Source organism: Sphaeramia orbicularis, chromosome 8, assembly GCF_902148855.1.
Source record: "Sphaeramia orbicularis chromosome 8, fSphaOr1.1, whole genome shotgun sequence".
NCBI lineage: Eukaryota > Metazoa > Chordata > Actinopteri > Kurtiformes > Apogonidae > Sphaeramia > Sphaeramia orbicularis.
Genome location: NC_043964.1, coordinates 39,106,514 through 39,177,595, shown reverse-complemented (window position 1 = coordinate 39,177,595; position 71,082 = coordinate 39,106,514). Strand labels below are relative to the sequence as shown.

Sequence of the window (71,082 nt, the reverse complement as noted above, 5' to 3'; positions counted from 1 at the left end):
ATATAAGTACAATTTTATCAATATTATGCCTCGACTTATCTTTTTTTTTATACATGTGCATTACAGATCAGATCTACAAAAGCACAAAACATTTAATAACAAGGCAGAATATTGTTAAAATTGTACTTAATTTTCTTTTTCAGGTTGTTCATATTTGTTCAGGTTATTCACATTTTATTGTTAAAGGATAGTTTGTTAATGTAAACATTTTCATAATTTAATAGTTTTTTCCACTAAATCAAAGAGAAAAAGTTGGTGTTGTCATTCTTTATAGGTTATTATGATATTATTTTTGAGTTTGATGCCCTAACTTGCACTTTGCAAATTCGTCCCGTGGGCCGAATTGGAACCTTTGGTGGGCCGGTTTTGGCCCCTGGGCCACATGTTTGACACCTGTGATCTAGGGCAATAGTTTACCACCACCAGAGGGGGAGTGTGAGAGCGAATGAATAATGGGTCAGTAATGTAAAGCGCTTTGAGTGCCCAGAAAAGCTCTATAGAAATCTACTCCATTATCATTATTACCAACAGGTTGAGTGTGGAGCATCATTTGCACTTGTTCATTATGTGATTAGGCCCAATGACAAATCAGCTTCCTGAGTTTGTAGCAGTTACTGGTAATCTCAGCTGTAGAGGTGTGACCAGAATGTTGTGTGTGTGTGGGCATTTTGCTCGTGTAAGGGGGCAGAGAGAAAAATCTGGGAGGGGGGGTTACATCTGCGATGGTTGACAGGGGTCTGTTCAACTCTGGCAGGCTGGACAGGACATTTCACAGGTGGGCAGAGCTTGTCCCTGGTCACGCCCATGCTCAGCAGTGAAAACACCGAATTTCTTTTAATTTATTTTTTATAATGAGTAATGATACTGTACTTTAAAAATGTATGGGAATAAAAGTATGCAATTGAGTTAGAAAATGTAGTGAAGTAAAAGTAAAAGTAAACAGAATGAAAAATACTCGGTAAAGTACAAATTTTCCCAGTACAGTAGTGAAGTATTATTACTGGGTTACTATACAACACTGCAAACATTTAACCATTTAATGTTGGTTTTTATTTCTTAAATGTCCCATTAGACCAGGGGTGTCAAACTCATTTCAGCTCAGGGGCCACATTCAGCTGAATTTGATCTGAAGTGGGCCGAACCAGTCAAATAATAACATAATAATATATAAATAATGTCAACTCCAAACTTTTCTGTATGTTTTAGAGCGAAAAAAGTAAATTTACATTATGAAAAGGTTTACATCTACAAACTATCCTTTCAAAAGATGTGAATAACATGAACAAACTGAAAAAATAAGTGTAATTTAAACAATATTCTGCCTCAGTTTATCATTTACACATGTACATTAGAACTTACAGATCACAGTGGATCTACAAAGACACAAAACATTTAGTAACAGAATATTGTTGAAATTGTACTTACTTCACTAAAGACATTTCAGGTTGTTCGTATTTGTTCAGGTTATTCACATTTTTTATGAAATTATACTTTGTTTTAGTGGAAATACATGAAAACATTTACATTTACAAAGAGAAAATTTTGGAGTTGTCATTATTTATATGTTATTATGATAGTATTTTACTGATTTGACCCACTTGAGATTGAATTGGTTTGAATGTGGAACCTGAACTAAAAGGATTGTTAATATCTTCAATGTAATTTTTGCATTTCACAAATTCATCCTAAGGGCCGGACTGAACTGTTTGGTGGGCTGGATTTGGCCCCCGGGCCGCATGTTTGACACCTGTGCATTAGACTATTAATTACTTATTTTGTGCATGATTACTTGTTAAACAAACTGGCTGTTTAATAAATCTGACTCATGCCTCCTTCATTTGTCATTATATCACATCCCTCTAATAATCATCCGTCCTCTACTGGCCCTCAACCCTCCTTCCTCTTCCTTCTTTCCTTCTAATCCTCACTCTCCCCTTGTCTTTCTGCTTGAGCAGCATTCACAGCTCCGAGGCTTTTTTTTTTTTTTTTTCACACTGCAGATGGCCATAGTGTCGCTCCTCTCAAGACGTGCACACACAAAGAAAGAGAAAGAGGAAAAAACACACACATGTCAGATTGCTCTCTTTTTCCAGTGGTTCAAAGTGCTCCTCACTTTGTTTGCCCTTCTTGGAAAGCAGAAGAACCTTGTGTCCTGAAGAAGTCAACCTGGAGAAGAGTTTAGAGAATCTGTCAACCTGGTCTGACATTGAGGTATTGATCTGATGCATTGTGTCTGCAAACAAGGAGATAGATAGATAGATAGATAGATAGATAGATAGATAGATAGATAGATAGATAGATAGATAGATAGATAGATAGATAGATAGATAGATAGATAGATAGATAGATAGATAGATAGATAGATAGATAGATAGAACATCAAAGCCAGGTGCTTGTCTCCCTCAGAGCCTCATTCAGTCAGAAACAGATGTTACAGCACCATCTACCAGACACACACACACACACACACACACACACACACACACACACACACACACTACACTTCTGTTGGTGGATTACGTTACTGTACACTACACTACATATAATCATAATGATGATGATGATGATGCAAAAGAATGCATTCAATTTAGTCTCTTTCTTTCTATTTTGTCCAACTCAGAGTAATGACGTTCAGTGCACAGAGCAGATCTTATACAAAATAGTGTTTTATTTTTAGACCACACACACTGGAGGTAAGACATTACTGTCTGGTAAAGCATTATAAAAAATCTGATGTGGGATTCCTGCTGGGAAATGCTCAGTGTCTTTTATGGGCTATTACCATAAAGGGCCATTTTCTTTTATTGGGCCAATGGAGCTGAAGAAAGCAATTACTACAGTAGCATACTGCTTGATGGGAGGGTGGGGTTTGAAGACAGGAAAATGTGATGGGAAGAAAACTAGCTAAGAAGCAAAAAAAAAAAAAACTGACAAAAAAAGAGGAAAAGGATAAAGAAGTCATGAGCACGTACATGGTTATAATATCATTGTGACCGATAGAAGCGTGATTATATGAGAAAAGAGAGTGCAGTGAAAGAGTGAGTGACACATACAGAAGTAGTTAAGAGGAACAAAAGCCGAGTGGCAGCCAACCCCAGTGTGGCATGGAGACACGTCCCATAATCCCGTCATCCATTCTAATCTCTATGACGACAACTCGGAGCTCCATCGATGACGTCAGGAATATGAATATTCATCAGGTGGATCTGAGCTCTGTGCTGACGCCTTCCCTTTCAAATTCTGCCCCTCTTGCTGCTTTACGGTTAAGTTATACTCAGTGAATATTAAGTATTGACTATAAAACAATGCAGTGTTTATGTTCTTTGATTTGAACTTTAAATCCACTCTGAAAAGCCCAGCCACATATTAGAGCACAGGTATCAAATATGCGGCCCGGGGGTCAAAACCAGCCTGCCAAAGTTTCCAATCCAGCCCGTGGGATGAATTTGTAAAGTGCAAGTTAGGGCATCGAACTCAAAAATAATATCATAATAACCTATAACTAATGACAACACCATTTTTTTTCTCTTTGACTTAGTGCAAAATACATTAAATTATGAAAATATTTACATTAACAAATTATCCTTTAACAATAAAATGTGTTAATATAGAGTTAAAGCAAAGTCCAGGCATGAAAGAATTTGAAAGGAGGTACAAAGACACAATTTTTCAGAGGTACAGGGATGAGGGAGGTGTTGGGGATCACTGGGTGTTATAGGGATGGACAAGTATGTGGTATGTGTATGTATATGTATGTATAGGTGTGTGTGTGTGTGTGTGTGTGTGTGTATGAATATGTATTTACATATATGTGTTATTGTATTATATGTTTATGTAAATCATATTTTAATTGGTCATAATAATATAAAGCCAGAAACAAAATTATTTAATAAGTATCAGTCATATTATAGTATATAGTATAGATATGATTGGACTAGGAAGGTTATTGTTGTTATTAATTATATAAGGAGAAGGGGTGGGAGTTTATAAGTTATACTTCTTCTCACTCCTTTTTGAATATGTATTATATGTCCAATGTCTTATATTTAAGTGTTTTGTTAATTTTCTTCTGTTTTGACATTCATATTCGAAATAAATACATCAATCAATCATTTAAAATGTGAATAACCTGAACAAATATGAACAACCTGAAATGTGTAAAGAAAATTAAGTGCAATTTTAACAATAATCTGCCAGTTACTAGATGTTTTGTGCCTTTGTAAATCTGATCTGTAATGCACATGTATAAATGACAAGTCGAGGCATAATATTGATAAAATTGTACTTATATCTCTTAACAAATTTTTTTTTTTTTTTCAGGTTATTTACATCCTTTTTGTTTGGATAGTTTGTAACTGTAATTATTGGCATAATTGAATGCTATTTTTTGCACGACAACAATTTGGAGTTGTCATTATTTTTTGGCTATCATGCTATTATTTTACTGGTCCGGCCCACTTCAGATAAAATTGGGCTGAATGTGGCCCCCGGAAGAAAATGAGTTTGACACCTCTGTATTAGAGGTTCTCCTGAGTCTTGATCATGAGGAGTTGGCACGGAGATCAGTTGCACACATGACATCGACAAGGATAAAGATGACTGACTGAACCTGAGTCTGTAAACCAGAAGTGTCAAACAAATTACACCGAAGATATTAACAGTTAAAGGTGCCAAACTCATTTTAGTTCCAGAGCCACATTTAGCCCAATATGATCTCAAATAAAATAATAACATAATAATCTGTAAATAATGACTAAAGTTTTTTCTTGGTTTAATGTGAAAAAACTAATATAACATTATGTCCATAAATCATGACAACTCCAAATGTTTCTCATAAAATTATGAAAATATTTACATTAAAAAACTATCCTTTAACAAGAAAATGTAAATAAACAAAAACCATTATGAACAATCTGAAATGTCTAAAGAAAATGAAGTGCAAGTTTAACAATATTCTGCCTGGTACTCAATGTTTTATATCTTTGTAGGTCCGATCTGCAATACACATGTATGAAAGATAAATTTAAGGCTTAATGTTGTTAAAATTGCACATATTTTTCTTAAGATATTTCAGTTTTTTCAGATAATTCACATCATTTTTGTTCCCCACTAGAGATCAAATTGTTATTATTTTTTTAAATATATTTTTACTGAAAAATATGGCACATCAAAGACAGAAAATCAACATTTCAGGAAATAAAAATTTGACAAACAGATAAATGTTATAGTTATTGTTTGGTGCATCACAAAAAAATCCATGCTTAGCTTTTTTTTTTTTTTTTTTTTAACAAAAAACAAAATATGCAAGAGGTACTCAGTGATCAAATCGGACTGAATGTGGCCCCTGAAAGAAAATGGATTTGACATCCCTGCTCTAAACAGAGAACAGTGAATTCTGATGTTGTAACTACTGCCGAGTTGATCATTCATTTATTGTGTTTGGAGCAGATGTTCACTCAAGTTTTTCTATAAATAAGTCATAACTTAACTCAGTCGCCCATGATATCTCAAAATGTGGGGTTCCACTTTACAAGAAATCATGGATGGATAGCCCACTATACCATAACACTAACAAATGAATAATAAAAATGGTCTTTGAAGTGATTATTTTTTTCCTTTTATCCAACACCTGGTGTGTAACTTTCTAAAACTTAGCCAAAGGTGTAGACTAGAGGTGTCAAATATGCGGCCTGTGGGCCAAAACTGAGCCGCCAAAGGTTATGAATTTGCAAAGTGCAAAAATTACAGTGAAGGTACTAACAGTCAAGTGTGTCAAACTGATTTTATTTCAGGGGCGATACATACAGTCCAATGTGACCTAAAGTAAAATAAAAGCATAATAATCTATAATACTTACTTCTTGGTTTAATGTAAAATATTACATTATGCCCATAAATAATGACAACTCCAAAATTTTCTCTTTGTTTTAGTGCAAAAAAACCCATTAAAGCATGAAAATATTTTCATGAACAAACTATCCTCTAACAATAAAATGATAATAACCTAAACAAGTATGAATAACCTAAAGTGTCTAAAGAAAATGAAGTGTAATTTTAACATTATTCTGCCTGTTATTAAAGGTTTTGTGCCTTTGAATAGATGATAAGTTGAAGCATAATGTTGTCAAAATTGTACTTCATTTTCTTAAAATTGCAATTAATTTTCTTAAGAAATTTACTTTTTTTTCAGGTTATTCATATCTTCTTTTTTGTAAATGTAAGTATTTTCATAAATTAATGAGAGTTCTTTTTGCACTAAAACAAAGAGAAAAAAAAATTGAAGTTGTCATTATTTATTATTCTGATCTATACAGGGATGTCAGACTCATTTTCTCTTAGGGGCAGCCTATAAATAGCCTATAAATAATGGCAACTCCAAATTTGTCTCTGTTTTAGTGCAGAAAAAAGTAAAACTACATTATAAATATGTTACATTTACAAACTACCCTTTCACACAAAATGTGAACATTTGCAAACAACCTGAAATTTCTTAAATACTGTTTTGTTTTTTTGTTTTGTTTTGTTGTTGTTGTTTTTTTTATAATTGATAGAAACTTGTGACTATAGCTTAACCCATAGAGACCTAGGTCTACTTGTGTGGTAGTTCCCAAATGAATTTTTCACTTGATTTCACTTTTCTTAAGTGATTTATCCTCATTTATTATATTATTATCCTGTGAATTTTGCATTTTCCAGTGAAAGTCAAGTATTTCTTATATTTCGTCTTCTATCTGTAGCGCTTTGAGATTCTGCTGAATGAAAAGTGCTTTATAAATGCAATTTATTATTATTATTATTATTATTATTATTATTATTATTATTACTGTTATTCACTGATCAAGTAAATGTTCATTAAGGCTCAGATTAAAGTTGAGGGATATTATATCAAAAACAGAGAAAGCTGGAAAAAAAAACTGATTTTTTTCAGCAAATCTATCATCACCTGAACATAAATGAAATCTCACCATCCACTGTCATTGATCCAACTCCATAGGTTTAACTGGTGAATCAGTGTTGAAGATGACGGTGTTTCCACATTCACTACTGAGCCTCTGAACGTCCAAATGAGTCATATCTGATGACCATGAAAGATGACAAACTGCATTTTACACCAATTATTTACATGTATTGATAGGATTAGTGGATCAACAGGTATTAGACATTTTAGATCAGTAGAAGACTTAAGTTGCAAGTGGCCGTTTGGGTCTTTATTGGTGAAACTTTAGTCGCATAGCTGTATCAGCATGAGCCAATGATCAGTTCTCTAAATGTTCTCCTGGTGTTTACTACAGTGGGCCTTACAGAGTAGCGACAAAGTGGTGGGAGATAAATTTTTGGTGAATTTGATCATTTGTAACTTTGATTTGATAATATAAAGAAGAGAAAGCACTTAGCTATAAGTGCTGCTGTAAGTGAACTTCACCTGTTGTGGCATCTCGAGCTGGAACTTACCTTAAAAACTATAATGTGGTTAATTCAAGATCTTAATTTGCTCATCTGTGGTTGAAGAACAGGCTCTGGTGTCCCTCTATAGATCTCACACTGTGATGGAGAATGAAATGCTTTGTCTTTAGTCCAAATACCTTTATGATTTACAGGGGCCTGTCTATTATATCTTCTCATGATTTGTCACCAACCAAAATTAAACTTCAGAGCAATTTGTCACCACATGTCCTGAACTCTGACTAACACTATATTAGCTTCATGCCTCTGTAAATGTTACTTCAGTTATGTAGGCAGCACAGATAGTTATGCAACAAATAGATAGTTCCCTCATATATACAGGTGACTAATGTGTACTCTTTCTTCTCTTTAAAATGTTATGTTAGATAACAGTGAAGGGGATTTTTCCATTTGAAGCACTTAGTTTCGCATGAAATTACTGTAAAAGTGTTAATGAATTGAATCAGACGATACAGAAGCAGTTTTTAGATGTCTCCATAGCTGTGGTTTTGACTCATTTTCATTTGATCTCGGATCTTAAGTACCAGATTAATAATTAAATTGATCAGGTTATTGTAAGCACTTTATATGCTACTAATAAACATTCATAAAAACATGATTACACAGTTTTCACACATCACCTCAGGCTCAGGTGAAGGTCCTTTAGCAGTTAGAATATGGAGAGCTGATAAGTCCAACCCAGTGAGCCCTGTCTGACCAAACCTCAGAAAAAAACATGAATGTACTCAAAAAAATTATTCTTGGCTCTAATAAACATGAAGTAATATTTTAAAGTAAAATGTAACTGAAATATATAAAATTTAAAGTTTATTTATCCGAAAAAGTCAAACATAATGTGAATATGCTTAGTATAAAGTGAATCTAAACAAATAAAGTAATCTTTATTTACTAGATCACATAAAAAGGCTGCGCGTCACAGTCAAACACAGGTTATGTAAAAGTTTGCATTAACTAAAGCAAATCTGACTGAAGGTATTTCATTTATTCATACTGACTCAATATGATAGAAAAAAACAGTGTATTAAATGCAACTCTTTACATTAAACTTATGTAATAAAATTACATGGAAAATTTACATGTAATTGAAATACATAAAGTCAACATTTTTGGCTTAATTATTTTTTTGAGTGTGGTGGTCATTTTATGGGAAAGAAAATTATGGTTTGTAACAAAAATACTAGTGCTGGGCAACAATTGAAATTCTTAATTGCAATTAATCGCTTGTATTTCTGTGATTAATCATGATTAATCATATAGTTATATGGGGGGGGGGCATCAACACTGTGTATTGCCTTTAAGTGATATTTCAGACTAGAAGTACTCTGGTGATAAAAAAAATAATTCCACATTGCAGTGCTTCCAAACAACTTCGTCCTTCTCAACCCCACCATCTGAAGACATTTACAATGAAAATGTGCATGGAAAAGACCGCTACTTTTCTCCATGTTTATGTTCCCACTAGTTTATTTCCGGTTGTGAGTGATTGACAGGAGTCTTAAGCCCGCCCCAAATGCTGCCATTGGTCGAAACACATGATGACGCCAATTGGCAAACCAACCCTGATCAACATCCCCCTCTTCCTGTGACCCATGGTTTACCTACATGTATTCACAGAGCGAGAGCAACAGACTTTCAAAATAATATGTGATGTTCAGTTGTTAAAAGCAAGCAAAGGGGGCCCTCTAGTGGTCGGAATAAGTTGCACTAACGTATGTTTTGTCCTTGCGGTGTTCCCGTTGCCAGTTTGGACATAAGAAGGAACTAACAGACACGTTTCTTTCACTCTGTTTGTATGGACCGAAAAACATTTGCCTGTGAGTATTTTATGTCCAGTTGTTGTAAGAACGAATAGTTTAAAATATCTCTGATGAGAACCTTTGTTGCTGGATAAAAAGATGTAAATCTTAAATTAATCTGTAAATGCTAACTGTTAGTATGTCTATGGATTTTCCCATTCAAGTTAGCATCAAGCTAGTGATCTTTTTCCCATTCATTTAAATGTATAATGCCATGTAAATGTACTAAGGCAATGAACAGAACTGAGACATATTTTGTATTTATGTTGCAGTTTTACACTGAGTCTCAAGTAAAAGATTTGGAGAGAAGTTTTCGGCATCTGGCTTTTCTTGGGAAACCTGTTGTCTATCTGCTGAGCTAATCGCTACACGCACACAAGCAGGGGCAGAAGAATATGAGCTATAATAAAATGGCATTAACGTGAGATTAAAAAATTGTCGGCGTTATTTAATGAATGCGTTAACGCAGTAATAATGCATTAACTTGTCCAGCGCTAAAAATTACGAAAGAAAAACTTTGTCTTTTTATGAGTCTCTCACACCAAAATCTGTCGCATATTTTTATCTCAATCTTCAAGTGGTGAAAAAGTATTAAAGCTATACCTACCAATGTGGCATTTCTCACAGCACTTAGTAAAAGTTTGAACATGAACAACCCGCCTCCCTCCAAAGCCCCACCCCCTTCCCTCTGCCTGAGCTCTGAGGCTCCTCCTCCTCTCTCCTCCTCTCCTGATGCGCGATGGAAACAGAGGAGGAAGCAGAGGCGGAGGTCCGGTCCGTTTTGGCGTGTCCGCGGACCCCTCCCTCAGTAATCAGATACATCATCCACCTGCCGCGGGCCCGCGGCTCCTGTTCCATCAGTAGACCTGTTCCATCAGTAGACCTGTTCCATCAGTAGACCTGGTCTGTGCAGTACTGGGTCAGTGTCTTCACTGCAGTGCCCAGGGGATGGGCGCGCGCACTGTGAACGCGCGGCCTCCGCGAATTTTCCGTGGAATTTTGAGGTTTCATAGTCCATACAATTATCATCCTACATCATCTTACATGTGTGACACCAGGTACATGTACCTGTATGAGTCCCACCGTCATAAAAGCTGAGCTTTATGCAGACCTGTTCAGTCCAGTACAGCTGACTTCCGGACTTTTATCTCCATCCTTCATTCATCAGACTCCCGTTTGTGCCCCTCAGTTGTCGTTTCTGTTCATAAATCCGATTTTCCCTTCCACATGTGCATGTCAGTTCTATCCATACACATCCTAGACAGTAGACTGTGGTCAGTGACAGGAGAAGCAGCGCCAGTGAAGCGTCAGATTCAGAGGGACACATATCGGATGTGAGGCGGCGATAATGGATCGTATGCTGGACGGCTGTAATGGATGATTGACAGGAGGCTCTGTCAGGTTCGGCCAATTATTTCATTCGGACCGACTAAAATGATTGGTCAGACTTTTATTGGAAATATATGAAAATTAAACATTTTTGAGTTTCAATACCTGGTGGATTTCTTTTACATTTTAGTTTGACACACACTTATTAGGAGCATTTTAAGATGACAAAAGAAAAGTGTAAAAATGCCACATCATACGGTATAGCTTTAAAGGAGTTGGAAATCACTGAGTCTGGTCATGTTAAAGCTGCAGACATATCTTCAGTGTAGTATAGGTGTAGTCTTTCTATTTTTATATTTTCAGTCTGATACTCCAACAGTTTTACCACAAACTGAGACTTTCTAGACTCTGAACATAATCTTTTAAATTAACAGTTATTATATATAAAACCATGACATGATGCAACACATTTTTTAATGAAGTTGTCATGTGGGACATAACTGAAAATGGCAGGACTTTGTCTCTAGTTATCTGTTCTGTTAAACCTTCATTGTAGGTTAGTGTATCTTTTGGTAATTGGATTTTCTTTTCAGAAACAAAAGAAAAACTATTGGATAATTGATCTTCCTTTTCAAAATAGATGAATTAAAATGGAATTCCAAGGCATTTTTCTTTTTCGGTGTCAAGACAGATAAACCAAATTTTAAAAAGCAGATTGATTTTAATTTTTTCTCTCAGTCACTACCTGACAGAAATGGAAAAACAGACCAAAAAAGGCTGTTTTATTTAAATTTTGTACGACCAGATGTTGTCATTTTCAAGAAAAACACACCAATGCCTAGGTCACAAAGATTCTTACGAAGAATGAGTTTCTACGAATCTTCCAGTTCCTGTGAAATCTGGAGTTCATAAACCTTTGTGGAGGGAGTATGTCTACGATGTCCAGATTTTGTTTGAACTGGAAGATTTGTACGAACCCATCGTTCATAAGAATCTTTTGTGCTTTTCTTGAAAATGTCAACATCTGATCCTAAAAAAAAAAAAAAACAGCCATTTTTGGTCTGTTTTTCCATTTTGGTTAGGTAGCAACTTTCCTTTTTGTTATTAGAAAGAGAAAATAAAAATCAGTCAGTTTTTTAAAATTTAGTTTACCTGTTTTTGACACTGCAAAAGAAAAACACCTTGAAATTCAATTTCAATTCATCTATTTTAAATCAAAAATCAATTAACCACTAGTTTTTCTTTTGTTTCCAAAAAGAAAATCCAATTACCAACAGATACACTGACCGTTGTAGCTTAGCTTACTTAACTTTACTTCTTACTATGTCGTTCAGCATGATAACTATTTTCTAATGAGGCACCAGCAAAATGGGGTCTTGTTGTAAAATGCATTTATTAAGAAGTTAGTTCCAGTCATAATTTCCTAAAAAGAACTTTATACTGGGAGGTCAACAAAAGCAAGAGAAATCAATGTGAGACTCTGTTGATGTGAAATGCTATAATTTGACATTTCTTCTTAAACTTTTTGAGTCTGAAATAGGCTGATGGTGGATGAGTCTCTCTGGAAACTCAGTAACCGATGAAATCTGAACGGGACATGTAAATGTGTAGAGCTGAAACGATTAATCGATTCAAATCATTTTATTTTAAATAAAATATTCGAGACAATTTTCCTGAATCAAAGCTTCGTTCCCTTAATTTCGCTGCCACATGACGACAGGATCAACACAAACAACAGAGATGAGGACAAAAAGGCAGAAAACGTTTATCTATTCAGTTTTCTTCATTGGAATCATCACTTGCTCCTTTAGACTTTTAAGCTTTCACACAAACAGTTAAAGTGTTTGGCGTTATTTTTTTTTTTTAAAGTTGTATGTTAGTTACATCTTAAATTGTTAGTAAGTTGGATGTAAAATTATTAAAGACACCACAGCATATATTGTTTGTAGATCTCATTTAACTTGTTTTATATTTATACAGATATATATGTATATACCTTTATTTTGCTGTTATTGTTACTTTTATTTCTTTATAGATATTTTTCATATATCCTTTTATTTTTATGCTTTTTGTGGTTGTTGTTTCAGCTGGTCCTGGAATAAAAGAAATTTGTCATTTTCAGACACGTCTTTTTCCCAGTTTTGCTAATTTCTTTTTCCACCCAAAAATTCAAATTAAATTGAAGAAAATAATCGATAGATTAATTGATTACAAATATAATTAATCGCTGCAGTTCTATAAATGTGTGCTCATTTACTGGCCAGCAGTAGTTCAATGTGGCCCTTTTCCCCCAGAGTTTTTATGACGTACTTATAACTGTGAAGACATTTATAAATCCTTCATGAAGGTAGTGTTTTTGTAAAGTGTTACCAGATGGGGAGACCACCTGACAAATGGATAAAAAAAAAGAATGAGGTAGCATCCTCCAACCACATCCTGATCAAAGCTGACTGTATTCAGGCTTGATTTATATTGTACTTGCTTTCTTTTACTTTCCTTACATGCCCTCCTTTGAGTATATACATGCACACTTCCTACACATATTCAACTCCAGGCTTCTATCTGTTTTATCACCTTCGAGCACCTCAAATCTGGCTCATCTCCTCATTAAACGTTCCTCTCTCTGGTCCTCCCTGTCTCCCCTCTTAACTCTCACATCGCCTCTGCCGTCTTTTCTTTCCATCATTCTGATATCTGCATGGAGGTGGTGACGGAGATAAGCTGAGGCGTTATCTGATATCAGACGACTAATTTAGAAAGGTTGACACAGCAGTGCTGATATTCATCTGGTGTGTCTATATGTGCAGGTGTAGATAAGGGAGGGGCTATAAGTGTGTAAACATGCAGGTTTATGTTAGTGAGGTAAAATGACAGAGGATTATAAAGGCATTTTTCATGACACGCACACACACACACACACACACACACACACACACACACACTGAAATACAAAATGAACTCACCACAGGCACTTTGAAAAGGTGACTCTTTATTTTTTTAATTATTATACTGTATATAATATTCTTTCTCTCTAGATATAGGTAATCATATTTATATCATGTAAGTAAAAGTGTGCTTTTATTCACAGCATGTGTCTGAGTCACACTGCTGTTAGTTGGAGGTTTACATTAGAAAGTATACAGTGAAACTGGCTGGCAGCTAAATGTGTGTGTGTGTGTGTGTGTGTGTGTGTGTGTGTGTGTGTGTGTGTGTGTGTGTGTGTGAATACAGTGTGCCTGTGTATAGAAAGACAAGAGTGAGTGCCAGCATGTTTCTGCATGCATGTGTGTGTATGTGTTTGTAGAGGACTAAGTAAATTCATGATAGGGCTCAGAGGTATGGAGCAGGATCAAAAAGCTGCCCACTGACACTGATTTCAGATCAGTTGATCACCGTAAACCATTTCCTTTAAGTCAAAGCCAGTGTCAGCCACAAATAAACACAACACTTTAGTTTGAAGAATTATGATTCACATTTTTTAGGGGGAGAGTTCACGAAAGCTACTTCAGTTTCCCCAGTTTCACGTTTGTGTTTTCATTTTTCACTTTCATCGCCGCTGCAAGGCAACGCTGATGATCCCCAGCCACAATGTACTATTTACTGTCTTCATCTCCATCTGAGTAGTTTCACCTCAAAGCAAACTGCTACGCCTGTGAGATCCACCTCCTGAAGTGTTTCTCAAACCTTGACTACACATGAATACAAACTCTTAAATTACACAGAGTTCACAGGTTTTTCATTTAGAGGTCAGTAAGGTTCTGATTAAAAACTACTTTCATTTATCATCTGATGGGGCTTCGTCTTTGTTCCTGAACAAACGGAAACTCAAATTCATCAAATAAGCAACGTACAAAGTTAAAACATCACAGATTTTTTTCCCATCTGTTCTCCTGAGTTTGTGTTCTGGCGTTTGTTTTTTAACAGTCCACTGTTTGAAACAGATAAAGTCAGGCTACGAGCAGACTTTTGCTTCAGTTGGAACTATGATACTGACAGTGTGTGTTGCTTTTTTTGCCGGTCTCTAACCCTCCTGGTAGCCTGACTCTATCTGTTACATCATCGTTCATTGGAGAATGATGGGAAATTTAGTTTCTTTGGGGCATGGCTTTGTCAAACTCATACAGTGAGAGAGAAATACAAAAATCTGTCTCAATTGAATAGATAAATACAGTATTACCATACCACATTTTAGAGAAACTGATCTGATCGTCTTTTATATATATATATATATATATATATATATATATATATATATATATATATATATATATATATATATATATATATATATATATATTAAAAGACTTGTTAAAGATGACAGACACCTTGATGCTTCTGCTCGTCAGCAATTTCTGCAAGGGGGAACCTGAACGCACCTCATGCAGCACGTTACAATTGGACAAACTCTCAAACGTTGCTAAAACATCCTGCCATTTCAGGCTTTTCATCCTCGGTCAGTCAACCATGTCAGCCTCAGATATGTTCTGCATGTAAACAACACCGGGCTTGAAGCGAAACCACAAAAAGCAGATTTTAATTGCTCTATACTCCCTGACAAAATAATATATGTAAAATCCAGGACAGGTACAAAATCTCTCTAGCTTAAGGTTATTCATAAAAACAGGACGCAGTTAAGGGAAAGAGGGCAGCCTGGAAAATGGGCTTAATTGGCGCTACGGCCAGAATTAGTGTTAGAATAATGCAGCTATTTTAATCCCAGGTTCTTTTCAGAGAGCCCAAAATATAACCTGTCAGAAATAATTTTTATATCATCCACCGTTACAAAGAAATTAGGAGGTTTGGATGTTTGTGAACAGCAGGCTCCACCAGGTTGTGTTGACTCCAGACCAGCTGTCATAAGGGACTTGATAGTTCATACTAAGCCCCCTCTGCTGATCCTGAATCAGCCTCACAGACTGGGAAGATAACCTCGCAAAGCAAGAGCGATCTGAATAGCAGGTGCACCAAAAAGTGAAATAAAAGGCCAACAGTCTAGTCTGGCTTTCAAAAAAAACAACAACAACAACAACAACAACAACAACCTTCCTCTCAATCTTATAAAACAAACACCCAAGTAAATGTTCTACCATCAGAACTGAACTGAAACCAAAACAGTCCCTTTAGCTTGTATGGCTGCATCTGCTTAGGAAACGATCGGGGCGTTTAGCTCTAAAACTGACCCCAGTGCAGTTACCGTTAGGGGTAACAGGGATGCAGTGGAGGTTATACTGGAAGCCCCATGGCTGATCTGGGAGCTGTCTGAAGGCAGGACAGGCAGGCACTGAGTGCATGGGTGAGGAGAGGCTGACGTCACACACACACACACACACATACACACACACACACACACACACACACTCACATATGCAGATGCGCACACATACACACTCACACACACAACCATACATGTGGATACACACACTAACATGCAGGCACATAACTCCACTCGTAAGCCCTCCTCACACAGTAACCATGTGTGTGTTAGTGTAGTGTTGGTGGCGAGTGCAAAGTGTAGTAGCGTGTGTTGCTGTTCCATTAAATTCACATTTCTCTTGACAGTTCTTCTGGTCCTCCATGTTTGTTTGATTAGCTGGCTCAGTGTACTTGAAGTTCCAGTGAGGAGCAATGCAACAGAAACAGTTTGCTGTTAGTCTCCCCCTAAAGAAACACTTAAAATGATTTTTTTCTCCCAAACATGACACAGTGATTCTTCTTTTACAAGACACTCTTCTCTCCACACCACAGTGGGCAAAGCAGAAGCTGTGAGTCACACTGAGTGTTTGTTTGTGTGTATATAAGAATGTTTGTAATGTGTGTGTGTGTGTGAGTGTGTGTGTGTGTTGTGTGCAAGTGTTTCTATACTTGTAAGAACCATCTTCCCAAACAATGCTTGAAAAAACATCTAAGGAAAAGACAACTGTGCTTTAGTTTTGCAACTTATAAGGCCTTTTTTAGAGTTCGGATCAAGATGGACTGGCCAATATTCATCGTAACTTGACATAGGGAAATTACTTTAATAATAATTTCATAGTTCAGTATATATGATCTGCACATGCCTGGGTGCTTATGCCACATTTACAATGAGTGTGTTTTGTGCTGGGAGGCCATTTGTTCACGTTAGCTAACTGCATTTCTAAGCAAACAACACTCTTGGTTGATTCCGTGTATTCCAGAAAAGTTTTACAAATGCTTCCTTCAGTGTCTCTTCCACTGAACTACAATAGTAATGCTAGCTACCAGCGATGTTTGCAATGCTTGCTAGCATTAGCTTAGCATTGAAGTTAGCTAACCCCAACAAAAAAGGCTCCAAAAAAGCCAGATTAAACTTCTTTCTAGAAACGGTAAGACTGCTTTGTTTTTTGTTTTTTTGTCTAAGAATAATTTTGGTTTCATCCGCTGTATTTAGAATGTGTTATGTGTACTGGTGGTCTTTTTGGAAACGATTGCTCTGTTAAGATTTTAGGGCTAATATAAGGCTTTTACATCTGGCATGTCATGCTTTGTCTGCTTAGACTTTCTAAGCATGTGCTCACTGAGTAAAACAATCTTTTTTGGACACATAATTCAACTGTAATTGTAGTTGATAAATGTTTTGGCCATACTAGCACACTAATTATTGGCTAAAACAGTATGCAAGATTTTTTAGTATATTTTATTATGTCTATTCTGTTTACATAAAAGTATGCAGAATGTCAGTATAGATAGCTTGTATGTTGTACATAGTGCTGGATTTCAGGCAGATCCTTTTTTGCAAATGTTCCCATAAGTTCACTGTCACAGTAAGCAAGTATTTAATATTAGCTCAGCCATTACTCCATACGCTTCCCCAGCTCGGCTGTTTTATCCAAATATGGTCACTTAAGTCCAAAAAGTCAATATAACAGTGACCAAAAAGCAAACTCCTCACTTCAAATAGCCAAGAGTCCAGAAAAAAAACAACAACAATGGGTGATGTTCCATTTCACATAAGTGCATGAGCATGTGCAAATCTTACATACTGAACCTTTAATTTATGAAAACAAGTCTTTGAAACAGAAATGAGCATTTCAGTGCTAATATTTCATCCCTTGGCCTCTGGTTGGTTTTTTAGTTTTACTTTTACAAGACACCAGTGCACACAGCAAAAGCAACCCTGTACAGGTAACACAATCCATCACAGTAGACCAGCAAAAAACAAACACAAAAATGAAGGAAAAAGGCATTTTTGTTTACTTAAAATCTATGGTATCTTTGAGGCTGTTGTTGTGTTGAGTTGGATTGCATCATTTTCTGCTTTCAGCTCCTGTACCAGCTTGTCCTACTGTACCAGGACTTTTGACTGCTGTGCATTGGTTGGATATGGGAGTAAATGAATGTAAGTCCTCCGAAGTATAGTACCCTTGCCTTGTTAGAGTGTGTGTGTGTGTGTGTGTGTGTGTGTGTGTGTGTGTGTGTGTGTGTGTGTGTGTGTGTGTGTGTGTGTGTGTGGGTTGCATTTATGGTATGTTGAGTGTTCCACTGATAAATTGAATCGTGACCTCTGGCACCCATGAGGTGAGGGTAACGTCCGTAGAGATCGTCCAAATGCTCCACTGTCTCTTTTCTCTTCTGTCAGAGGCTTCAGATGTGATTAAAACAACACAATCTCACAAACCACATCAAAGTATAAAATGAATCTAGAATAATATAATATTACAAAGACTAAGACCCCCTGCTTCCCAACTCTGCTCCCTTCACCCCCCCCCCCCCCCTCCCCCCAATAATAGATTAATAACTATAATATGTGACAGAGTTTGTCATCCTCTGCACAGTGGCACCTTTAGAATAGAATATGTTTTTTTTTTTTTTTTTTACTAATAATACAATTATTTGTTGTTGATATCAAAGCTTTATGGCGTAAGAAGCTGAGATAGACAGAGGTCCAGTCTCAAAGAGCACCCTGCGCTCTGTTGGAGTAAACATCATTAACACAGCACAGGCTTACGGGCCTACACACCCTTGTAAGGCGTCTGAAATGTAGCAGGCTAGTGTCCCTACGGGGTTCAGAGATTAGGGTGCTATTTGAGACTTGCTTAGAGATACAAGCGAATGTAAGCACTGGAAGCAGATGGATATGGCATGCATGGTTTGAAAGGTCAATGCTGACATGGCTCATGGATGGCAGTTCTGAACTTTGACCTCTGACTGACCCTTAGGATCTGAGGAGTGGCCTCTGATGTGCGGATGACTAGCTACAATAGCTACTACTGCTGAGTCAGTTTACTGCTGGAAATCTATGCCAAAAAGAGTACTTAGAGCAGCAAACCTATAATCTAAAGCTAACCCTGGAGGCCATGATATACAGGAATCATTTTGAGTAATACTTGGCACCAAGTAATTAACAATAGTTTTCGTATATACCGTATGTTTGATCTTTGAAAAATTAAACTGATATTCTACCTTTTCTTAAGGCAATATTCCTTATGTCTAATTACTAAAGAAAATTAATAATCTAACCTAAAGCTAGCCAAAAATGCAGCTAAAGGCTAACCTATAGCTAACGCCTAATGAGTAAAAGAGTCCCCTCTTTGCGTTTTCTCAACCTCCATTTCGAGTAGTCTCTTTTGCATGATACATGTTATGTTGTTAGTTAGCTATTCAGCTGGTTGAAGAACACTGTTCCTGTGCAAATGTACTTTACTATGCCTTTTCTTCCCGCGCTTCCTCATCCCCCCCCAAACATAACACCCTTAAAACGACGTTGCTGCAGCGCTGAGCATAAAAAGCCCTTGTGTGCTCCTGTCCTTTAAAAATTAAAAGCCCTTGCTCAGAGGAAAAAAAAAGGCTGTTTTCCCTTTCACAGCCCATGACAACTGCTGATGTTGTAGTTAGCTTGCAAAATTAATATTTACATGTGGAGGACAGCAGGAGCAAGTGATGCACGTTTGTCCCTTTAAGCTCCCTTCATGGATTAAAAGACAGTAGATAGAACAGCAGCGTCATAAATTAAACAGTATGACTGAGGTTTAAAACATCTTTTATTATCAGGGTAATAAGTAGTGGGTATTCTATGTCAGCTGTTGTTTCATGTTAATTTTATACAAAACAGTGCAATGGTGGCTTAGGGAAGCAAGGAAGGAAACAAATATGTCGAATAATTGTTTTTTTTTTTTTGTTTGTTTTTTTAAACCCTCAGTTCCGTACTTGTTACAGTCTCAGAAAGTTTGAGAAATGCTGTGAACATTTCCATCAGCTACTCATGCTCTACCTTTACAATTTTTCCCCAAATTCTTCGTTCTCTCTTTGTTTTATAGTGGTTGAGTCCTTTTCACTGTCACATCCTCTACTGTTGTGCATGCATTTGTGTGTCTTTTTTTAATGCGATCAGGTTTTATCCAGAGCACTCATCAGTATCATAATTAAACCTCCTGAATTTAGTCTCTAGGCCAACATTTACACTGGAAAAGAGGTAGCGATGAATCACTCAATTATTAAGAGACCCAGAGGAGAACTGGCTGTGTGCAAAATATGGCTTAATATATATTAAGATTATAACATAAGAAACCAAGAAAAACAGAAACATAAGTTATAATTCCAAACAAGTGTCATTTCATTAATACTGCAAACAAAATGAAGCCAGAGGAGATAATGTACATTTGTTTTTAAATTTTGGTTGCTGAAACACAGGTTTTGGTAAATACCAGTGGACAGGAGGTGAGTGCAAAGTGAAAAAGAGCACAAATACATTTTTACACGTCTATTCAACTAAATCACATTGTTATCATCTCACAGACTCGACTCATCGTCCAAACCCTTTGATGCACCAACTAAACTCCATCAGTTTTGATTTTTTTTTGCATGATGTGATTCCACCTCCATCTCTCATCTTTCTTCGTGATTTCAATTTTTAACAGACCAATTTGAGGATACAAAAATAAGAATATCTATAGCATCTGTTCAAACACTAAGAACGCTGCCTACACATAAATCCACTCTTCTCAACTGAGTGATTTTAGTGATTTATCATCTAGATGAATTAACTATGGCCTTAAAAAGCTCATAAGGTGCGACTGTTATCTTAACGGTTACATTAATGATAATATGAGCTCATGTATTTGATGCCACCTTCTTAGATGTAGTCAACACACTTATTTTTCACATAAATGTGGTAAAAATGATTCAAGCACAAGTTTTCAAAACCAGATGGTCGCACCACATGATATGTTCACACTTTAAATCAATTTTAAAGAGAAGAAAATACCAAAACATAATGGTTTGTGGAAAATTTGAAGTGCACACATATATGTGGATATATGTTACCTTATTTTATTTTTTGTTTTACTAAAAAACACAGTCGGGCAGAAAATCTAGGCATCATTGATCCTTATAAGCCTTCTTTTCCAGAAAAACCCACATTCCCTCATTTACTAAAACTTCTTCCTGCTCCTGTGTGGCAAAATCTGATCTAGTCCAATTTAACGCTCAGACAAGAGTTGGCTAAAGACCTGCCAGCACAGGGAGTCTTTCAGTATCTAAACCAAATGTAAGCTCAAATGTATGCAGTTAAGTATAAAATTGTTTTTTTTGTTTGTTTTTTTTTACAGTAGCTTCACATTTACCTTTCTGCAGCAATGTCCCATCCATGCAAAATTATCATGTGTATGTCTGAGAGAGGATAGGAGATAAATGAATGTGTATTGATGCGTCTCTAGAATCCGATGGAGTAAAAACTGTTTTGAGAAATGACAGGACCATCACTTTCTGGGCCTGGAGACCGGTGAATGAATGCCTCCTGTTCTGTATATGGTTATGTTTGTACGAATAATGCACAGATCCTCCTCTGGGAAAGTTAGTTTAGAGTCAAGTGATCTTTCACTCAGTACTTACTTCTGCTGCTGAAATTTAGATAATGATTAAATAGACCTTCAATTGAAAGGTAATCACCAAGAGGTAGTGGGCAAACATAGATCCCATCTTTGTTTTTAGTTTGAAAAACTTTTTTGGCTCTGCCTTTAAAGCATATTCACAGCTCAGCGGTCTCCTCTCCACTCGTACCCTTAACTGACAACCTCCAGGAAAGCTCACAAATGGAAGACAAGACCGAAATCTAGTCGAGGAGGAAAGACGAGGTGAGAAGAGGAGTGGAGGTGTGCAGAGGGTGACGGTGAAGTGAGTCATGGGGCTACACAGAGGAATGTCAATGGTGAAAGATGACAAGTGAAGGAAAAGACAGACAAATATTTGATCATCCCCTTTAACATTTAGGTGAAAAAATAAATCAAGAGAAGACTCATGTGGCTGAAAACAGGAGTGAAAGGAAGCACCAATGATCTAACATTACCATCTAAAAAAAGATTCATTCTCTTGTTTCTTCTTTGTTGAGTCTTATCTCCCCCCCCCCCCCCAATAGCTGATCTGCAGTCAGTGCACCCCTTTGCCCTCAAGTCCCATCAAAAACAACACAACTGACCTGGGATCAGAGAAAAGGGGGGGTAAATGTAACCAGGATTGAGCTCAATTCACTTTCAGTTCAGCTGGTTATGAAGTGAGCTTCCCCATGAGTAAATAAAATCATTCTGAACGGAGTATATATACAATATATAGAGAACATAATAAATAGTGCCACAAATGGATAAACTCCACCTTCAGTTTCCATTTTTGATTTGGCTGAACTGAGAATGAATCAGTCCATATCCTGAGGTGTTACCTTTCTCACCTTAAATAGCATCATAATCAGAGAAACAGCTTATCCCTGCTGCTCTGTACAACTCCGCTGCTTTCCAAGAGGTCTGGAGGACAGAGGTCAAAGGTCAAAGATCACACAGTCTCTCACCTCTTTCCCTTTCTCCTTTAGTTCACATTAATTTTTTAGTTTTCAGGAGAAGTTGTCCCATACAGCAAACCATTTATGCTGTTTTTTTTATTTTATTTTTTTCTAAATGTCAATCCCATTCCCCCATTTGAAGCTCAGACCCTTTAACTGAATGTACCTTCATATGTAAGGAGTTACAGGTATGACTATGGTGATATGTGGTGAAGTGGAGCTGGGAACAACTTCTCCATCCAAACCGACCCTGCTACACTCGCTAAAAACTCTCACAGGGCTCAGGATTCACAGTTCAAAGGCTACAAGTTCACAGTTCACAGTCAAAGTTTATCAAACCCCTCTGCGCCCGCCCCACCCCTTAACCCTGTGTGTCCCCTGCTTTTGCTTCTGCTTTTGCTTGCACTCCCCTCTACTTCTCATCATCCTCTCTGATACTTTGATTGGGTGATATCTGCAGCCAGCACCTCTCAGACAGGCGTGGTCCTGCGGTTGGGGTCTTTGCTGTAGTCCTTAGTGAGCGTGCTGCTTTGGAGAAACTCCCTCTCTGAGTTGAGCAGCCCGCCCATTCCGCCGCCACCTGATTTAGTGCCGGCGTTCCCCGCCTCGCGTGGGTTCAGCGTGTACATGGGCATCTCGGAGGCGGCAGGCCCTGTGTAGCCGCCTTTCCCCAGTGGTGAGGCGTCACGGCTGGGCGCCTCAGACGAGCGCACGCTGGAGCGGCGCCGGAAACGGTAACGATAGGACGGGATGCGGCTGAAGGCGGATTTTTTGATGAGCTCGGTGCGGGACTTGGCCCGTAGCTTACGGTGCTTCTCGATGAACATGTGCACAGCCAGAACACCCACCATTTCTGCCATGATGAAAGAGAGGGCACCGAAGTAGAAAGACCAGCCATAGGAGTACGACTTCTTGCTGTCACTTTGGCCTGGGTCGCCTGAGTTGGCTGAGATGTAGACAATAATTCCAATGATGTTACTCAGGCCTATAAGAAAAAGATGCGAAAACATAAGAAACTGGACAGAAAAGGACATAAAAGTGACCACCCAGACCTCAAGGAAACAAGAAAATCACTGTTAATAGTTGGTTTAAATCAGTGGTTCTCAATCTTTTTCTGTTGGGTCCCACTTTGGAGGGCAAAAAATCTCTAAGCCCCCCTCAACCCCAACAACATTGAAACAATGGTGCAATTTAGGGATGTAACGATTACCGGTATAACAATAAACTGCGGTAAAATTGCCAGTGGTTAGTGGTGCCGTTTAAATTCTAATTATCATGATAACCGTGTTTGATTACCGCACTTTAAGGGGAAAAAACGCCTATGTAAAGATCTGCTTTTATGTCAAATATTTGAGTATAGTTTTAATTTTATTACAATTTTGAGCTTATATACCTAATATTTGGAACCAATATTCACCTTTAAAGTCTTTGAAAAGGTTTGTTAAACATCTTTGTGTTATTTATGCAATAAATTATATACATTTTTCAAATCAGATTTTTTTTTTTTTTTTTTTTTGTGTTTTTTGTCCTTTTGTGTTTTTATAGTAGGTTAAAGTGAAAAAAATAATAGAAAGATGATATAAATGAAGTTGTGCTGAAAAAACAGGTACCAAACATGGGTATAGTAAACATTTGTTTATATAGTATATAAAGACAAAATCAAAAGTAGTGAAAAATGGACAAAATAGGCTCAGACCTCTAATGGCTAATATCTGAATGTTTCTGCTGACAGAAGGTACATTGTGCCTGTCATTTAATTGATTAATTAATTAATTAATTTTTTAAATACAAGTTGGTTACATTATTTCAGTGTGTGTATAAGTACTTTTTGAACATTTTGAGCACATTTCAATAATACCACGATAATAATGATAACCATGATAATTTTGGTCACAATAACCATGACATGACATTTTCATATCGTTACATCCCTAGTGCAATTATAACTTTTATTGAAAGAGACATCAATATCATAACAACACTTTTTACTTTTCCTTGAATAATTTGTTGTGCAAAATTAAAAATAACTTAGATTTTTGCTTGAACAATACAAATAAACTCAACCAGACTGCTCCCTGAGACAATGTTTTTCCAAATAAAAGTAGGAAATGAGCAATTATCTTACAACTATGACAATCAAGTTACTTTTTTAGAACAAATTAATTTTGGTAACAACGATGAACATTTGAACAATATCAGTTGCTGAAATAAGCCTGTTTACATTGCACATCTCAGATCATTGAAGTGCAAACTGTGCAAAAAAGAACATTGCACATTTTTCTTTTTCAGTCCAGTCCTTGACCGTTCTCCAAACCTAAACTCATTGTCTACTCATGGCAGATCACCATGGCAGTAGATTTGTTTGTTGTATGTCCCTAAAATGAGTCCAGGGTGCTCCAACACTAAAACATTATTTCCACCTGCTACATGTTCTAACCTGAAGGAAAAAAAAAACACCCAGGAGATATCCCATGACCCCCCTGGCAAGCCTTTGCGGCCCCCCTGGGGGGCCCGCCCCACAGTTTGAGAAACACTGGTTTAAATTAGAAATTGCACAAAAATCACCAAATGTGTTAGCATTACACATCTACATCTACAACTTCTAGGACATTAGCTGACAATTTTTCCATTTACAGCCCCTTAATTACTATTTATTCATAGTAGGAAGGAAGTTGTTATATAACAGTAATGATCCAAAATAGTCTTTATTACCTCATTATTACCAATGAATAAATATGTGCTATTGATATGTAACAATAGTCTCAAAAATATGTCATCAATCCTACATGAGATCTTGCCCAGATCTGATTCAAGTCTCATACTGAACAAAACATCATCAGATCAACAGATCATAATTCATGTACAACAGCTTCCATACTTATTGTCAGTTAGAGCTGCAGCTATCAATCATTTTTGTAATTGATTAAAGCACTGATTATTTTCTGTGATTTGATTTGATTAAATGATTATTTAAATAGGCAAAAAAAAGTAAAAATATAAAATATACTTGTCCTTTATTCCAGAACCAGCTGAAACAACAACCACAAAAAAACATAAGCGTAAAAGCATGTATAAAATAACAACAGCACAAAACTATATATAAAAATATCTATGTAGAAACAACAACAAACAAGTTAAACGACATCTACAAACAATATGTGTGCTGCAGTTAAATTTGAATCTGACTCACTAACAACTTAAGATGTAACTAACGTACAATTTAAAAAAAATAAAGCCAAATATTTTTAATGTTTGTGAGAAAGCTTAGACATTTAAAGGAGTAATTGATGGTTACACTGAAACAACATGAGCATATATAGACATTTTCTGCTTTTTTGTCCTCATCTCTGTGTTCGTGTTGATTCTGATGCAATGTGCATCACAATATACGTCTGTGTGAAGCACAACAGCGGAACCAATGATTAGCGAAATTAAGGAAACGAAGCTATGATGCAGAAAAATTGTAATTGAATCATTTTTAAATCAATTCAAGTCGATTAATCAAGTAATTGTTTAAGCTCTACTGTCAATAACTAGCAATTAGAAATGATTGTGCGAACAGTGTTAGTTAATGATCCAGTTGTTTATAGATTTTGTTGTTTCAATTTTTGATTAAAAACTTTCTAACCTAATATTGTCTGTTCATTTACAGGGCATCAAAATATAAGTAGATTATAAGTACTTTTTTAAGAAATGCAGTTGAATTAAATGCAGGCATTTGAGTAAATCTGTATGACTTTAGGATTCGACCTGGACTATATCTATAAAACAACAGAAATGAAAAAGAACCATCGATCACACTCAAAGTTAGACCTGATTTAGTTTAATGACTCAGAAGTTGAAAATACATGTTCTACCATTTTTAAATAGGAATTAAGAATATGTAATGATGGTTAACTCCATTTAAAATGTATTCCAGATGGATTAAGTGATTCAACAACCAGCAAAACGTTGAACCCAAACCGTCCACTTAAATTACTGTCATTTTATTGTGCTAGAGCAGGGGTGTCAAACTCATTTTCTTCCGGGGGCCACATTCAGCCCAGTTTTATCTGAAGTGGGCCGGACCAGTACAATAATAGCATAATAACCTATTAATAATGACAACTCCAAATTGTTTTAGTGCAAAAAATATTCTTCAATTATGCCAATATTTACATTTACAAACTATCCAAACAAAAAGGATGTGAGTTACCTGAAAAAAACAGAATTTGTTGAGAAATATAAGTACAATGTTATCAATATTATGCCTCGACTTATTATTTATACATATGCACAAAACATTTAGTAACAGGCAGAAAATTGTTAAAATTGCACTTAATTATCTTCATTTCTTCATTTTGTTCAAGTTATTCCCATGTTATTGTTAATGGATAGTTTGTTATTGGAAACATTTTCATAATTTAATGTTTTTTGCACTAAATCAAAGAGAAAAATTGGTGTTGTTATTATTTATAGATTGTTATGATATTATTTTTGAGTTTGATGCACTGTAAAAAATGACTGTTGAATTAATACCAAAAAGTTGTAAAATTGCAACATAAAAAAACTGTAAGTGACAATACAATGCAAAGTTGTTTATTTGAAAAGATTTTTGTGTTAACGATTGAATCAAATATAGCTGTAGTTTTTCCAGGAAGAGTATGTGAACAAAACCAGATTTGTATGTAGAAATGATGTATTTCTATTGTTTTTAGAAAATAAAACTGTAAATTGAAAAAGAATGTGATGCCGTTTAAATTGCAAGACCATAATGTTGAAATAACGGCCTATTTGATTTTTTTTTGTTTTTTTAAATAATAAAGTTATTTAAAAAAGTAAACATTTAACAATTTAACATTTTAAACTTTTACATTAATGGGTTGGTAGAGTTGGTAGAGTTGGTAGAGCGGCTCGTCCAATAACCAGACGGTTGGTTGGTTCGAATCCTGGCTCAGACTGTCCATATGTCAAAGTGTCCATGGAAGACACTGAACCCTAAACTGACCTGGTGGCTTTGGATACCATGAAGGTGTAGAAAATGCACTGAATAAGTGCAGTCCATTTACCGTTTAAAATGTTACATCCACATGTTTAAAATGTTAAATCTACATGTTCTGTAAATATGTTTACAGTTGGATGTTTTTTTTACAGTATTGTTCTGGAACCCACAGCTGCCAGCTTTTTTCTGTAAAAACAACAGGATTTTTTTTACAGTGTGCCCTAACTTGCACTTTGCAAATTCCTCCCACGGGCCAGATTGGAACCTTTGGCGGGCCAGTTTTGGCCCCCAGGCCGCATGTTTGACACCTGTGTGCTAGAGCTTAGTTTCTGAATGTACATGAACTATACTGCAGTTTCTTTTACTGCTTCCTCATACATCATCAGCCTGATTTGAATAAATTGCCCTGAACTTTGGGTGTGATGGAAATGCAAAGCACACAGACTACCAGGAACTTTTTTACCCAGGTAAAAAGTTCCCGGTAATAAAAGTTCCTAATATTTTGGTGGAAAAGGGCCTATTTATGTGTATAGTAGTTTATAGTCTTGTCACATTAGTAAGTGCTTGATAATGACTAATAAAGTGCCAGCATGCAACTAATATGTCTGCTTTTAAGTGACTGGTTAGTGTAAACACATGTACCTATAAATTTTTACCATCTTCAGTTTATGGAGAAGAACCAACAAAGAAAAAAAAAAAAACTTGGAGAGAGACTGGAGAGAAAATCTCACACTACAAGGGTGATAAAAAAAGAGCCAAAAGAGAGAGGGAGTGGAGCTTGATGGAAACGTTGTAGAGAGTCATTGCACACAGCTGGGCTCTCTTATTCCATATCATTAGTCCAGAATACAGTGCTCATGCAGTGTGGAGAAATGCACAGAATGGAAACAATTAGCCAGCTGTAATTAACCAGAATCAGCCCCGCATTATTGTGGTAAATAATTACCAATTTGGCTTCATGAATTTACTACAAAACCCAATGGGACCCTACACATCCCACTGAACAGCAATTACAGCCCTTTGTGTGTCAAAAGCGAGGACATAAGTGCATGTGTGTTTATGAGAGAAACATGGATGTGTGTCGGCATACATGTGATGGATGTATGTGTGTATGTGTGTGTGTGTGTGTGTGTTTACACTGTCACACCCTCACAGTGAAATGATGGTATTCTTGTTGATTGATTAATCAGCTGCTGTGTCCAATTTCCACACTCTGGCTCCTCAGACGAGCACTTCTGTGGGCTTTAACAGCCTAGAGAGCCTCTAATACAAATATTTGAGTGTTGTATCTCTTCTATTTAAAGTGGCTCAAAGCACACAAATAAAATATGTGCTCAGATGCAGCGGACATCTTTACATTTGCACTTAAAATTACACAAAAGCCTCAGAATGTGATATCACTAAATGTCACTTTAATTCTGCTGTTTTTCTTCTTTTTTTCTCCACAATCTGGGATGAAACACCACTCATTTTCCATCATCTGTATGTGCATTTAAAGAAATGTGTTTAATTAATTGTCTTTGTGTGTTTTTCACCTAAAGCAGGGGTGTCAAACTCATTTTAGTTCAGGGGCCTCATGCAGCATAACCCCTTTAGCCCTATCAGCCTGCCCGCGGGCCAAAAAAATTATATTAATATTCATCTACTATAAAAATAGAATAAATCAGGACAATGGATGTTTTTTTCAACTTTTGCTCAAAGTTTAGACCCTAGTGTTAATAAAAGTACATCAAAAGTGTATTTTAGTGCAAACTGTAATGTTCAAACATGATTTTTAATCTTTGTGGGGTGAAATATACGCTATTAAAAATCTCCGACACGAACAATTAATTTATGCATATCATCGTCAATCCAGCCGAAAAAAAACAGGCGAGGATAAAAAAATTCTAATTTCTCTTTTTGTTTGTTACAGTTTACTCAGGCATAGTAATAGATACAATATTTTAGACAATGGGAATAGATTCTGTGAGGTCTGTAAATGTCCATAGACACCAAGAACATCCATATGAACCTTATTATTATAAGTATTATACGTAATTCTTCATTTACTTTGGGTATGTCTTTTTAGGCGTTTTTCCCCTGAAAATATGGTCAGGGTTAAACAGGTTAATATGTTCTAAAGTGAGCTGGACCAGTAAAATAATATAAATAATAGGATAAGAACTGATAAATAATGTCAACTCCAAACTTTTTTCCATGTTTTTGAGTGAAAAAAGTCAAATTCTGTCATGAAAATGTTTACATCTACGAACTGTACTTGAACATAACATGAACAAATATGAGCAACCTGAAAATTCTGAAGAAAAATAAGTGCAATTTTAACAATATTACGCCTTAGTTTATCATTTATACATGTGTCACAACTTACAGATCACAGTGGATCTACAAATACACAAAACATTTAGTAACAGGCAGAATATTGTTAAAATTCCACATACTTCTATTTAGACATTTCAGGTTGTTCGTATTTGTTCAGGTTTTTCACATTTTTTGTAAAACGCTAGTCTGTAAATGTCAACATTTTTGTGTAATTTAACTTTTTTTTTTTTTTTTTTTACAATAAAACCAAGAAAAAAGTTTGTGGTTTTCATTATTTATAGTTTATTCTGATAGTATTTTACCGATCTGACCCACTTTAGATTGAATCAACCTAAAATGATTTTCACATCCTTGATTGTTAATATCTTCAGTGTAATTTTTGCATTTCACAAATTCATCCCACGGGCCGGATTGGACCCTTTGGCGGGCCAGTTTTAGCCCCCGGGCTGCATGTTTGAAACCTGTGACCTAAAGATTCTAAAGATCCTAAAGACTAGAGAAAATGCTAAAGATGTAAAATCCACCTGCTACTTCAATAAAAAGCAAAAGGACTATTGATTGACTGGTTCTTTGAGTGAGGTCCAGGGGAAACATCCAACAAAGAGAAGTTCTTTCAAGTCGAGAACATGGCCAAAAATTAGAGGAGACTTGACATTTAAAAATCCATTATTTCACTGCTATTATATTCATGATTCCAATCCTCTCTTGCTTTCAGAGAAAATAGAGGTAAATATGAATAAAAAAAAAAAGCATTTTCTCCTCTGCATAATACCCCAAAATGGAGGAAACAGGGCAGAATAAATAAGTAAATAAATAAATAAAGACCACTCACTCTTAGACAAGATAAGTATGATGTCAAAAGTGGTGAATAAAAAAAATCTGTCTTGTTTGCTTGGTCTATTTTATGCACACAGTGAATCGATGACTTCATTCTAATAAGCAGGACTCCACATGAACACACACACACACACACACACACACACACACACACACACACTGTAAAGACGAACCTGCAGAGACAAAGAAGATTCCTGCGCTGAGGATGACGTTGTGTCGGCTTCGGTAAAACTCACTAGCGGCCACACAGAGCCCCCCCAGGAACAGCAGACCCACACTCATGATTGGAAAGATACTGGAGGCACGCACAGCACCTGCACACAAAAGCAGCAGAAAGACTTTTATTATAGAAAAGTACAGATGTGTCATGTTGTTTCAACATTATGCCCGTCTGGATGTACATAAAGCTGATAAGACAGTTTCCCCAGAGTCAAGACAACAGATTGTGATTGCTTCTTCTCAGACAAAAACACAATCTCAAATGTACGTCCTATAAAAGGTGATTTCCATCTTCAGTGTACAGTCTGTGAATGGCACTGATGAGATGCAGGAAAAAATGGAAACTTTGCAACATTAAATCACATCTACCTTAGTCTGAAATGTCCTGGGGCTGGTGCATTTTGTCAGGCTGTTTTTTCTCTTTTTTTTTTTGTTATTCCAGATTCATGTTGATTATGATTGAGACCTAAAAAATGTCATGCTTTGTAACCTTCAGTGCTACAGTTACAGAGAACCATGGACTGGGAATGTCAGCACTGAAGTACATACTTTACCATTCTATCTATCTATCTATCTATCTATCTATCTATCTATCTATCTATCTATCTATCTATCTATCTATCTATCTATCTATCTATCTATCTATCTATCTATCTATCTATCTATCTATCTATCTATCTATCTATCTATCTATCTATCATCCGTCCATCCATTCATCTATCATCCATCCATCCATCTAACATCCATCCGTCTGTCCGTCCGTCCATCCATCCATCTATCATCCATGCATCTATCATCCATCCATCCATCCATCCATCCATCCATCCATCTATCTATCTATCTATCTATCTATCTATCTATCTATCTATCTATCTATCTATCTATCTATCTATCTATCTATCTATCTATCTATCTATCTATCTATCTATCTATCTATCTATCTATCTATCTATCTATCTATCTATCTATCCATCCATCCATCCATCCATCCATCCATCCATCCATCCATCCATCCATCCATCCATCCATCCATCTATCTATCTATCTATCTATCTATCTATCTATCTATCTATCTATCTATCTATCTATCATCCGTCCGTCCATTCATCTATCATCCATCCATCCATCCATCTATCATCCATCCGTCTGTCCGTCCATCCATCCATCCATCCACCTATCATCCATGCATCTATCATCCATCCATCCATCATTCATCCATCCATCTATCTATCTATCTATCTATCTATCTATCTATCTATCTATCTATCTATCTATCTATCTATCTATCTATCTATCTATCTATCTATCTATCTATCTATCTATCTATCTATCTATCTATCTATCTATCTATCTATCTATCTATCATCCGTCCGTACATCCATCATCCATGCATCTATCTATCTATCTATCTATCTATCTATCTATCTATCTATCTATCTATCTATCTATCTATCTATCTATCTATCTATCTATCTATCATCCGTCCGTCCGTCCGTCCATCCATCCATTACGTTCTTTGCATGTAATGATGAACTGATCAACATGATAGATGTTTGTTTCTTGTGTTTCTTCTTCACTAAAACTGTTAACCTCTACCTTTCTTTGAAAAATTAACATTACATTTCTTACATTACCCTCATTTGAAGTCATAGGTTTTCATTCTTCACCTGTCTCCAAACTTTAGATATATTTCCACACATATAAATGCAACTTTTGCAGCGGCGGAAAAAATTCTTAGACCATCAAAAGTCATCAAAAACAATTCTTATGCAATCAAGTACTAACTCCTGTGTGTATCATGTGACTAAAACAGACAGAAAAAAAAACATGGAATGCCTAAAAGCACTGTTTTTGTCAGTACAATGCCATAGCTATTGACGTAAGAACTGAAGTGATTTTGGTTATTATCAAGGAAACATGAAAAATGGATAGATATCAGCTCTGAAATTAAACTCTTATGAGCTATTTTTGTTGTTATCATTATATTTGTTCAAACAAATGTACCTTTAGTTGTACCAGGCATTAAAATGAACAAGAAATTGAGGAAAACAAGGGTGGTCTAATCATTTTTTCTGCGACTTTATTTTAGGGTGACCATTAGATGACATACACTGATTATACTTCAGCTTGTGTTGTAGCTCAATACATATTATATCTAAGTTTACTACAACTATGTTGCAGTGTGGCTGGAAAAAGATGTATAAAACCTTAATCTTACAATGCGCAGGAGTTTTACCAGACAATTAACTTTGCTCGCATTGCCACAGCAAAGTTTGCAAAAGCGTGGTCATTTATTTCGCCCATTTTTTGCAAGTTATCTTTTTGCACCGCTGACTAGAATAACCGAGCCATGATCAACTGGGAGAACCACTGATGCTAATGTGCCCTAGATTTTATAGTGTTATGAGTGGGGTTATGGGGTCCAGTGCATCACAGAGTCAAAAAATCCTGAACGTAAACAATAACGATAAGCGGTTTACAATCAGACTTCACAATTCAGCATTAGTTCACAGTCCTTTCAGTGTTTTCAGTAATTATTTTCCCTGAATTTCCTGACCACGAACCTTAAATGTCAGAGCCATTGTTTTATTTCAGCGCTGGAGGACAGAACGAAAATGATGAAAACTGAGTCACTTTGCATTCACTCGCACACGGACACACACACATACACACACACACACACACACAGACAAGGCCAACGCGCTGCTACATGCTTGACTGAATGTGAATTCAGAACATGGTAAAGCATTCAGAGGCCTTCAGAGAGAGAGGAGAGAAGGAGAGAGAGAGCTGGATGCAGAAGGAAAAGATGGACAACAACCCAGACAGATGGAGAGTCATACTGACACATATGCAAAGCAAAATAATGAAGAGTCGAGTATGAAAGCGAGGCTTGTAGTGAAATATGTGTCAAAACACCATATGTGTATATGATGTAACGACATATTGTAGGGTGTTTACAAACAGCTTGTTATGGAGAATTGAGCAGCCGTACTTCTAGACATGTTGAAAAGATGATATATAGGCTGCTCATAAAACACATCAGTGCTTTTTAATTTGCTGCTTTAAAGGAACGCGTTTCCCACAGACTCGTCTCCTTCTTCATCTCCAGTCATTTCCAGCAGTGGCCGTTGACACTGTACAGCTGAACATATAGACCCCGCCCTCATGGCCCACACCTCTAGGCTCTTTGAAACACGGTCACTGGGTCCCGGCTCCGTATTGGCTGACCAGCGCTGAGGCCTGTGATCTAATTGGCCGCCTCTGGGGATGTTGCTCTGTGTGCAGCGAAGCGATGAAAAAGAAGCACAGGCTGAATCCATTTTCTCTTTTTTTAGGTGCTGTTTTTTTTTTTTTTTTTTGCTCTGTCCATCTCTTCTGTTTATTGTAATAAAAAGCCCCCCCCCTCCCATCCACTCCCAGCCCTATGTTTGCGGTTGCATCACCTCTGTTCTTTTCCTCTTCTGATGTATCTGGAAATAATAAGGTGATTCTTTCTTTCTACTTTGTCATTTTCTCATTATGGCAATGTTTGTTTTACTCATTTGTCTTGTGTATTTGCTGATAAAACGGTGGCATCTGTTTTTATATCTCTTGTTCTCTCCATTATAGCTTTTATGTTCATTTATCTATTTTATGTTCATTTATCTTCCTCTTGTTTCTGCAGCTGAATGCTAAGCAGCACACACAGGATCTTACCATTTATTCATTTTTCACTGTTCCATCCGCTCCGTCTGCAAGGAAATATTACTTTGCTGTAATGTATCTTAGAGGAAATTAATTCAATTTAAGTTCAACTACTGAACTCAAGTTCAACTGCTTTTAATTAGAATGGACATATGCCATGTCATCCATCTAAATTAGACGCTTATACATATTATCAGGTTGTATCATGACTCCTGTTCTAAATTCCAGTTTCCCTATGTGCGGGAAATTTATGATGATTAATACAGAAACAGTTTTTCATAATAAATAAATAAATACATAAATAAACATAATTTAGAAATAATAAAGAAAATACTGGGGGAAAAAAAAACTGAAAAAAATGTCAGCTACTGTCTGCATAGAACTGTGTAGTTTCCTTACTGAAAATGATGAAAAATGCCTAAATTAAAAAAAATAAACTTTTCCTGCTTCATTAAACTTCAAGATACAACCTGTTTGCTTCTTATAATATATTCAGTCTAAAAATGTTTCTTCAGTCATATACTGTTTTTGAAGTTTTGTCTACAGGTGATGTAAAAACCAGAAAATAATCGATTAAATTCACAAATCATCACAACACATAAAAAAATTAAAATGTATTTTTTGGCCCAGCTTTCCACCTGTGTAATTCATTTGGAGGTTGTTCAATTGTTAAATATTACAAGAAGTTTATGTAGGAGATCTTCCCTTCTGTCTCAACTACCTGTGACAAGTGCAAATTAAAGTGATAGGACCCTGGCTCACCTTTTTTGGACCTGTCCCAAGCTCAAAGTTTTCTGGGACGACATTTTTCATTTATACGGTGTTATATATAATAAGCCACTGCAGCCAGATGGTATATTTACAATACTACATTGCTCCACCTACTCTGTTACTGTCCTGATAGCACTACAAGAAGCTGTCATGTAGGGATGTAATGATTACCAGTATAACAATAAAATAGCCAACGGTTAGTATTACTGTTTAAATTCTAATTATCATGATAACCGTGTTTGATTACCGCACTTTTAGAGGAAAAAACACCTATGTAAAGATCTGCTTTTCCGTCAAATATTTGAGTATAGTTTTAATTTATTACAATTTTAATTTTATATACCTAATATTTGGAACCAATATTCACTTTAAAAGTCTTTGAAAAGGTTCGTTGAGCATCTGTGTGTTATTTATGCAATAAAGTATATACATTTTTCAAATCGGATTGCATATTTTTTTGTGCTTTCTGGCCTTTTATGTTGATATAGTAGGTTAAAGTGAAAAAAATAATAGACAGATGATATAAATGAAGTTGTGTTGAAAAAAAAGATACCAAACATGGGTATAGTAAACATTTGTTTATATAGTATATAAAGGCAAAATCAAAAGTACTGAAAAACAGACAAAATAGGCTCAGATCACTAAGGGTTAATATTTGAATGTTTCTGCAACAGAAGGTACATTGTGCCAATTATTTTATTTTATAATTATATTTAAATACAACTTGGGTAAATTATTTCAGTGTGTGTATAAGTACTTTTTGAACATTTTGAGCACAATTTCAACAATACCGGGATAATAATGATAACCGTGATAATTTTGGTCACAATAACCGTGATATGAAATTTTCATATTGTTACATCCCTGCTGTCATGTTTGGTATGGTTAGAGCAAAAAAGGTCATTTTGAGGGAATGGGAATCAAGCTCTCCACCCTGTTTTAAGAAATGGCTGAATGATACGGTGTCTTGTCTATACCTTGAAGAATTAAGATACATAATGTCAGACAACCACACCAAATTTCTTAAAATGTATTGATTACATTAACACAAAGATACAGTGTCAAGCTAGGCGCATCTAAGTATTCTGTACTGTACCTCTCTCAGGGTTCCCACTCTTTCCCTGAAATTATTTTCCAGGACTTTTCCAGGACATTTTCAGCCGTTACAGAGATAAGTTATCACGTCACACACTAATCCATTCCTCTGTCCCCCTCATTCTTTGGAAGTGTTCTTTTCTACAGTTGTAACGTGCATTTACCCAGATTGTTTCTATGTTTATTACTCAGACATTTGTGATGCAGTCTGTGGCTGTAATTTATCTATAGATAGATTCCGTAGAATAATGCAAACACACACACAGATTACAGCGCAGCACTTCATTAGCCTGACAAACTGGAGTTACAGTCTTCAACTGGAAAATTTCCAACTCAACTTTCTCTTCTCTCTTACTTTCTCTCTTGCACTTCCTCCAAAAATATTTGTATTTTCAATAAATCACTGAAAAACGATCTCCTTTGTTTCATCTCAGTTTAGACACACAAGGTCACGAGGCAAGGGGAGGATAAATAATTTTCCAGGATAACTTAACCATTTCTAAGACATTTGACCTTTTTTCTCATTTTCCAGGTTTTCCAGGACGTATGGGAACCCTGCTCTCTGTATGGCTGTCTGTTTTCTTGCTACATCCTCTGAATATAGACAGCACTTTAGGACCTTCCTTCAGATACTCTTCATCCACTTGCGGTCTTCACCTCATGTACAGTCCCTGACACCTGATGAGCACTTTCACTATCTGATGGACTGACTTTCTGAAATCTTTTATGGACTGACAGTCTTTGTGGTTATTTTGTTGCCTTGTTTTGGTCTACATTTGGACCATGTCTACTGTGTCGTGTCTGTACTTGTAGCTTATGTGATCAACAAAAATCCTCAAAAAATAAAATACTTAAAAAAAAAAAAAAAAAACTTACGTAGGAGGTATTCAGCAGCATCTGCTTCATAGTCAGCATCCTCTGGAAAGTGGTCAATCTTCTTGCAAACACCTCTGAACGTTCCTGCAGAAGAGAAATAGAGTGATTAAGAGATCAATTGTTCTACTTACTATTAACCTAATGAGGTCGATACAAAGTATAATGCCACAAAAAAGACACACATATAGACTACAACTCCCATTATAATTTCTATTATTATTGATAACAATAATAATAACAATAATAATAATAATAGTAATTACTAGTACTACTACTACTAATAATCTCACATGACTGTTTTCCAGATGTCTTTGATCAAACCCAATATCAGTAGCAAAAGAGACAAATATAATGTGGTTAATTAGAGCTTTGTCTTTGTATCTGTTAATGGGGTGCTGCTTTTATGATTCTTCTCTTGCACTAAATACTGAACATTTTATTTTACTATTTCACTCCTTGTCATTGAATCAAAATAAGCAAAATTTAATGCAAAATGACATAATATCACCATGGCAGCGTGTGTGGTTGATGTAAGACTAGGCATGACTAAGCCAGAGCTTTAACTTAAATTGAGATTAAATAGAAAATCAATCAGGATCAGACAAAAACTATGACTTATGAAAGTGTGATTCTACTGTTTTGCCTGTCAGACGTCATTCATATTGTCTGATTGTACTGTACTAAATCACATTTTCAGAGGAGTCAACGCTGACACTTCCTTACATAGACATGAATATACATCAAGAGCCGAAAACACCACAGAAGAAGAAGAAGAAGAAGCGAGAGAGGGAGCGAGCAAAAGACAGATGACAGATGATGCAGGACAGAGCTGTAGCCTTCAGGCTATGTGAGGGAAACACTAATGAAAAGCCTTATCACACCCAGCACACACACGCAGGTGCACGCATTTACCACTTCTGAATCCAGACACACACACACACACACACACACACACACACACACATACATACACACACACACACAGCTCATATGTTTACCTCTGAAATACAGACATCAACCACACACACACCGAGCAAATTCATTAAACTGATACATAGACGCTATCAATCATGCATGTGCGTAAAAGCCATCTGTATCTAGATTGTGTACGTCGGTGGTTGTCAGTCAGTGTATGTGTGTATGTGAGAGTGTGTTTGTGTTGTATTGACGAGGATGCAGTCTCCTATGAGCGTGCCATGTGTCAGGCAGAGTGACTCATCCTGCTTTGTGCTGCTTTGCTCAGAGACACACACTCAAAACACACACATTTCACAACATCTCTTATGTGCGTCCATGAGAAAATGTGTCAGATGGAAATCTATAGTATGTGTTTCTCTATGTGTGTGTGTGTGTGTGTGTGTGTGTATGGACTGCATGCCGATTTCTTCCCACCCCTCATTCAGTCCCATTCACACATGGCCAGCACCACCCGGGACATGAAAAGTGGAGGGGGGGGGGTGAAGGGATGAGGACATGAGGGAAGATGAGGGGAGAGGAAGTGGATGTGAAAGATGGTTGGTGGCAAAACTGCAGGAGAATTTGAGAGAAATGGGAGGATGCAGGCTGGCGGTGAACAAACAAACGACTCAATCTAATTGCTTATTTGCATATGAAGAGGTTCTTTCCAGTACCCACACTTACAAAATCATTCATAAACGGATTCATTGAGCTCCTGCAGAAGTAACTGGGGCTGTCACAATTCTGAAATTTTAGTTGATGATTGTCTTGAAAATAATGAATGACTTCATTGCATTTTTCTGTTAATTTTATGCCATTATTATACTAGTTTATTATACTCAATAATAATAACACTGGTCAACAACAAATTTATTGTTGAAGTTTTTTGAGCTGATTTAGGATAATTTTGGTGTGCTGAATCCAAAAATCACATTCATTTTGCTCAATCAGGTCAACTTTCTGAACTATGCTACATATTGGCTTTTTAACATTTTTGCTTACATTTATGGGCATTTTCACATCATATGATACAAAATTCTTTCATATTTCTTGCAATAAACGAGTTCTGAAGATTTTACTTTTGACAATTTATGATTAATGTTTTTTTTAATATTACAGGTGAATGAAATGGCTTCGACTAGAAGATCTTGCAAAAATAAGCCTGACGTATTCTGCTACATCTGCGGTGAATACACCATTGTACCTAACAGGAATCAAGTCACAAGTTTCATAAAGTGTGCTTACCAATCTTATTTTGGTATTAAACTTGGTGACCAAGATAAAGTTTGGGTGCAGATTATGAGAAGATCAAATTTTTCCAAATCAAATTAGCAAAAAAACCTGACCTGATTGAGAAAAACAGATGTCATTTTTGGATTTAGCGATGCAAAATGGTCCTAATTCAGTTGAAAAAACCTAGACAACTTGCAAAAAACATTTTTTGTAACCCAGTGTAATACACATATGACCACAGTGGCACACAATGATTAGATTTGCAGCTAAATTCACGATTTTAATGTCAATCAGTGTTAATTAAAATGTGGTAGAACATTAGAATATGTGAGATAAACACTTGGCTTTAAAACTCCACTCAGGTGTCATTAAATGACTGCAGAAAGAAGAGAACATGACAAAATGACAGCATAAAAAGAAAGCCAGTCAAACCTGACATGGTGGAAAATGATGCGGAATTAGTGATGGAAGTATAGCATTTCTGTTCGTTTCATCAGGTTGAATGGAAATGATATAAATGATTATGCAAAATGACTGTGGTCAGATCTAATCATTTCTATCAAGCAATTATATGATAATTGTGACAGACCTCACAGTAACTACTGTAGTAACTGACTGAGATTGTGACAAAAAAAATGAAAAGCCTTTATTATCTGTATTTGGTAAATGACAAGTAGATGGGATTTCAAACCAAAAAAAAAAAAAGATAATCACTGGGAAGTACTCAACTATTATTTGATCAATATAACCAGTGTGTTAGACTGTTAGATAGACCTCAGTTATAAATGGTTTAGAAGTGGCTGCTGATTAACACGCAATTTGTAACAATATATGGCAAAAGTAAAAGACCATTTCTTACTTTGGCTGTCTGACAACAAATACAAACTATCTTTCTGCAGCCTGTGCGACAGTGTGGGAGCTAAACAACTCATCTTTTTTTACCTGTGAAATTCATCTGTTTTGCATTAACATTACAGAGAATCAATGAAAAAGACAAGTTGGAAACCTTGTAAAATTACTGTGCGCCACTTCCACATTTACCTAGAATATTAATTTAATTACACTGGTTGTGATCAACCAGTGATCCCAGTCCAACATCCTATACAGCAGGGGTGCCAAACTCATTTTAGTTCAGGGGACATATTCAGCCTAATATGATCTAAAGTGGGCCGGACCAGTAAAATAATATAAATAACAGGATAATAACTTATGAATAATGTCGACTCCAAAGTTTTCTCTATGTTTTTGAGTGAAAAAAGTGAGATTCTGTAATGAAAATGTTTACATCTACAACTGTACTTGAACATAATATGAACGAATATAAACACCCTGAAAATTCTTAAGTAAAATAAGTGCAATTTTTTATTATATTGCACCATAGTTTATCATTTCTACATGTGCATTACAACTTACAGATCACAATGGATCTACAAATACACAAAACATTTAATAACAGGCAGAATATTATTAAAACTCCACATACTTCTATTAAGACATTTAAGGTTGTTCATGTTTATTTTCATGTTTATATTCAGGTCATTTACTTTTTTTGTAAAAGCCTAGTCTGTAAATGTAAACATTTTTGTATAATTTAACTGTTGTTGTTTTTTTTACAGTAAAACAAAGAGAAAAATTTGCAGTTTTCATTATTTATAAGTTATTAGAGTAATGTTTTACTGGTCTGACCCACTTTAGATTGAATTGACCTAAAATCATTGTAACATCCTTGATTGTTAATATCTTCAGTGTAATTTTTGCATTTCACAAATTCATCCCACAGGCCGGATTGGACCCTTCGTCGGGCCGGTTTTGGCCCCCTGGCTGCATGTTTGACACCTGTGCTATACAGCATGCACAGCCACTGGCATTAGCCCAAGTCTGATGCCACTATACTCCGAGGTAAAATATGACATAAGACAGAATAGTCGCATAATGAAAGTTTTTTTAAACAAATATTGTGATATTTGAAAACTATGAACCCAGAGGGAAACAGTGAAACCTTGACAACTGAAAGCCTGTTTTGTTATATTCTCACAGTCACAGATGTGAAACTAATCCAACCAGAACACACAATCAGTTGTATTATATTTGCAGATACATTAAAGGTGAACTGCCTCTTGAATAGGGGTAAATTACATATTTGGCAGAGGCTCCTCTCAGCTGAAGATGAAAGCGTACGTGGCGCACTACTAGCATAAACTACAGCGTCCGTGTGCATTGAAATGAAGAAACAGGTCACCACAGTGCAACATGAATCATTGATGTGTTTTTGGATAACAATGCAGGCTTTGGATACGCAGACAAAAACGGTTTTGGTCTTTGACTGGCATTTGTTTTCATCATTAGAAACACACAATGCTGCTTTCTTCCTTTAATGTGGCCTGATTTGATTGGATGATAAAAGCTGCAGTGAAGTCATAGAAGGTAACTGTAGCCTTAGCTGCTCCTGTTGGACGCATCAAGGTGTAAAGCATCATCAATCAGGGGTCTGCCTTGTGTCTACCGGCCTGGGAAATTCATTATGCCTCCTGCCTTTTAAATGGACGGATTTGTATTGAACCATCCTGACGTATAGAGCACCGAGACCTCATGCAATGAAATACCAGAGATGCACTGCACGCACACACGCAGCCATGGACATATAGTGTGAGCTGTGAAAGGGAACAGGGAGATAGATGGCTGTTTTTATTTCCACCACTCTGACTGAGAATCTACATCACTATCAGATAAACAAACAGTCACACATGCACACACTCCACTCACTTATGCATGTACAATATCATTAATATGTAATGACAAATACTTTGTGCTGCAGTGCATGATGACGTCACACCGCCGCTTTCTGGAAAACAGCCACGGTCGACTAAAAATAGGTCTACACATACATGCATGAACACACACACACACACACGCATGCAGAGAGAGTCATTAAGACTGGTGTGTTGTTAGACCTCCAGGTCAGAGTGTTCATCATAATGATGAGTGAGTAACAAACAGAGCACTGGGAATCTTTAAAACTATTAAGCACACACACACACTCACACACACACACACACACACACACTAACACACGCACACACGCAGTCAGAAAAGAAGAGGAGGGAATATATCTGCAGTAAGATTGTCTTTTTGTCAGAGTTTGTTTTCTTTCAGACTACTTCTTTTATGCAATTATCTGATATCTGCACACTCTTCCTGTTGCTTGAGTCAAACCTGTTTAAAAAGCAAAAGTCTGGTGATGTTCTGCACTTCTTATCAGCAAATACCACAAAAACACCCAAAAATAATCAAATGAGAGCACACTAACAAGTGGCGTACGATGAGCGGAATTTTCCACTTGAGTCCAAAGTGTCCTAAAGCCACCTCTATGAGACACGACATTGCACATGTTGCTTTATTACGCTAATGATCACTGACCACTGTGGCCCTGTTCTGTTGTTAGAAATACTCAGTCGCACAACAAATCCAAATAGGCCCAATCAAATGCATTACGTATTCTTCTTTGAGTGCGGTCATTTTGAAAATAGCTTAGGAGATAAGATGGAAACACAAATGCAAAATGTTGTTTTTGTATGTGCTGAGGTGAGGTGAAGGTGTGTCATGTATTTCTCATCCCTCGCTGAAGTTTTGTTGGCTATCTCCAAATGCTGTATCAGGAGTTAGTCAAGTAGCTGTCACACAGATTTATGTCAAGTGTCACATCCAGTCTGTGATCTCACCATGAAGAAACAACTCCCTGTCCACCGGATCCAAAACACAACTGTCTATCAGAGCACATTCCTAACTGCAAACCCTTCACACAAACTTTTATCCTTTGAGATTTTTCTGTATCTCTGACAAGATAATGATAAAAAATATCTAAAAAGTAAAGATCAAATACAGTGAAACAGCAAAGTCATACATGAAACGCACACACATACACACACTGATACACAACAGTACATCAGGAGATATTTGCCTCACAAAGGTCAAAATGACCTAAGGGCAGCTACAGCAAGGCATTGTGGGATACATATACCATGCATATGTGCCTGCATGAGTGTTTGTCTGTCTCTGTGTTTTTTTTCAGAATCATACGGTTTTGTTATATTTTACTATTTGTGCTATTAAAAAAAACATGATTATTACGTCCAGTTTCTTAGTAAAGTGTAAATGCACATCGTATTAGGAAAACACTTCATCACATAGAAACACAGCCTAGAAAAGAGACTTGTGCTTCATTAAAAAAAAACTATTATTTACAAAATCTGCGACAAAACCATTACTTTAAGAGATAGATACAACCAACAAGATTATATGTTACATGTTGATGTTAAAAGTGCTAATGTAGATTTCCACACACATCATTTAAGAGGACAGTAGTATAAGAATTCTAAGTGTTTTACTCATTAAAACCTGCAAATTCTAGGTCAAAAAAACTTAACAGAATTATGAATGTTCACTATAGTCAACAGTGAAATCACACAAACTTTGCACCAGATCTTAAAGGAGTGATATTTTGCTTTTTTAAATGGAATTATGCATTTTCAAACATTTCCCTGTGGTCTACATAAACTGTAAATGCTATGCTTGGGTCTGAATTCTTCATTAATTCAACTCCATAGGTCCATCTTCAACCCTATTTCTGAGTAATGATACCAGAAAGGTGGTTTTGAGCGCTGGCCCTTTAAATGCAAATGAGCCACTTCACGCCCCACCCCCTCCAGGTTGTTGACTGCGCTGCTCTGTCCCGCTCAGCCACTTGTGTTCGTTTATACAACTAACAACTGAACATTTTAGGTAATCAGCTCGAAGTTTGAACGTATTTTCAGTATGGACGACAACCACTACTGCTGACAAACAATTATGGCGTACTCGGAGAAATATTAGTCAGAACTCTTGACCTTATATGTGCAAATGTTGTGACATAACTAGTTATAAAATGTAACAAATTAAGCAGGAATTGAAACGGGTTGTAGAAATCCACTGGATTTTTGCCAAACTGAATATAAAGATAGTTTTGCAGCACCTGGAGGGTTCAAATTCAAACTTTATGAACTTTTAGGGTCCAAATACACAAATAAATGTACTAAAAACTAATAAAAGTGGGTTTAGCAAAATATGACCTCTTTAAAGGTAAAACCATGCAAAGGTTTCACCTGATCCTAAAAGGTGAAAACATGCAAATATGTCACTCAGATGTAAAAACCACAACATGTAAGTGTCGCACTGTAAATGTAAGACAGCGTAAATGTTATACCTGGTCTTAAAGGTAAAAACAGACAAATGACACACATGTTCTTATAGGTACAAGAATGCAAATGAAGTAAGCACTGTTTAAAAAAACACATAAACTACATGTGTTCTTAACCCTTTAACCCCTGACGTGTCTGGATTCCGATTTATTCTAAACTAGCCAAGGCAGATCAGTGACCCCCCCCCAAATCACCACCAAAATTTAATAATTTGTTCCTTGTGCCAGTATCAACATTTCCTGAAAATTTCCTCCAAATCCATCCAGAAGTTTTGAGTTATCTTGCTAACAGGCAAAAAGACAAACAGACAAACAGACAAACCCCGATGAAAACAGAACCTCCGCCAAATAATCCTAAAAATTCAACAGTTTGCTCAGTGGGAACATTTTAAAAACGTACTGATAGAATAGACCTGGTGCTTTCCACAGACATCTGAGCATGCTCAGTGCAACCCCCTGCCACTTGTGGAATAAGGGGCAAAACACAGAGCAGTGAATGACACCTACTCAGAAGTTAAAGGGTTAATGAGTGCAGAGCTACAAACATTTTCATTTTTTAACTTCAACTATCATTCCCATAGCTTTTTCTGAACTTTCTCATTTCTCCTTTACTGAATGCTATCGAATACTACATAAAATATCAGTTCAGATTAAGGTAAATTGTAAATCGTAATTAAACGATATCAGATGTTAACAAGTATGATCAGGTAACGTGCACCATACTGTGTGATGTCAAACAAGAGCTCCACCTGTTCTATCAGAGAGTTAAGTGGTCTGCATACTAAACAGCAGTAATATTCCATGAAAAAAAAAAAAAAAAAAAAAAAAAAAGTGCCTCAAAACAAGGTCAAAAAGGAGACGAACACAAACAACAGATGCCCCAGTAATTGCGTCGAGCTGGTCATGAGATGCCAGCTGTTTGTCCTTGCTCTCACTTTCTCCCACACAAACATGCTGCATGTACAGAGGAGCTACAGGTCACCATCACCAAATCTGCTGCAAAAAACAGTCGCGGCAATGATACAGTCGGAGAGTTTCTCACAGTATTGTATCAATGTCACATGCACATGCTACGACCACAGGGCTCGGTTTACCCTCAAATAACCTTAAAACAGAAACATGCCTGGCAGGAAAGACTATGCTAATAGAGTGGAAAATTTTGGGTTTTTTTTGTGTTTTCTGAATGTGACTGCAAAGAAAAACAAAGTGTGAGCACCAAGTTCGGCAAGTCCTCCCTTTTAAGTGACAAAATAGGTCATTTGTCCCTGCCTTCTAAAATTATCCATGCCAATGTTTTCTGATGCCTCTCTCAGCAGGATACTGTTTGTTGTATCTTCCAAAAGTGTGGTTAATTATGTTACAAATGCAAAGCAATACAAAAATAACTCCTGTGTTTTCTGAGGAGGATTGGTTACACAAAAAGGCTAAAAAATCAGGTGGAGGAGAAAATATTGTAACAAGAGCTGATCATGATAATGGTTAATATTAACCCAAGCTAATACAAACACACTTTGTCACCCAGATACCCATATGAACAAAAAAGGTTCTAAAATAACCTCAGACTACTATACTTCCTCTATCAATCATCATTCACATTTTTTTTTTATCAAGCCAAGGAATAGACTGAACCACTCACCATTGCACTTCCAGAAGAAACATATACAAAGATTATTGGACATATGACGACGTAGAAAATACACAGATCTTACAAAGACAGCTACATTTTTGACAAAGTCATGGCCAACTTGGGGGGGGGGGGGGGGGGGGGGGGCATGTGTAGGAGTGTGTGTGTATCTTTGTATATGTTACATCTTATGTGTTGTCTGCTATTGTTGTGTGAAATGATGGTTACGTAAAATATGTGTATGTGTCACTTTTTGCAAATAAAAAAAAAAAGAAGAGAAGAAAGGAGACTGCTAAAGCACATGACTGAGAGCCTAGCAATTCCAGTCCACTTTGTGATAGGAAGTAATAGTAAAGTAAGTTGTAAAGTAGTAAAATGTTCATTCTTATTAGATACTTGATTCTTGTAAATGATCTTGTCACGTAATTTTGTTTAGCTTCCATATAAACTAAATGTTCAATACTTAGGAAATTTACAATAAGTCTTTGTCACAGTGTGTGTTATGCCTTGAGTCAGTTGTTTGTTGATGTTTTTAAGCTAATAGCAGCTAGTTTTCACTGTTGCTGCTGTAGAGGAGCAGAGGAGAGGCATTGAGGTGATAATAATAATAATAATAATATTGATAATAATAATAATAATAATAATAATAATAATAATAATAATAATAATATTGATAATAATAATAATAATAATAATAATAATAATAATAATAATAATAATAATAATAATAAGAGGTGGGAGTGCTGCATCTATCGAGGATGTCTATCAGAGACTCAAGCTGTATCCCAGTCAGGTCAGCCAGCCTTGTGTACATTGTATGGCTCATTTCTTTCATCGCCTCAATGGTGCGGTTTTAGTATCTCATGTGTCCTCTCATGTTGCCCCAAAAAACAAACAAACTTTCTAGTAAACAAACACAACATGTACCATGCACATCTTCCCCTCCCTCTGCTGAAATGTGATCCTCCTTTGTGTTACTGGCTTCGGCTCGGCAGTAAATCACTTATGGTTTGTCAGAAACCCATAGCTTTATTAGTCTTTTTGGGAAAATACTATATAACAGTATAATAACATTATATTCACAATGTTGCAGTGTTGTTAGTGATGCAAAACTAGTTTGAATGCCATCACCATCAGATATATATAATAATACAGGTTTATTCAAAAAGAATGAACTGAATTCATGACGCATTGCTTCAGTTCTCAAGCGTCGTCATGGAATGAGTCAGTGACCATTTGAAAGAGGAGTTTGTCTTTTTATTTTTTTTTAATGTTCTTTTATACTGCACTTATTAATGCTGTTTAAACATGGTTGTTGATATTTTTTATAATTTTCATTCTGTCTTTTCATACATTTTTTGTAGTGGTTGTTTGTATCTGCTCATGTCTGGGTAGGGTTATGTGTTGTGTCATGGGTGGATGTTGTTTAGAAAATCAAAAATCTCCTTCCTGTATAATGAATGTCTTATTCATGTTCTGTTATTAATAAAAAGACTTTTGAAAGAAAGAAAGAGGAGTTTTCTAAGTTTGAGCTTTTTTAAATGAAAAAGTGCCCCAGTGATGGATTCGTCAGAAGGGGGCCCAAGACCTTGGTCTTTGTACTTGGCCTGTGAGATCCCCAGACCTCACTGTGTGTGATTTTTTCTTGTGGGGATATGTAAAAGATCGCGTTTCTGTTCCAAGCTACCCACTAAACTTGATGACCTTAAACATTGAATAACAGCAGCATTGATCACGATCTACACCACCACACCCGCCAAAGGGTCCAGTCTGGCCCCTGGGATGAATATGTGAAATAGAAAAATTACACTGAAGATATTAATCATTTTAGTTCAGGTTCCACATACAGACCAATTTAATCTCAAGTGGGTCAGATCAGTAAAATACTATCAGAACAACCTATAAATGATCACAACTCCAAATTTTTCCCTTTGTAAATGTAAACATTTTCATGTCATTTTACTGTAATTACACTAAAACAAACTAACATTTCACAAATACACAAATAACCTCAACAAATATGAACATTTTGAAATGCCTGAAGTGTAATTTTAACAATATTCTGCCTGTTATTAAATGTTTTGTGTGTTTGTTGATCCACTGTGATCTGGAAATTATAATTCACATGCGTAAATGATAAACTGAGACATAATATTGTTAAAATTGCACTTAGTTGTCTTCAGAAATTTCAGTTTGTTCATGTTATTCACATTATTTTAAAAGGATAGTTGGTAGATGCAAACATTTTCATGTCATTTTACTGTATTTACATTAATATTTCACTAATACATGAATAACCTCAACAAATATGAACATTTTGAAATGCCTGAAGTGTAATTTTAACAATATTCTTCCTGTTATTAAATGTTTGTGTGTTTGTTGATCCACTGTGATCTGTATGTTGTACTTTACACATTTAAATGATAAACTGAGACATAATATTGTTAAAATTGCACTTAGTTGTCTTAAGAAGTTTCAGTTTGTTCATATTATTCACATTATTTTAAAAGGATAGTTGGCAGATGTAAACATTTTCATCGCATAATTTTACTTTTTTCACTCTAAAACAGAGGAAATTTTGGAGTTGACATTATTTATATATTATCATGTTATTATTTCACTGGTTCGGCCCACTGCAGATCAAATTTGGCTTTATGTGGCCCCTGAACTAAAATGAGTCTGACACCCCTGATCTCCACAGCGGATCGTGATATGCTGATACATGTCTGGGAGGAATTCTCTTTTCACACTGATGTTGCTGCAGGTGGTGGTCACATTGAACACTTGTCAGACAGGAACTAAAAGTTGATTGTGAGTAGAATACTTGTGACTTGGTTGGAGTTTTCTGTTGCTTCTCCTTATTAAAATATTGCATCATGAAATCGGTTCATTCTTTTTGAATAACCCTGTATATTACTCCTACATCGGCTCGGACCGTCCAAACCAGAAATGGACTCAATGCAAACCCATTTTTTTTTGCCAGTAAGTAAGATGGAATATCTCTATAGTTTTGTTTGCAGGTGAGCTGCTCCTAATCATATGATGTTGTACAAAATGTGAGCGTCCTGTCTCAAACCTCCACCTCGCCACAGACACACACATACACATGCACCCAGAATATAAAGCATTTTGTCAACTAGAAAACAGAATAGAAGTAGAGGAGCGAGTGAGCGAGCGAGCAAGCGGGGAAAGTTGAAAAGCCGAGCAAACTGGACTGCTTGTTTCCTCAGAGCGCCTCTGACAGTTCGGTGTGGGTGACTGTGCCTCGTCCTCGCTCTCTCCATGCATTTCTACCTCTCTCGCCCTCTCTGATTACCTCTTTCCAGGCGGAGGAGAGAGAGAGAGAGAGAGAGAGAGAAAGAGGGAGAGGGAGGAAGAGGCTAGTTTCCACGGTGATGGGTGATGAAAAAGAACGAGACAGGTTCTGCTTGGTTGCACACCTCTTCTCTTTCTTTTCTTTTCCCCCTTTCGCAGTCCATCCTTCCACAAATGTTCTCTTGCTTTCTCTTTGCTCGAAACATCTCTGTGCTGTTTTAAATGTTCTTATCGTCTTTCCTTTAGTCTGTTTTATTTTATTATGTTTAAACATCCAGTCATTCCTCGGTTTTTATCTTTCATCTACCCTGCTCTCCTCACTTTTACCCATTAGCAGAACATTCATCAGTTCCATATATGTTTGTTTAATATTTCATTTCTCAACAATGACCATTAATGTGCTGTTTTTAGAGCCTTGACGCTTTAGGAAGACTCGTCAGGTTTTTAGTATCTCTGCTCTATCTGTTCCTATTCATCAAAAACACTAATGACACTAATGACTCATTTTCGTTCCATAAAAAGCTTGATTGGGTTTTTCTTTTAGCTGAGTTCAATACTCACTGTGACTCATCCAGGAGTTAGTCAGTACAGTATATTCCAGTTTATTATGAAGAGGTGGGACTAAAGATCCCAACAGGAACATGTCATAATACTTCCTACTGTGACATGTAATTGACACATTGGTTTCAAATATCAATATTTATAATAAAAACAAACATGATGCAGCAGCTCTAAACAGTTTCTCCTGCCAGTTTGACTTAACAGAGCCACTACTACTATTTGGAATAATGCCACACACAGACATGGAAGTTATTTCCATGCTCTGAGCTCAGACTCTTTATATTTTTACCTCTGCCAAGGAGGTTATGTTTTTGCTGGCATTGGTTTGTCTGTCTGTCTGTCTGTCTGTCCATGTGCAAGATAACTCAAAAAGTTATGGACAGATTTGGATGAAAATTTCAGGAAATGTTGATACTGGCACAAGGAACAAATGATTAAATTTTGGTGGTGATCGGTGTGTGTGTGTGTGTGTGTGTGTGTGTGTGGGGGGGGGGGGGGGGGGGGGCACTGAACTGCCTTGGCGGAGGTCTGCGCTCTCCAACTGCTTTTCTAGTTTAGATATTATTTCATCTCTGTCCGATACCACAAGGAACTGAATAAATACAGAATTCCTGCTTTTTGTCTTTTGAGGGATATTTTTTGTTTTTCGGTTACAGACAGTCATTTATCACGGATGATTATCTTCAAAAACAAATAAAAAAATAAAAACTTTTTGACGAGAATTGCTCTTATAAGCCCTGACATGAGGTGTTTTGTATTTATATAGATGTGTGCATATGTATACAAATATATGAATATTTCGATATTTGGCAATGTATCTATAGATGTAGTATAATATTTGTAACAATAATAATACTATGTGGTGTAATTTATTTTTTTATTTATGTCTTGTCTCAGATGTTTTGTTCTGTTTTATACTGTGCAAAAATCTAAATAAAAAGTAAACATCGCGATGTACGTGTGCGCAATAGTCACATCGCAGGTCCTGCAATGTAGGAGGTAAATTAACTCAACGTGTTCTCATCTAATTTCAAGGGTACCTGACACACACTGCGCACAGCGATCCACTAATCACAATCTTTCTTAATCAGTTTGGAGTGATTCACTGGTAACAATATTGAAAAATGAGCAACGAACAGGAGAAAATCACCAAAAACAAAGACTTGGTACCAAAAAGAAAAGCAATGTCAGTTATCTGAAATTATTTCGGCTACAAGAAGGATGATACTGAAACACGTGTTCTGTGTCACCTTGCACCTGTTGCCACTAGGGGTGTAAGAAAATATCGCAATATATCGCAGTATTTCACTTCACAATACTGTATCGACATTAAAAAGTACTGCATCGATATTTTTAGGTATGTACTGAAATGCAGACATGGCTGAGGTTCATTTTTGGTTTTTGGTTTTCAAGCTCTTTTATTTCTATATTCACATAGGTATTTTTCTCTGTTGTTTGTTTACTACAAAAGTACTATTGTGATATTGCAGGTCATAAATGTAGTTTTTTGACATTGATAATGCTGTTCTGTTAAATAATGGATACTTAAAGCATGCTAAAAGCACTTTTTACTGTCTGAAAGAGGCAAATATTTGTTTGTTTTTTAATGGGAATGCACAAAAATAATGTTCTGATGTTGGATGATTCAGGGACTGAACACTATGGATTCTTTTCGCAATAGAATACGAACATTTAAGCAGGATCTTAAACTGTAATGTCTGTAAAACATTATTTATTTATTTATTTATTTGTGTGTTTTTCTGTACTGGTAAAGCCGCATGTTGAAACTTTATTTATCCAAATGCTGCACTATAAGTTTTCCAGGAAATAAATCTTTAAAACTCTTTAAAAAATCTTTAAAAAAAAGAAAAAAAGAAACAACACAAAAAATATCACCTTGTTAACTATTGATATATCGCGATATATCATATTGTGATCCTAGTATTGTAGTGCCAGATTCTTGCCAATACACACCCCTAGTTGCCACAACAAGAGGAAACACAACTGGTAAGTTTGACCATTTACGTCGGCACCACACATCTATTATATCCTCCTGAGTATTTTTTCATATCACAATATATATCGCAGGGTTAAAAAAAATCACAATGTCAGTTTTTTTCCAATATCGTGCAGCCCTAGTTTTAATAATATGAAGATGTTTACTGTTAAACTGGTATTGGTCATGTACAGACACCATCGGCTTGGCTCAACATTGTACTAAAATGTTTCAGACAGGGTGTCTTGGTCTTGTGGGTTGTGTCAGTTTCATGCTGTAGAACCAACATTAATCACTATAATATTTGGGTTGAAGCTCCTTGATACCGAGTTTCCATTCCAGAAATATCTAGATGAAATTGTCCACTATGTTCGTCACTTACATCACCCAAACTAGTGGGAAAAATCAAAGTGCAAGAGGAGGAAATGAATTTTGAGCAACATTCTGCAACCCATAGGCTCATATGCTTTGGGTAACTACTTGATCATTACTTGGAGCTCTATGGTTGACCGGAACAGTTTGCCCCACTTGCATAAATCACTCCTATGCTGTTAATTTTCGAGGGGGGAAATATGGGATCACCTACAAGTTCTCCAAACTCGGCTCTAATGACAATTCCAGCTTTCAGTTTTGTATCAGTGTACTGCACCAGATTTTTCTTTCAGGTATTGAAGGCATCTGAATGGTAAGTAATGGCCTGTGCGTAACTCCAGACCCTGATGTGCTTTCAGATTTGGAATCACTGTATCGAATTTAAGTGAATCGGGTAAAATCAGGTATTTTAGCAAAATCATTGTTTACAGCAGGGATCTCAAACATGCGGCTCGGGGGCTAAATGCGGCCCGCCAAAGGTTCCAATGTGGCCCGCGGGATGAATTTGCAAAGTGCAAAAATTCCACAGTCAAGACTGTTGAACTCATTTTAGTTAGCCACATACAGACCAATATGATCTACAGTAAAATAATAACAGCAGAATAACCTACAACAAATAATGACAACATTTCTTCTTGGTTTGATGTGAAAAAAATTATATTACATTATGCCTATAAATAATGACAACTTCAAATTTTTGTCTTTGTTTTAGTGCAAAAAATAACATTAAATTATGAAAATACTTACATGTACAAACTATTCTGTAACAATAAAATGTGAATAACCTGAACAAATATGAACAACCTGAAATGTCTAAAGAAAATTAAGCACAATTTTAACAATTTTCTGCCTGTTACTCAGTATTTAGCGTCTTCGTAGATCTGATCCATAATGCACATGTAGAAATGATAAGTTGAGGCAGAACATTGTTAAAATTATACTTAGTTTTCTTAAGAAATTTCAGTTTTTTCAGGTTATTCACATCTTTTTTGTTCAGATAGTTTATAAAAGTAAGTATTTTCATAATTTCGTGGGGTTTTTTTTGCACTAAAACAAAGTCAAAAATTTGTAGTTGTCATTATTTATAGGTTATTCTGTTATTATTTCACTGGCCCGGCCCACTGGAGATCAAATCGGGTTGAATGTGGCCCCTGAAAGATAATGAGTTTGAGACACCTGGTTTACAGTGTAATGGGCAACGTATCTCACTTGGTGATCTTATAAATTATTTTGTGTTTTTTAGCTGATAATACTATAATACTATAAAATATGCCATATATAACCATTTAAAATATCCTGTAAATAAAACTGTCAGTATAAAGATCACACCACCATATGCAGAGGACTAACACAAAATAAACTATGAAATCTTTAATATCACAAAACTTACTACTAGTTCTTCTGCAGACCACTCAGTTTCTACCACAACTAAACCCACGAGCTACTTCTTCACGGGCCTCTTTTTGTTAAAGTACTAAACAACAAACACTTTCCTAATTGTTTCTGAGTAGCTGAACCCAACCTCCAGAAGACAGATACAGATGCAGAGCCGAACACAAACCTATTTGCGCTAGGCTACTGCGTTATATTTCAATTTTTTTTTTTTAGTTCATCTTCAATTTGAACCCTTTCCTGCTTTTGCTCTTCATCTCTCATCGATATCCCGATCCCTGCCGGTACGAGTCAAACGCTCCTTTCATTTGCTTTATCTTCGTCTACTATAACCCTCCATCTTTGTTGCCTTTTCACACTTGATGATTTTAATCCCATTCCCATCAAACTTTTCATTTCCTGTGATATCTCCTCTCCTCCCCCTTCACCTTTCCTTGCCGTATCATTTCCCTCCCTTGATGCTTCCTTTTAAAACATCCCTAAATGTCCCTGGGCTCTGTCTACGACTTCCCCTCCTTTATTTCAAGGTCTGGAGATGACTGCTGCAGGTGTCCATCTTCAGTTAACACCCACTCCTTTCTTCTTAGCCATTGTCACCTTCTATAAATTTTCCATTCATCCTCTGCCCACCATCTTCTTCCATATCTCTCAAAGGGGGTTGATCATATCCAGCGCATGGCTTCGTGCTGACTTGTTCTCTCTTAAACTTGCCTTTTCCCCCCATCCCTGCCTACCTCCTTCACATAAAAACCACAGTAAAACACCCCACATTATTAATGAATGCCTATCTCTTTATGCTGTGACCTCCCTGTCATTTATTTCTTACCCCACCTGGTCCTTTTCTTCATTCTCTCTTCACTCCCGCAGCCACCTGGGTGATCATTTTGTCCCTGTTTCTGCTTAAAGCCTTCTCCTTCTGTCTCTCGCTCTCTATTACCAGGTGATCATTTAGATCCCCGTCGTGGTCAAACACTCCCCAGAGGTTCACCTGAAACAGGGGCCATGCACAGCTCATCCATCACTTTCCGTCCTCCACCCCTGCTGCTTCATTCACACACATTCTGGTTGTCTTTTCATTCATTCATGCTCTGCCTCCATCCCCCACCTCCTTTCCCCTCTTCTCTCCTCATTTCCTGGCTTCCTCATGCTCATTTATCACAGGTGGATCTTAACATGTCAGCACAGACACAAACATTCATTCCACGCTTGAAATCCCAACATGACCACACAAACACTCTTGAATTGTAGATGAAAGAGAAAAAAAAAAACAACACGTTAAAGCTGCAGGAGCTAAAATCAGTGGGAAAAAAGGGCAGAATTTGTCCCCCTCTCAGTCCACATCATAAGACTAAATACAAATATAGATGCACTGTAAAAAAAAAAAATCCTGTTGTTTTTACGGACAAATAACTGGCAGCTGTGGTTTCCAGAACAATACTGTAAAAAACATATCCAACTGTAAACATATTTGTGGAGTAACATGTAAATTTAACATTTTAAACATGTAGATTTAAATGGTAAATGGACTGTACTTATTTGGCTCATTTTCTCCACCTTCATGGTGTCCAAAGCACTTTCTAAAACCACCAGGTCCAACTGGGAACAATTTAGGCTTCAGTGTCTTCCATGGGCACTTTGACATATGGACAGTCAGAGCCAGGATTCGAACCACCAACTCTTTGGTTATTGGACGAGCTGCTCTACCAACTCTACCAACCCATTAATTTACAATAGTATAATAGAATAATACAATAGTATAATATTACATCATTAAACATTCACTTTTTTAATAACTTATATATATATATATATATATATATATATATATATATATATATATATATATATATATATATATATATATATATATAAGCAAATATGCTGTTATTTCAACATTATGGTCTTGTCATTTAAACGACATCACATTGTACTTCAATTTACAGTTTTATTTTTTAAAAACAATAGAAATACATCATTTCTACATACAAATCTGGTTTTGTTCACATACTCTTCCTGTAAAAACTACAGCTATATTTGATTTAATCGTTAACACAAAAATCTTTTCAAATGAACAACTTTGCATTGTATTGTCACTTACAGTTTTTTTATGTTGCAATTTTACAATTTTTTGGTGTTAATTCTACAGTCATTTTTTACAGTGTGGCAAACACCATTTCATGTTGCTGTGGAAAAGAGAAGACTCTCCAAGCTTACACATCAAGCTACAAAGTAAAGCAATATGTAGTGGTCGCATACAGTCGCGGAAAAAATTATTAGACCATCAAAAGTCATCAAAAACAATGGTTATCAAGTACTAACTCCTGTGTGTATCATGTGACTAAAAAAGAAAAGAAAAGAAAACATGGAATGCCTAAAAGTACTGTTTTTGGCAATACAATGCCATAGATATTGATGTAAGAACTGAAGTGTATCTCTGATAGAGGGGTACATCTGTGGAATAATCTGGAGCAAAACGTAAAAATGTCTTCTTCAGTTTGTGCATTTAAAAGGATGTATAAATCCACTACAATAACAAAATATAGAACATTATCTGAGTAAGTGAATATCTAGTTATAACACAGAAGTACGCATAAAATAAGATATTATTGTAATTAATTAATTATCATGATAAGATATTATCACATTTATTGATCATTGTATTTGTAGTAAATATTTCAAGTGCATATAAATATTATAGTTTATATTAAAAACAGTTGATTATGCAAATCTGATTGTGTGTGAGGTGACTAAAAAAGTGTATGTGAATGGTTTATATGGATGTTTTGTGTTATTGTAAAAATATACAGAATGTAAATAAATAAATATATATATATATATATAATACATATAATAATAAATATACAGAAAGAAAGTGTGTAAACAAAGTAAAGGAAGCAGATGTAATTTAATTATTAGTTTGTAAAAAGGGGTGGGAGTCAATAAGTTATACTTCTTCCCTCTCCTTTTCGAGGGCAGAAAAATTTTGTTTGACCATATTGTGTGGTTCTTTGTGCTCAAAATAAAACTACACTACTACTACTACTAAGTGATTTTGGTTATTATCAAGAAAACCATGGAAAATGTGTGTATCTTTTGACTAAAACAGACAGAAAAGAAAACTTGGAATTCCTAAAAGCACTGTTTTTGTCAGTACAATGCCATAGCTATTGATGCAAGAACTGAAATGATTTTGGTTATTATTAAGAAAACCATGGAAAATGACTAGATATCAGCTCTGAAATTAAACTCTTATGAGCTATTATTGTTGTTATCATTATATTTGTCCAAACAAATGTGCCTTTAGTTGTACCAGGCATTAAAATGAACAAGAAATTGAAGAAAACAAGGCTGGTCTAATACATTTTTTCAGCGACTGTATTTAGCACCTTTACCTGCCTGCAAACACCTATGATTAGGAAAAGTCAGCGTCAAATGGTAGATTTTCTACAACTTAGCCCACATACCCCAATATACTGAAAGATAACTTTATGTATTCGTATATTTAATATACTAATCATTAATATCTATGAGCATTCAGGGTGAAAATCCTGATATTTTACTCACAATACAACGGTATGATGATAAAGTTATTCTGTAATAGACTGCATTACAAGTCAGGCATCTACAATGTTTCAGTATCTGTGTGACTGAAGAAGAAAACAATCATAAAAAGGCTGAAAGCAGCAACTATTGCAACAGTGTCTGACCAAAAGACAGTCCCATCCAGGATTTAACCCTTTCATGCACGAATTATGAGAATCTTAGTCAAAATTTTTTTCCTGATTGTTTTTCTTCCTTTTTAGGCATGAAAAAACAATGCAATTGAATTTTTTTAAATGAACCTATTTTTCATGGAGTGCCACAAATGTCCACTCAGATGGACACCATGTGTTTAATTTTTGGAGCAAAGAACCATGTGTTTAAAACGCAAGATCAGAAAGTGATATACTGTGTGAAAACTATGAAATAAAAACATTTTAATGCAGCTAATCTGATGTTTTCTCACATTTTATCATATTTCCAATTTTTATAGGAATTTATTTACACTCAAACATGTTACTGCAGATCAGGTTTATCAAGAACAGTAAAGTTACAGTAATGGTATGAATGTCAGTGTATTATGGGATACACTGTGTTGGCTGATATGGAACTAAAACAACAAAACCCATGAATATGTAAGAGAACAGCTGGAGAAGAACTGTCCACTGTGGTGACCACTACACATGAAAGGGTTAACTAAGTAAACAAGTAAAATCCTTCTATTGGATAATTATTGTAGTGAATAATGTGTGTCAGATGCAACAAGTTCTTTCATTCTAACTGATGCAATGAGTAACTTCACATCTCTTAAACAACCGTCAGTTTGATAGAGAGCATAAAGACTGGACTGTGTTTCAATGGATAAAAGTCATGAAAGGTCTGATGAGTCCAGACAGACCCTGTTCCAGAGTGTATCAGGGTGAGAAGAGAGGTGCTTACCCATCATGCTTTGTGCCTAGAGTATAAGCCTGTGGGAGCAGTGTTATGATCTGGGGTTGAGTCACTGGTCAAGTTTAGGTTTAGAAACATTATATGTCTATAAAATGAGGTCAGCTGAACCTGAATATACTGAATGACCAGGACTGAACATCAGTGGATTTGTTTTTTGCTGATGACACAAACATATTTCAAAATAATATCAAGGTTATAATAGTTTTAGATTTTTCATTTTAGTTTAGTTTTATTTAGTTTTGACTTTTTTTTATCTGTAATTCAGTTAGTTTTAATTTGTTTTTAGAGCAGGTTTACTAGTTTTTATTAGTTTTTGTTATTTTCCAAATGCTTAGTTTTAGTTTAGTTTTAGTATTAATTTTAGTTTTGTCGTATATTTTATCTTCTTCGCTGTCGTATTCAAAAAAATCCCATACAGGACTCTGCTGCTTTCTCCCAACGTTAGTCTCCATGTTTCCAGGTAGAGTGGGGACGAGAAGACGACTCTAAACGACAATTGACGAGAAGTGTCGTATGGTGCCAGTAGCTAAAATTGCTCGAGCGAAATACATCGATTTCATATTAATCCAACATTGACAAAGACGAAAACAAAGGGAATTTTATCCATAATTTTCATAAGTTTTAGTTTTATAAGCACACAATACAGTTTCAGTCAGTTATTGTATTTTCTTTTAATTACAGTTTTTATTTATTTCAGTTAACGTTAGTTTTCGTTAACGATAATAACCTTGGACAATATCAGGATTCATCAGGATCACATTGTGAAAGAGTGGTTCAGGGAGCATGAGGCATCATTTTCACACATGGATTGGCCTCCATGGAGTTCAGACCTGAACCACATGGATATGCTTGGGATTTGTCTATGTAGAGCGTGACTATACACAGTAGAACTCTCCCATCATCAACATAAGATCTCAGCCAAAAATGAATGCAGCTCTGGACAGCAATAAATGTGTCACTTACTGTGGCTTTGCATAAGCATTGTGTGGCACAACAAATGCCTCCCATAATCCCAATGAAATATTGTGTGATTTTTTTATATATTTATTTCCTTCATCACCATGCCAATTTCACAGAATTTGACTAATATGAAGCAATGCCCAAAAATGAGCAGTCTAAAACTTAGGGCCACTTTATTTACAATGTACCACAAAAGGATGTAATATCATTTTTAATATCCTTACTTAGCAGATAAATTGTTGAAAAAGTGGGTTAGATGACCTTAAAATCAGTCATTTAGCTGGAACAAAGACAGGGGACGGCATTCAGTTAACAGCCAAAAGCTTCCACTGACATTTATTGGTCTTAATAAGACATATTGGTAATAAATAGAGCCGCTAGATAGAATCATAAGCAATTAAAAAAAACACTAAATCCACAACAAATCTGTCAATAACAGTTTGAGCAATATTGAATCTCTGTTTTTCATAAAATTAGATGATTGTTAAGGCTTTCTTTATGTCTTCCTTACTAACTTATTGGTGTGTAAAAGAAACTCAGACAGAGAAATGTACTTCATGCTGTGCGGTGAATATGCATGACTGCACTTTACATTGAAAAACGCTGCATACATGATGTTTCCCTATCCCCACCTCTCTCATTCACTTACTCTCTGATGTTAGGCAGAATACAAGCCACGTGTGCAGCAGTCAGAGACATCCATTTCCTGTTAGTTTATAAGGCGTTTATGAATTATAAAACTGTGACACCCTGGGACTCGGCAATGACTGAATAGGGATAGATAAATGGTCCGACTGAGAAAAGGGGAACAGACGAGTGTGTGTGTGTTTGCATGAGTGTCTATACAGTATATGCATGATTTTTTTTTTTGTTTGTTTGTCGCGTTCTAGCGTCTGTTTGTGTGTCCGTCCATGTTCGTGTGCATGCACTGACATTGTGCTGACATTGTGTTAACTTGGCGAACAGCTCCCACAGCTGTGCTTATTTGGTGGCTTGGGAATATCCTAGAATTTGTCTGTTTATTCCTTCAATTACAAATGTGCGTGATTGTGTGTGTGTCAGTTTGTATGTAAATGAGAGTGTGCGTTGAATAAAGCTTCATACCTGCACCATCTGGCCCTGTAATAGCCTTCTATGCCCCCCAGAATGAGTTGGTCATGTCTGACTGCATCAGACACACACATTCGTACCAAGACACATACATACACACAAATACACCCTCTAACTAGACGCAATGAATAATCCTCTAATGATAATTGAAAAACAAAGCTGACATTCCCCCAAAGTCAAATCAACTGCACATGACACTGGAATATTTCAAATAAAAACAACGTATTAGATAGAAAAACATAGAACATTACAGAAATTAGCCTTGCAATAACTGATATATCGTCATACAAAATTGTCAGAGACTCCAAAATCTCTTCATTTCCACCACGAGGAGGGGAGTTTTATAAATGGATTGCATGTGTTTACAAGGTCCAGCTGTTTTTGACAAGTAAAGAATGCTGATAAATGAATAAACTGCTTGTTGTTGCAGTATTTTCATTTCAATTCATAAGCACAGGAGGTGCCGTCATAGTATTTGTCATGAGGTTGATGGAACAGAAATTTATTCTGTCACGTAACTCCTGCTAAAAAAAGTAAACCAGTGATTTCTGAAAATGAGAAAGAAGAAAACATGCAGCCAATGTCTAGGCACAAGCTTCGATTTATGACCAATACACATTAAAACAAACAGGCTCATATACCTCTCACTTGTTCCCATGGTGATGCACTATAATCGACTGATACTGATAAAGATGTCACGCCAACACAATCCCTGTGATTTCTATCTTGTTAAATGGTCACTTTGTTTAAGTAAATTCTTTATTCAGGTCTCTTTTAGAAGCTCTACTACCCCCAGTTGAATTCTCCCCCTACCCCTTATGGACCTGTTGCTGAATGGCTGGATTCCAACAGGGGGCGTACTCTGGCCTGGAACTATTGATCAGCTCAAGTCACTTTGTTTTTTTTTTTCATTTACAAAGGCAGGATATGTGCAAATACCCTTTTATTTTTTCTGCAGAGAGAGTGAGCAGATATTTGGCCTAAAACGAGCTCCTCTACCTTTAAAACCATGTTGTTTTTGTAGCAAGCCTGAGGTCTGAGCCGTAGAGATTGATCTGACCAAGTCATGACAGCAGGCGATCATTAAGTCCACCCATGTTGACAACACCAGCGTTCAGCCAAAACCTTCCATCATGCTTCATCAAGACTTTTAAAGCAAAAAAACAGATGTAAAGAAGTCCACTTTCCTCTCACACCTCTTGAATTACAACATGCTAAAAGGCTGTTACGGAATTTTTGCTCAAAGATGCCAAAAAATGCTGCCTACTGAAGCTTTAAGTGTTTCGTCAACCTTATCAAATATCCATTCTTCTTCTATCCTTCTCTTGGCCTCTCTCCAGCTTGACCCCTTCAGCCTACATACAGTACATTTACAACCACCTTTCTTTATTTAATCAATTCCCCTCCCACTTGTGTGATAAATGCACTTCTTGTAATGGCTCCTAAAACTGCTTGGAGTCCATTAAAAGATGACACCTTCTTTACATCGGTGCTAAGGCAACATGCACCCCCCCCACCCCCCTCCACAACATGTGATTCTTGAAGTTATAACTACTGTCTCAATGGCTACTGCACTCTCAAAAATAGAGGTTCGAGATCAGAATATTTATTTACCTATAAGTACATTTTTAAGAATGTCCTCTCAAAAGTACAATATTGGTCTTTAGGAGGCCAGAATTGCACCTTTAAACTATGAAAAAGGGTCCAAAGTTCTGTAAAGTACAAATTTGTACTTTAACGTACCCTGCAGCATTAAAAAATGTGTGTAGACCATGAGAATAGGCTATAGGCTAGGAGAACTGAACAGCAGGCCTAATTATAGTTAAAACAATAGGCTCAGCACATTATTTATTACATATCATAATGTAATTACTCTATATTATATTTAATAATAATTTGTGTTTTAATTTAATAGCCCAATTAGCTCAATGATAATAGCCTAACAATTTATTTAACTTATTAGAACCTCTGATTATTGCCATAATCTCTGTTTTATCAAGTTTTCATTCACACCTCCATGTCTTGATGCCGTAGCTTGCCTATGCTGTTTTTTTTTTTTTTTTCTCAATTAGGCCTCCAGTTCAAACTTTAAACATCATGGCATTATCAACTATACGAGAGTTTTCTTTCTATGTAAAGTACTTAAGGTACAAAAATGGACCATTTCGAAAGGGTACAGAAATATCTCTCAAAAAAGTACACCCCCAGCGATAAGCATTTGTACCCTTTTAAGTACAAGCTGGTACCTTTATTTTTGAGAGTGTGGAGATAAAATGTAATAGCATTGGAGTGACATCATATCTAAGTGGTACAACATGGGTACAAATGAGCAGTGAGTCCCTGGTCTGATGTCTGTTTCACCCATTTGGTATCTGATTAAGGAATAATCATATTACACTGTGGTCTTCACACCTGGTCTCAGCACCACCCAGGTTACGGCACACTGCCCAAATTGGTATTTGCCGGCTCATAACAACAAGATAACAAGATGGCTTCACAGAACAAATTCCTAACAACAGTGTGAGCAAGAGTTCCAGGTACTTGTTAGTGGTGCAGCTGACTGGCTAATAGCACTGCCAGCTGTCTATGTGTGTGCCTGTTAGTGCTTTATTAGTACCTTCAGCTATGCAGTGTGGTGACAACAAGTCAGCCCCAAATACTCTATTGTGTTCTAGGACTGTGAGGGTGAACTCAGAGGAGGACAGCTGTTTAAGTACTGAGTTACAAGGATTATGGGATGCTGTGACACAATGTGCACACCAATGATGCTGTGGTGTTTAGAAGGAAAAGGAGCAGAGATATGGATGTGAGATATGAGACTAAATAACACATAAGAGGAAAAAACAGTATAAACAGAAAGAGAGGAAGAGGCATCCGTGCACGCGCGCGCACACACGCACGGACGCGGCTATAAGAGCCAGAGACCCGGGCACCCAGGCAGGCAGTCAGTCAGTCAGACTGATCACGTACCTTCCAGACAGCAGGTCCGCCAGAGGCCGGAGTGCGTCATCACCTCCTCGTTCTTGCGGCTCGTGTCGTTGTCGCCGCTGCTCTTCACGCGGCAGACCCCGCGCGAGTACAGCCAGTAGTCGGTACCGACGGCGATGGTCATGAGGCTGAAGGCGGCGAACGCGCCCACCGTCGTCACGAGCATCTGGACGCCGCGGTCACACATCAGCATCTTCATATAGGCGGCTCCTGTTTGTCTTAATCTCTTTTCCTCCTCTCTTTAAGATTCACCCTTTAATTTCCTTTGTATCCCGCGAGACTTGGAGAGAGAGAGTCAGGCAGAGGGTTCAACAACAGGCACTCAAAAAAAAAAAAAAAAAAAAAAAATTAAAAAAAAAAAAAAAAACAAGAAAGAGAGAGTGAGAGAGAGAATAAATGTTGTAAATGAGGGTTTAGAAGAACTGGGAGATAAATGGAATACTTGGTTGCCTTGTCCGCTGAGTTGACAAGAGGCTCGTGGCAAAGGGCGGGAAGGTGGGAGGGCGGCACGTCACTTTCTCGCGCATCAAAAACCGGTTTTCACCGACAAACCACCGTCATGTACACACTGACACGCGCGCGCGCACACCGGACGTTTAACGACCACCGGTTGTGTCCGGCTTCCAGAAACCTGCCTTCACTTTCCTTCAGTCAGTCAGTGAAGAGCCAAACAGCGGGGCCACATTGTGCGTCTCCTGTTCCCCGGTTCCGTTTTTGTGCGGTTTATTTGTCCCGGGGTGAGGGAGGGTGAGCTGCGTTATTCCGCCACAAACGGCTGATATTTCCGTTCCGCTCCTCCTCTGTGTGCTGCGTCTTCCCCACTTCTCCTTCCCTTCCTTCTCTTCTCTCAACTTCTGCTGCTGTTTTTTCCAGCTTCCTTATTAATCTCTCAACCATTAACAGTCAAGGTCCGCAAGGGGGGGACTCCATCTTTAACACAACAACAAACCGACGGATCCGCTTATTTTGGTTTGACTGATGGAACCGCACCGCTCAAGTCAAGTGTAAAAAAAAATCAAACATATATTAAAGGGGTTTCTGTTAGAACATCATCACAGAGGCGGCTCGCCCCTAGAAACTCACTGCTGATTTCTCAAAGCGGTGCAGGGTGTCTTCAGTCGACAGCTCAGAGCCAGAAAACTGCATTTATTCTGTTTTCTTCAGTTTCCTGCTCAATGAATAAACGCATGAAAAAAGCCCAGCGATGAAGACAGGAGTGAGAGGTCCGTCGTATGTTTCCCACTCCAGCTGTTGACTCACTGACATCCCCCTTTTCCTTCGATATCCAGATTTATTAAAAAAAAAAAAAAAAAAAAAAAAAGCCAACAGAAGCTCGTCCTGTCGTTAAAATAAATGGAAGTTTTTCATCAGATTAGAGACGAGGAAGGACGTGTGAGTTTAAAGAGGCACCGAAATGAGACCAAGTCAGGTCCGTCAGATTTCCTCTGCCGTACGTAGGCTACCGCCGAAGTTCAACCTCAAAAATAATAATTCATACATAAAAAAATCATCATAAACTGCCCATAAAACGTCTGCTGATGGAGCCTGGAGGACAGTTACACCCGCCTGGGTTTGCTCCTCAGAAACGTGCTCGTTCGTACAAATGAAAAAAATGACAGCCGTCGCTTCCTCCTTCTCCTCCTCCTCCTCCTCCTCCTCCCCGTCCTCCTCCCCGTCCTCCTCCTCTTCGTCTTCCTCCTCCTCCTCCTCTCGGTCCAACCAACACAAACTAAAACTAACCGCGCGTCTCCTCAAACTCCGCCTGGGGCAGCGCCGCGCAACACGGATTGGGTTTGCGGGTGATCGCGCCCTTCAGGAACTAATCACGCGCTGACATTGCGTTATGTCCCGCCTTCCGCCGCACCGCCGTCGGTATAAAGCATGGTGGGCTCCGGTTCAGAGACCAGAGAACATTCTGAGTTCAGCCGGCTGCCAGTGCCCTGCGGATGTTATAGTAGATCTCTGTTAAGCAAAAGGATTCTATTCCCCCTAAGCAGAGGAAGGGATAAAGTGACCTTAAAGGTAAAAAGAAGCCAAATGGTTCAACTCTAAGAAGTCATTTTCTCTATTTCACTGTCTAAACGTGCCTGCGCCGGGAGCTGTCCATGGTGCTGAATGTTCGTCGCGCACACTGTGGCGCTGACCGTGGTACTGATTCCACCCAAGCGTGGTGTTTCTCCCTACTGTGTTTTTGCAGCAGCCCCTGCACCACACTGATTAGTTAGAAGAAACAGTGAGAGATAGAGAGAGAGCTACAAAGAAAAGAGAGAGAGAGAGAGAGAGAGAGAGGGGAGAGAGAGAGATTGGAAAGCCATGCATGAAGAATCGCGCCCGGGAGAGAAGCAGAGACGCCACTTAAAGAGCCACGGACCGTTTTTAATGATTCCACTCCACTGAGGCTTCCACACAAGGCTGTCTAAGCATCACGGTTCACTTAACACACCGGAGCGCGTGCGTGTGCATATGTGCACGCGTGCATGTGCCGTAGATATATGATGGTTGTGTTCACGTGACTTGGCTGCCGCGAAGTTGTGTGTGCGCACATGAAAGAGCGTGAGTGTGTTTTGTAAGGCGTTAAGAGCTCATTGTGTTGGTTGTTTAAGTGGCAATGAATAAAACTCGTTTCCATTGGAGACCAGTACAAATGACGGGATGGAAGGAGAGTAGGAGCACGTTAATGTACCTTTCTTCCCTCTCATTTGCTGTTTGGATCTGTGTATTCCTCAGCGAGTTTTTCTGTCTTTCTTTTTTTCATCTCGTAGTAGAACTCTCCCACTTTCTTTTTTGATTCAAATGATCATGCTTCAATCCTCTGCTTTTGGCTTCTTACAACAGTGCAACCTTGGTCTTTTATACTGTTTTCCCTCCAGCCATTCTCTCAAACTACATGCCCAAAGTATTCTTCTTCTTTCTCTTTTCTGTTCGTTTTTCATGCCAAGTTCTTCAATACCACTTCTTTATCACGTGACCTAAAACCTTTTGGCTTGGTCCTTTGCACTGGTCTACAAGTAAAATACCTCCAGAATAAAAGCAGTGAAACTTTACCAGGTTTGGGTCACGAATAAAGAAAAATAAAGTCAAAAATTCTGGTTGGCTGTAGTTTCCAAGATACAGTCTTTAGTCAATATGTGAAATTCTGGGAATGAATGAGAGTACACATAACACAGCACTTCTGTCATTTCTTTTCCAATTCATCTTATTATCCCATAAAGACCCAAACAGCCACCAACAACCAAAATCATGTACCGATCTAAAATGTTTAATAACCTTTGAACTGCTAAACCTATTGATCCATGTAAATAATTGGTGTAAAATGCAGTTTATTATTTTTTTATGGTTTCATGGCTCTGTAGTGAATGTGGAAACACTATCATCTTCTACAACATTGATTCACCAGTAAAACCCATGGAATCTGATCAGTGACAGTGGATGAAAACACTTGTTTTTGTTCAGTTATTGATATATTTTGCAAAAAAAAGTCATGTTTTCTTCAGTTTTCTCAGTTTTTAATAAAATAACCCTCAACTTTAGTCTGAGCTTTTATGAACATCTATATGATCAGCGAATTAAATATAGCAAAATGCCCGATGTTCACTGAAAAAAAAATCCAAAATACAGAGAATAATGTCATAATAAATTGTGATAAATCACTTAAGAAAAGTTCAATATGGTTAGGGTTAGGAAGGGTTAGAGTTAGGGTTGTAGAGGAAACATATATTTTGGAACGGCCACAAAAGTAACACTGGGTCTTTATGAGTTAAAGTGTGTAAGATTTAGCACAAAAAATCTCTGAGGCAGATAAAAAAAACAATAAAACAAATAAAACAACAAACATGCTGTACACCAGTGTATAGTTTATTGAAATAGCAGGTTGATTTTTCAGGTGGTGCTGCTATTTTACCAGTCACTTGTTTTGAAACTTTCCAGAAACTATAGCTTTCAATACACTTTTCTAGTCAAATGTCAAAAAGAGCACAATATGTATAAGTTGTTGAGCTGATGTAATGAGTAAGTGATGCACTGATGGACAGACTGACTGGCTTTTTATCCAGTGGTGCTGGTGGATATTTGACAGACATAAAACACTGGAGGAAATGTAGGAATTAAAGTGATCAAAAACAAACACATAGAACAAAAAGTGAAAACAGAGAGGGAGGAAGTGGAATTACAGATAAATAAATGCATGAACAGATCAACAGAGAGAGCAGTGACAGGTCCTATCATCCCTTTCACTTGCTCTGTGTGTGTGTGTGTGTGTGTGTGTGTGTGTGTGCGTGTGTGCGTGTGTGTGTGTGCGTGTGTGCGTGTGTGTGTGTGTGTGTGTGTGTCCGAGGCCCTCGCTGCCTGCGTTATCTCACAAGGAGACTCATTAACATAGAAATGACTTCAGGAAGAAAAGTACAGCATTTCACCTCTGGTGAGAGACAGGAAGGAGGGAGGTGGGAGAAAGGAGGGAATAGGAGTGACAGTACAGGAGGAAGAAAAGAAGAAAAGGAGGGAGGGAAGAGAGAAAGAAGGAGAGTGAAGATAGAGGAAAGAATGGGAGTAGGTAAGCACTGATGGGAACAACAAATAAGTAAAGGAGAAATGTCTCAATATAGAGTGAGGATGAGGGAGGAGAGGCTGACGAAAGAGAGGAAAGGATGGAATAATATATAGAGGGACAAGAAAGGATGGGACAGACAGAAATATGACAGTGACAAATGAATATGACACAATCTGCCACAAATAACAGGAATATACAACTGACTTTAGTTGGTAAATATGTTTTTTTTAGAGCAGTATGTTTTTTTTTTTTTCATTTAGTGATAATATTTATTCAAATGATAGAAAATCAATGCCATTTCTTTCTTTCTTTCTTTCTTTCTTTCTTTCTTTCTTTCTTTCTTTCTTTCTTTCTTTCTTTCTCTCTTTCTTTCTTTCTTTCTTTCTTTCTTTCTTTCTTTCTTTCTTTCACAGCATTTAGAAGGTTACAGTATTAACTTCCATCAAGTCAGATTACCATTTGGCTTATGGCCCTTTTGTTGCTAGGCAGCAGCAGGGGTATAGAAGGGTCAAGTCCCCTGATGGAGATGAGCATCATGGGAAATGCAGTTTTAAATCACTAATGTGTCTAATGTTTGCCCTTTCTCTCATACTGCCCATAATCCCCCTCTCCTCTCCTCTCCTCTCCTCTCCTCTCCTCTCCTCTCCTCTCCTCTCCTCTCCTCTCCTCTCCTCTCCTCTCCTCTCCTCTCCTCTCCTCTCCATCATGGCCAGTACAACAGGAGGATGAGGAGAGGAAGATGGGGTGGGTCTTCAAGAGAGGAGGAGGAGGAGGAGGAGGAGGAGGAGGAGGAGGAGGAGGAGGAGGAGGAGGAGGAGGAGGAGGAGGAGGAGGAGGAGGACTGCAGGGTTTCTGCTCAGTGAGCTGGAACCTTCTCACGCCTCTGGCCAGTGCTCAGAGACTGAGAGGGGGAGGAGGAGGAGGAAAAAGAGAGGAAAGCAGGCAAGACAAGAGGAAGAAGTTAGAGGATATTGAAAACCACAGAGAAATTAGAGCGAAAGATAAAATGTTTAGAGGACAACAGAACAGAAAGATGAGGCGACGTAAGCATAATGCAGAGACATTTCCAACCAAAGAAGACACGAACCATGCACTACAGACATGTGTGGTCAACACGTGCTCCCATGTAATGAAATCCCATCACCAATCAATCAATCTTGTAATTAGAACTGATTTTAGCTCTAACCTGCCAGTTTATATTTATCACTGTCTTTCTACATATACCATCTGTCTTAGTGTTTTCCATATGCAGTGCATGTCTTCATAGGTATGTTGTATGTGTGTGTGTGTGCGTCTCTGTTGTTATTGGTTCCAGTGTTTGTGTGTGTTTTACCAGATGGGAATGACTCCAGGGCAGAGAGACGACATATGGTGATGTGGCATGATTCTGGCGTGATGCTAATATGTCAAAACTGTGATTTATGACTTAGATGTTACAGACACAGCCCCAGGAAAGTCTACAAACCTGTGTGTTGATTTGTTTGTTATCCGAGAAGAGACTATTGAATTTTGCCTTATGGTGATGCTGCTTTTTTAGCTACAGAGGTTAACACTGCTCAAGCTAATCGTTTACTCCAAATAAACAATAGTAAAGCATACATTATTGAGGACTTACCTGTCAAAAATATTTAACACAAAGCAATAAATTGTTTGTAGATGTGTAATGTGTGGGAGAGGAACTTCTCAATCATACATGAGGTTAACAGGTGAAGTTACTCTTATCACATTTCATCAACCATCTTGAAGCCCCAATATGTAACATTAGCACACAGTCAAGTGCAAATGTGTGGTTTCCTTTGTGCTGGGAGTTGGTTGTTTGTTGCTGTTAGCATCCATTTTTATGCAATTGATTGTCTTCATTATCTACGTCAGTGGTTCTCAATGTCTTTTCAGTGATGTACCCCCTGTGAAATATTTTTTCAGCCAAGTACCCCCTAACCAGCGCAAAGCATTTTTGGTTGAAGAAAATGACTTAAAACAGAGTGCTGTGCCATCAGTGTCTGATTTATTAAACTTTGGAACTCCATTTGTAATGGTCTCTCTTGAACTATTTGGAAATAAAAAGATATAACTAAAAAAGAAAGAAATAATTTACTTAATTATAAATAAAGATTTGTGCACATAAAAATAATTATCAACGTAAAGTGTCCTCCTTTGGGATCATAGTAAAGATCTGTTCTCAAAAACATAACATAACATAATAATCTTCAAGATACAGCTGGAATTTTGCCGGTTCTTGTTTGACCTTGGTTACCACTTGTCCCTCCGTGTTTTCAAAAGAATTATAAACTATGAATATAAAATTAACTGTATGAATTTATATATTTTCCTGAAATATTTATTTAATTTAATAATTATTTTTAAAGGATTTTTGCATGGATGCTATTTTTTAAATATATTTTAAAATCTCACGTACTCCCAGGGGTACGCGTACCCCCATTTGAGAACCACTGATCTACGTCATAAAAATTTGTACACTTGTTTCTATCTAGGGGGCCCTTGCTGGTTAATCTGCTTGTGAAGCGTCTTTGAGCATCCAAAAAAGTGCTATATAAGTATTATGATTATGATGATGATGATGATTATTATTATTATTATAATTATTATTATTACCTCAGAGCCTCTCCTCTGCTCCTCTACAGCAGCAACAGTGAAAAAAACTAGCTGCTATTAACTTAAAAACATCAACAAACATCTGACTCAAGGCATAACACACACTGTGACACAGACTTCGTGTAAGTATCCTAAATACTGAGCATTTACTTAATAAAATAGCCCGACAAGATCATTTACATCAATCAAACATCTAATAAGAATGAACATTTTAGACGCAAAGTGGTTCTTCCTGCAACAAGGAGTCTAATAGGCTGTAAATATGACAGAAGTGGAGGGAAAAAAATGCACTTTTATCCACATAGTTTCATTAGTTTTTGGTTTGGGTATTTCAGTCATCTTTCACATCACTGAATTAAGGCCTCGTCCACATGGAGATGGAAATGATGTATTTATTTTACATTTAAAAATTTTCTGTAAACACAAGAAATGTTTGTCCACACAAAACCACTGGTAATGTAGTAAATATGCCAGGCCTGAACAGAAATACACCAAAAACAGAGAAGACATGGAACATTTTTTTGTGTGTGTTTTTA

The 71,082-nt window shown here is 36.9% G+C and overlaps 1 protein-coding gene across 1 annotated transcript; it reads right to left on the bottom strand.

Moving 5' to 3' along the window:
* Window positions 1-19,566: 19,566 nt before the first annotated feature.
* Window positions 19,567-65,038, bottom strand: cacng3b (calcium channel, voltage-dependent, gamma subunit 3b). The gene is made up of 4 exons (XM_030141109.1): window positions 63,370-65,038; window positions 37,156-37,239; window positions 30,681-30,821; window positions 19,567-23,355 (listed from the first exon to the last, which is right to left on the bottom strand). Exons 1-4 carry the CDS (start codon window positions 63,584-63,586, stop codon window positions 22,841-22,843), a joined length of 957 nt encoding a protein of 318 aa, XP_029996969.1. The 5' UTR covers window positions 63,587-65,038; the 3' UTR covers window positions 19,567-22,840.
* Window positions 65,039-71,082: the final 6,044 nt, after the last annotated feature.

Excerpts from the sequence above, each read along its gene's own strand:
- cacng3b (XM_030141109.1), bottom strand. The coding sequence starts at position 63,586 with ATGAAGATGCTGATGTGTGACCGCGGCGTCCAGATGCTCGTGACGACG. Across the intron at positions 37,240-63,369 it reads GCGGACCTGCTGTCTGGAAG|GAACGTTCAGAGGTGTTTGC; the intron begins GTACGTGATCAG and ends TCTCTTCTGCAG. Across the intron at positions 23,356-30,680 it reads AATCTTCTTTGTCTCTGCAG|GCCTGAGTAACATCATTGGA; the intron begins GTTCGTCTTTAC and ends TTTTTCTTATAG.